At 40.1% G+C, this 72,089-nt stretch overlaps 1 protein-coding gene across 1 annotated transcript; it reads left to right on the top strand.

Annotated features, from left to right (window-relative positions):
* Window positions 1–4,637: 4,637 nt before the first annotated feature.
* LOC143352339 (LHFPL tetraspan subfamily member 6 protein) lies at window positions 4,638–31,566 on the top strand. Its single transcript, XM_076784701.1, has 5 exons — window positions 4,638–4,773; window positions 17,357–17,475; window positions 26,115–26,290; window positions 29,910–30,008; window positions 30,635–31,566. The coding sequence occupies exons 1-5, from the start codon at window positions 4,684–4,686 to the stop codon at window positions 30,766–30,768; spliced, it is 618 nt and encodes a 205-aa protein (XP_076640816.1). The 5' UTR covers window positions 4,638–4,683; the 3' UTR covers window positions 30,769–31,566.
* Window positions 31,567–72,089: the final 40,523 nt, after the last annotated feature.

A 72,089-nucleotide genomic window follows, 5' to 3' on the forward strand; every position in this document is an offset into this window, starting at 1 on the left:
CGACGTTGAGATCCTCCTCAACAGGTAGCATGCCTGGAAACCGATGAATATTAGGGGTACCCATAAGTAATCAATTGTTTGCAAAGAATTTGTATCACCTTTACTTTTGTGCCGGAACGTTGAAGAGGAAACACGTATTCTTTTACAGTGTTTGGAAAAGCAGCCTGTGTTCAAAATATTCTAAAAAGTATAATTTTTTTTACAACCCTGTAATAAAATGGCGGCGTCCGTACCTTCCGAGGATCATATTCGTCATTGCATACTTTTTCATTTTCATGCGGGATTTAATGCAACGGTAACAACAAAGAAAATTTGCGATGTTTATGGAGATGTATTCAAGGTCAACAAGTGTCAACGTTGGTTCAGAAGGTTTGCTGCTGGTGATTATGATCTCTCTGAAAGGCCTCGAAGTGGACGACCAGTTGAATTTGGTAAAGACACCCTAAAATCTCTAATGGAAGCTGATCCAAAATGAAGTATACAAGAATTATCGAGAAGCCTTGGGTCCACATGGTCAACTATACAAAGGCACCTACACGAAATGGGAAAGGCGTATAGGCAGGGAATATGGGTACCGCATCAATTATCTGAGACCAACAAGAATATTCGTCGATCAATTTGCACTTCGTTGCTATCCAGATTTCGTAGAGATCCATTTCTTAGCGGAATCGTTACCGGAGATGAAAAATGGATTCTTTATGATAACATAAAGCGTTCCAAGCAATGGCTTTCTGCAAATCAAACCGCAATATCAACCCCTAAACCTAGCTTATCACTTCGAATGGTGTTACTGTGCATTTGGTGGGACTGTCGTGGCATAATTCACTTTGAGTTGTTGAAACCTGGAGAAACAGTTACTACTGAGTTGTATTGTCAGCAATTAGAACGGCTGTATTCAGAACTATTGTAAAAGAGGGCATATTTAGTCCACAGAAAAGGTGTAATACTGCAAGTTGACAATGCCCGGCCCCATACAGCGAAACTCACTCAGGAAAAAATCGAAGAATTTCAATGGGAAGTTTTACCGCACCCTCTGTAGTCACCGGATATTGCTCCTTCTGACTATCATCATTTCAGTTCTCTGGAGCATTATTTAAAAAATAAAACATTCATTTCTGTAGAAGATGTAAGGAGACACCTTGAATTATATTTTGCTTCACGAACCTTGGATTTCTACAAGAGGGGGATTGAAAATTTGCAGGAAAGATGGCAAACTGTCCTTGATAATGATGGCGATTATATAATAAATTAAGAAATAAAAACTTTAATTTACTACAAAGTTTGTTTTAGATTTCAAAATAATTGATTACTTATGGGTTCCCCTAATATGTTCAGGCCTGGTGACCCCATAATGCTACGCGACCGTGGTGCTATATTGGCCAATGCGAACGCGTTAATTGTCTGGGGTGTTTTTGTCAAACAATAGGTGAGTATTCGTCGATTATTCAACTCTTTGCGCTCTGTGAGAATTTTGAAATTTTTTCCCCCAATCTCCAAATTTATTTTCGCAGGAAATGACATATCTCAGTCATTCGTTCTATTCACTCTATTCTCTCGATTCGTTCCATGTTTGCAATTTATTCACTGTCGTGTTAATATCGTCATGTGCAATCGAAACTGTTTACAATTGCAATATTAACACTTTCGGTAATGGAGGGATATGTATTATATCTCAGTTATGTTCCCCTTTGTGACAATATGCGTCACATGTACACATTACATCGCACTCAGTCAGTCTGTTTGACTGTACACTGCTACCTCTGATTAGTAGCTATGACAATACATAAGGCATCGATGCAATGTTTGTTATAACTGGACTGCGGATTTCAAGAATTTGTAGCACAAATGAGTAGGAGAAACACAAAATAGAAGAGACACCAAATAGATTTAATATTATAGGCATATTATTTACAATCTATCATAGTTATTAAAAGAGGAAATTAATTTTTACATATCACCTTTATTCGACAGAGCCAAAGTCTTGTTGTACAGGACAATCTACATTCACAGCGATCTGAGCCAAAGCTAGGACTAGGGGACGGGCAAGGGCCAGGAGAAGAGCTGAGTCAAGAGCAAGGGCAAGGGCCAGGGCGAGAACCAGAGCAGGAGCTGGAGCTCTTCTAGACTTCGATAGAACCAAGGTTCAGTCGCGCAGGACAATCTACATCCACCGCCACCTGACCTAAAGCCGGCGCCAAGACTGTGGTGTCGCGTCGATCCCGGAATTGGGAAAAATCGGATCGCGACTAGGTAAAGGTTGACGGCGAATGATTGTAGAGTCAATCTCCGGAGAACATGAATCTTTATTTTGCCAGATGCAAGACTTGGCTTGCTTTTGGTCGTTCGGTGTTTGAAACAGTTCTAATCTTGTTACTATGATTGGTTGAAGGGTGTGTTTTGGAAGGTGTTGGAAGTGGTGGAAAATTAGGAAGAGTAGGAGCAGAGGTACATTTGGTTAGAGGCGGCTACGGCTATAAAACTATAAATTTCGGTACGTTAACGGTTCGCAGTTCAGCATGTTCTCGTCAGCTGAGTTTTATTCGGGTTTTCAACTACGCTAGACTATGGTAGGTTTTTTATGGCGGTCATGGTCATTATGCCGCGGGTGGCTAGTCTAATTGACCTTCACGGTCGTGCAGATGTCCCTTCGCAGAGGGTTTTTACGACGGAACAGAGACGAAAAATTGGAGCAAGATTCAGAGAGTTGAAGCTTTCGTAGATGTCGAAGGAGCCAAGCCTCGCCGCAAAGGGGAATCCGTGCGCGCAGCGGTGAGAGCCGGAGCCGGGGCAAGAGCCGGAGCAGGAGCAGGAGCAGGAGCCGGAGCCGATCCGCACCGCGGCCGCAGCCGCAGCCACAGTTTCGGCACGCGTACGCCGCATGCCGTACGGTACACGCATGCCTGGCAAAATAGCTGTAGAGTGGGAGGCACGGCGAGGCAGCGGCGCGATAGACGTCGGCGTAAGAGGAGACTGTCCCGCTCGGATCAGTTCAGTTAGTCGCAGTGACGAAGCGGCGGCGAGTAGATCGTCACGCTGTGTTCTTCTCTAACTACCCTGTCGTTTACCTCGTCGTTCGAAATTCGGTCTTCAAGAAATTCGCGCGCAACCGAACACAATCTCTGAAGACCAGCCTTCCGACAGTGTCTGACCATTTTCACTCCTTTCCACTTGCTTCTCAACTTTTTCTCGACACTCCATTGTCCAGCAGCCAGTGACAGTGTGCGAAATCTACGAAGATGAAGCGGCACGGTGAATTTTGTTCGATAGCCGAGGGACTGACCGCTACGTGATTCTGCTCCGTCCACAATTAACGGGCGATCGTCGACGGTGTCGGACAGTTTTCCCGCGCCCGGCGGACCGCAGCGTCGACGAACATACTAACCGTGGCCCCGCGAACCTTGACCGTGAGAGACTGCCCGGAGGTTTCCTCAAAACGACCTATAAACCCGGTGTATTCTCGTCTCGACCCACGGGACCGCGATGCGCTCTCGCCTCGCATCGAAATACCTCGGGTGGACGGGGAGGACGCGGAGGAGGAGGAGGACCACGAGCACCAGCCATCTGTTCTACAGAATGTAGAACCGCCGTCGAGCGTCGCGATCCACGCATCTTCTGCTCGAAACGGCTCGAAATCGCTCGATCCTGCACTTCGACGCGTCCGAACTTCCAGGCGAAAATATCTCAACTTGCGTGGATGCTTCTCTTGCTTTAGGACCAACCGCGGAGCAGAAACAGGTGGGGAAACGGCTAAGTAGTCGAGAAGATTGACGAAGTGAAAGTGGAGAGAACAGAAGGAGAGAATTGTCTCCGAGTGTGCCATCTTCAGCTGGAAATCCTTGAATCCTGCGTCTCAACGCACTTGAGCTTCCTCCAAGAATTGACGACTTGCGTTGCTACTTCTCTCATTTTGGGGCAGTCTGTGGAGTTCAAACCACTGGGAGACGACTCCTCGTTGACGAAGAGAAAGAAGAGATAGCAGAGAGAGCTGAGAGAGAGAGAGAGAGAGAGAGTGGAATCGTCTCTGAGTGCCGCGATCCACGAATCTTCCGCTCGATCCTGCGTCTCAACGCACCTGAGCTTCTTCCTAGAATTGGCGACTTGCGTTGCTACTTCTCTCATTTTGGGGCAGTTTGTGGAGTTCAAACTGCTAGGAGACGACTCCTCGTTGACGAAGAGAAAAAAGAGAGAGCAAAGAGAGAGAGAGAGAGAGAGTGGAATTGCCTCTGATTACCGCGATCCACGAATCTTTCGCTCGATCCTGCACCCCGGCTCACCTGATCTTCCTCTAAGCATCCTCAACTTGCGTCGTTGCTCGCCTTTCTGTGGAGCAGTCCGTGCAGTCTAAACAGTTACGAACCGACTTCTCGTTGACGAAGAGAGGGAGAGAGGGAGAGAGAAAAAGAGAGAGAGAGAGAGAGAGGAGGGGGGAAAGATCCCGGGTATTATTGGAAGAGACGCAGTAGAACACAGTAACGCGAGTTTCAGCGTGCGTGGAGCATCGGTCGGGTTCGACGATCTTCCCACGGCAGCTGCCAGTTTTGCGAGCGTGCGCTAATCATGCGCGAGTAAAGTGGAGGTCGAAGCCGAGGTAACCAACGAGGAGACAGGCGAGGAGGAAGGGAGACCGACAGCCCGGTGAAACGGAGCAGACAAAGAAGGGAGGGACGCTTTTAAACCGATGAGATGACAGTGTTGTGCGTGCTGTGGGCAACCTTGTCCACCGTGGCGTCGATTCTAGCCTGTTCCGGATTTTATCTGCCTTACTGGATTCAGGTGAGCGATCTACCGCGCATGCACCGTCTGGATAATCGCTGATTAGCCTGCGATCCAGCGATCTTGCGCTGCCGACGATTTGCGACTTGTAGGACGCGACGATTTAAGTGCGCGGACGTTGATGAGGATTATTGAATCTTCATGCAAAATAAAAATGTTGATCGTAAGGAACACGAGCTGAATGACAACGTATTTTCTCTTTTATTAATAAGTCGAGAATAATATAATTCTTGAAGTTTTGTAATGGCTGCACAATTTTGTATTGTATGCAATCGTTTTATGCGTTTATAGTAAAAACGAGTTGGTGCAATGTGAAATAGTAAAAAGATGTAGTAAGTTCGACAGTGTTAGTGTATCATTGTCGATTTGTTAAGATTGTTAAAGAAACTTTTCAATCACTACCGTGTCTCTTGCAGTTCATTCAGTCAATTTTTATTTTGCATGGAGATCCGCAGTCCTGTGATTATACCTGCTGCGATTTTAGATTACTTAGGACCGGGTTAGTTACTCGTATTTGTTACAATGTGTTTTTCAACGATGGCTTAGGTTCTTCGTAATATTGAAACTACCAATGCCTGTGCCATTGACCGGTCCCATTTATTTTAGAATTGTTGAAACTGTAAAGATTTTTACGTGGGAAATGATTGTGAATAAATTTCTCAAACTAAAAATTACTAGATAAAGTTTATATAGACTTTTTGCTGTTTTTACATCTATATAAATTGAATCTTGTATTTTTATAAAGCATTGCTTGTCAGTCGCTTTTAACCCTTTGGCCTACAATATCGAGTCATACTCGTGATGAAGATTTTGAACAGAGTCTAGTAAATACGTGTGTTATTAATTTCCTTTAAACCGAAATAAAATTCTATTTTGGGCGTTGATAATGTACAGGTATTGAAGGACATACAGGCATACAATAGCAATAAATTTTCTCCTTTTTTTAGGAAATTTCAAATTACAAAAAAATTTTAATCACTAATACCGTAAAATAAATCGTACTGCAAGGGGTTAATACACGGTAGATTTAGTGTTAAGCCAGGGTTACAAACATTGATGCGTCAGCGTTTGAACAGAGTTGTGGTTGCCATAACATCGTCAAAAGTATCCACCTTTAATGCGTCTCGATGGCTGTTCGATGGCTCGATCGCACACAGACAAATATAGATCGCCCCGGTTTGCCTACGCATGTAGCTCGATCGAATTCATCTCGGTATCTTCGTGCAACGATTCGATCATCTCGGATTGTTGCGAAAATCTGTTAAAAATGCATTGAAACAAATGAGCCAGTATAAACATTTAGGAGAGCTATCTGTCACAGCAACCAAGATTGAAGAACAAACAAATAATGTAATGTCCAATATAGTTACATCTCAACGATGGAGATCATCGTGTTTACGTCGAAACGCTGCGAATCGACGAACTCGCGGTGTCGTTAGTCAAAATAATACTCTGATGTTCTGTATTGCGATCGTTCTCTATCGTTTCACTCGCTAATACGTTTCTTTCTACCGAAAGCGAGACGAGCATGCGAGCAAAAACCGCGTGGATCAAGCTCGATCGCCGCCACGACGACGCGGGAGGAACATAGCGATGCGAGAAGACTATGTTTTTATGCTTCGATTCCAAATTGGATTCGGGAGGAGGGGGGATCGGTATAAATTCGAACGCAATCGAAAAGAAACATTGCGACGGGTTGATGCAGTTTCTTAAACCTCACTCTTGGAAATGCACAATTCGATTTGATTTCGATTTAACACTAGAACGACCGGAGCAGCCAAAATGACTGCTTCCTAATTTTTTCTTTTACAATTACTGAAATTGTAAAAATGTTTTCATCGGAAATTTTTTAATGAACCTCTTCATTGAAGCACATATTACAATAAAAGTTGTATGAAGTCTGAATGGGCACAGTCTTGTTACTGTTACAAAGCAATATACGTCAGTCGCATTTATTGCTCGGTCGTTCTAGTGTTAAGGGGAAACTTGGCAATCATTAGACTTTTTCTAAAATGTTTTTATGACAGTTCAACGAACCCAAAAATCACGATCATAGACATTTTACATGTTCTCGTGCGCTCCACTAACTCCAAGGTTCTGCATTTGTAAGCAACAGAACAGTGTACGGTGTACGTACATAATTTTCCTCGTACGTGCATTGTACTCGTGTATGTGCAATTTTCCTTTCATATCTATACGCGATACGGTCTTCTTTAGATACCCATATTTACATAACCGTAGGTACATGCACGATCTTCTTCATGTACTCACATATTCGACTATGGGCGCAACTACCACGCCTATAAAATCAATTATAGTTTTTCAGCGCAAAGATACAGGTACACAGAAAGACAAGTGAAATTGCGATGACCTAAATGCTGCCACAATCAACATAAATACAGTGTAGCTTAACCCTTTGCACTCGGAGCTACTTTAAATCGAAATCCAAACATTTCTTCCGACCTAGAATGCTTCATATAATGCGTCTGTGATGTAATTTGCTCGTACAATACTTAACACGTTCGCGGACGTGAATGCTACGGCATTCATTTTCATAGTGATGCAAAATGACATGAATGCTATAGCATTCAAATTTTAAAGCCAATTTTTACTCATTTAATTTTATACAACCTTAAGTTTTTGTAATTAATATACATTTCAAAGTAATGACCAACTGTCATTACTAATGACAGTTAACTTATTATTATTGTTTATGTCTAATCAGATTTCGGATAGTACGACTGGTTTCAAGAAAAATTGCCTGTCTATTTTTGCAGCTCACTGAAATTTTTACTGTCCGTGAACGTGTTAACCCCTTCCACTACGATTTTACGGTCGCCATGACAACAATAAAGTAAAATTTTATTTCGATTTGAAGGAATTTAACAAAATATTCAGTAGAATCTGCTCGAAATCTTCATCACGGGTCGGGCTCGATGTTAAATGTTCAGTAATTTATTAAATATGAAAGAACTTAATAATGCAGAGAATATTTTGAATAATGATGTAGCAATTTTTAATATAGCCTCAGAGTCATCACTCGAGTTAGGGTTAACGCCAATGTAGACCCTATGACACAATGAAGTGAAAGAATTATTGAATCCAGAACATTGTGGGAAGCGTATTGATGTATTATATGGTTCTCGAAAATTAACTCGTCCCCGTCAAATGAATAAGCATTGACAATGAGGGAATATTTCCAAGTTTAATTCAACAAGCATTATTCAAAAGAGACTATGCGTCGGATCGACGGAACTCGTCGACAATGAGGGAACATTTTCCAGTTTAGCCCGACAAGCGTTATTCAAAAGAGACTATGCGTCGGATCGACGGATCCAATCGACGGATTCTGTCGATTTCTCGGAACGACACTGCGGCTCGAGAGCCATAAGCGATGCGGGCAAAAGCGAGTGCGTGCGATGCGTACATCCACGCGTGTACACATGTTCTTGCATATGAACATGCCGCTTGCACATGCACGCTGTACGTGCACACAAGCGCGGATGAATCTGGTGCCTCGAAGGGCGGCGGGAGGAACGCGATATCCGACACGATAAAATCAAATTTTCAATATCGATCGTATCGCGCGCGACCGGAGCGGATATCGTTCGTGGAGTGTTTTCGAAATTAAACACGGTCATTTGGCGGGATTAATAAACAGCCGATGCAAATTGTTCTTTCGGGCTTGGCGGGGATGCGAGGCAAATCTCTGTATTGCGACGTTTCGGATGAACGCGCCGCGATTCACTGGAACGCGTCCGTTCGATGCTCACCGATCCGAATCTCGCGCCAGCTTTTGCATCCTGTATCCCGGGCTCGTATACATACAGGGTGAGTCACCTAACGTTTGCACCTCAAATATCTTTGTTGTTTCTAAAGATACGTAAAATATGGTAAGGACAACGTTGAATGGTACAATGGGGCTGACACGATGCCAAAAAAATTTTGTTTTCATGTCATTTTTTAGAGATTTCAAGGTCACCCTGACTTTTTTAAATGGAACCACCCTTTTTTAAACACCTTCAATGACAGTCCCTTCCATTAGGAATTCAGTGACTATATTATGCCAAGGTCATTCAAGGTCAAGGACAGAAAAAACGTATAAAACTAAAATATGGAAGCAGAATACCTGTATTTTATAAATGTTCGAAGTGATGGCCGTCCACGTCGATACATTGATGTAAACGAGCTTTGAAGGAATGTTGAACTCTGATAAGTACATCCGAGGTGATATTGGAGCATCCATGTACACGGTCTCTTTTAGCAGACCCCATGAAAAGAAATCCAGTGGATTTAAATCAGACGAACGTGTTGGCCATGAAACAGTCCCGCCTCGTAAAATCCATCGGTTTGGAAATCGAGAATCCAACGTTTCTCTTGCTACTCGTGCATAATAAGCAGGACAACCGTCGCGTTGGTACCACATATCATAGCGATTTTGTAAAGGGACATCTTCTAACAAAATTCGCAGATCTTCTTGCAAAAATTGAGCGTATTTCTGTATCGTCATCATTCCGTTAACGAAATATGGTCCAATTACTTTGTAGTTCAAAATACCACACCACACGTTCACGCTCCATTGTCTTTGATGATCAATTTCTCGCAGCCAGTGCGGATTATCCACAGACCCATAATCGGCGTTCAGTAGATTAGTTGAGCCATGATTAGTGAATGTTGCTTTGTCTGTAAACAAGACATTAGAAAAAAATGAATGATTTTGAAACAATCCCCATTGACAAAAGTTAATTCTATTTTCAAAATCATTCCCGTGCAATTATTGATGGAGCGATATGTGGAACGGATGAAATTTATGTCGGGCCAGAATTCGCATTACGCTACTTTGACTTATGCCTGCTTCCCGGGAAATTTTTCTCGTACTCATGTGAGGACTGACAGCTATAGCTGCTAAAATATTAATTTCATTGTCTTCATTAGTCGAGGGATTCTTCCGTTTGTGCTGTATTGCACGTACACTTCCAGTACTTCGAAACAACCTCTACGTATTAATGAAAGTCTGTCTAGAAGGAGTCTTTCGTTCGGGGTCTACATTCACAGTAAATCGTGATCATATCACACTTTTCAGTCATTGAATAAGACATAGCGGAATCGCGTTTGGAAACATACTCATATTAAATGAGAATGTTGAATAACAATGACATTGAAGGACCTTAGTATGTTTACTTTAACTACAACCATAGTATGTTTACTATTTACAACAAGTCTCAACCGTGATAAACGTATTCTGCTTTCATATTCTAAATCTTATAAGTTTTCTCTGTCTGTGACCTTGAATGACCTTGGAATAATTATTGTCACTGAATTCCTAATGAAAGGGACTATCATTGTAGATGTTTAAAAAAGGGTGGTTCCATTTAAAAAAATCAAGGTAACCTTGATATCTCTAAAAAAAATGACATAAAAACAAAATTTTTTTGGCATCGTGTCAGCCCCATTGTACCATTCAACTTTGTCCTTACCATATTTTACGTATCTTTAGAAACAACAATGATATTTGAGGTGCAAACGTTAGGTGACTCACCCTGTATAGCGATCGCGGATTTTTAATGGAGTCGGCGGCCGACTTACGAGAACCGCCAGCAACACGCCCGGGGAACTTAACGATGGGTTTGTGGCGTTTATGAATCATCTTTCGACGGAAAACGCTCTTCATCGAGGGCAGAAAGAAGTTTGCGAAATGATTGATTATCCCTTCCTAAGAGGACGCTTTTAATTATGGACGTGGCTTGGTTCCTTCAACTTTTTAAGTATCAAATTTCTTTTGTAGATCGTGTTACGATTTGTGTCGTTTCTTCTTCCCCTATTCTGACGTCACTGTTTAAACCACAATTTTTTTGCGGTTATTGCGATTGTAAAGATGCATTTATGAAGAATTGTTCTATGAAGTTATTTTTCTTCGCGTTTTTGACACATTATCTACCGACGATCATGCCATAATTTTGGAAAGTTTACGATGTCTGAGAACTTTTGAACGGGCCCTTCAATAGCAATAGCGATTTCAATCGTGAATCAACAATTTACTCCCAGTGACGTGAATTAATTATTTCTTTTCGGATTACTATGTGGATTACTGAAAATCCTAATAATAAGCTTCCGGTGGATGAAATGTTGAGTGTCAATTTTAATGCAAAATATTAGGATGTTGCAAATGAAATGGCCGTTTTTGAATCTTTAACATAAACTTTTATTTTACGAACTTTATTCATATTCCATTGATCGAAATAATTTCTATCGACATCAATGCACTTCTTCTAATAAACGTGAGGCGACAAATTCATCAAATGCAGTTTTTACAGCACTTTCTTCTTTGAATATTTTTCCATTCAAAAAGCTATCTAGGTGCTTCAAAATATGATAACCAGTAAGTGACAGGTCAAGCGAATAAGAAGGGTGAGGGTGAACTTTACACTTCAACTCTGCTAATTTTTATACAGTTTGTTCCGCAATATGTGGCCGAGCATTGTCGTGAAGCAATAATACACCACATCTATTGACTAATGCCGGCTGTTGAACACGCAGTTTTTCGTACATTATATCAATTTCCTCACAGTATTTATCAGCATTTATGGTTTCACCTTTTTTAAAAAAAGACCACCATTGCAGACATCAATGTCTTGCGAGGATGAAGGTTCGGTTTCGGCATATGTTTTGGAGTTTCATCTGCGTCTAGCTACTGTGCAGACGTCGTCGATTGTCGTAGAGAATCCATTTTTCGTCGCAGGTAGTTATCCTGTTTAATATGCCTTCATTGTTCTGTCGAAAAAGTATCGAAGAACTGATCTCCAGACGGCATATCTTGTTTCTTTCAGTGAGTTCACGTGGGACCCGTTTATCTAACTTTTTTACTTTTCCCAAAGCTAACTTTTCAGATGTCGAGAGACATTTGAATAATGTATATTGGTTCTCTCCGCGATTTGTGGAATAGTTAGACGCGAATCCATTTCAACTATCTCTTTTAAACCTGAATCTGTAATAGCTGCTGGCTGATGACCACGAGGCTCATTTTCCGGATTTGTATCACCGGAACGAAATTTTTCAAACCAACGCCTTATGGTCCGATTACTTGCTATACCTTCACCAACAGCAGCATTTATGTTTTTCGCTGCTTCAGACGCAGTGGGTCCGAGTTTGAACTCGTACAAATAAATTATACGAATTTCCTTTTTTTTCGTGGTGAACAAAAATCGATTTTGAATCACACATACACTATACAATATCAATAAACTGACGCAAATTCGTGTACGAGATATGTACATGTCGTATTGTACAACTTCAACGCCATCTGCCTAAATTGCAAAAACGGGAAGTTTCAAATCTGGAAAACGGCCATTTCAATTGCAACAACCTAGTACTACTTTCAATTTCTAGGTATCTCAGGTCAAGGTCTAGGTGTTTCTTTTTTCCCATAACATTTAAGACCAGCAAACATCGAACAGTTATCGGGGCAATACCGTATTTCGTCCGACGATACGTTCACCGTATCGCGTGCAGCAACGTCGCTATCGTTGCTCAGAGAGGGTAGACGCGTCTCGTTTATTTTCATCCGTAATTGTGCTCACCGGTCGAGTCGCAGAAAGCTGTCGGTCGTTCGGAGTAATGGAGAAGAATGTGCCGAGGTCTCAGGGTTTCTCCTCGTTTGCTCGGTATCGAGATGAACGCGAAACTGTGCACTGGAGAAAAACAGGAACGGCTATTTAAAGCAGCGTCGGCGAGGGAGAGGTCATGCTTCGTGAACGGCGTCGTTCTAGAGACCCTGCTGCATTCCCATGTTAGTCGTCACAATTTAACACACCATAGACCAACAAATTTTGCCAAAAGTCCTCCCAATAGCTATCTCTCAATAATACCGATCGCAACGAACCTTTTTACTCTCTAGAAATCCCTGACAAACGTGGACATTCAGATACCTGTCTGTTGGTTGATTTACACAGAGATGGCGTTGGAGGGCCGGAGCTCTATTTGCCCAACCTGTCTGTTGTGAGAATGAACAATTCCTGAGAGTTGCTACGAATGAGTGGAAACATTTGGTTTCTACAAGCGAATGGACATGTCAGGTTGACACGAGCGAACGGATCAGGTTGGTATGAAAGATCGGTTTGAAAGCGTTGAAAGTTGCGGCGTGGGTTGAGCAGATGTCTAAGAGTAACAAAGTTCCTATGTATATCTAATTTATATTCAAAACCGTACAGTTATTTGCAATACTTTATACTTTAAAGTTTTATATCCAGTTTACATATAAATCATAAGTGAGAGAGTTTTATTTGAACGTGACCTCAAAATAAACAAGTCAAACACTGTCACATCGAGACAGCGGCGATTTTTCTCGATACGTTGTCGAACGTAGTGTTCAGCAACGTCTCCAAGGAATCCACGAAACAAAATGACGTCCGTGATGTTGCGAATAAGCCGTGTGGCGCAGCTCGCGATCCATTGCTGCCAGCTGGCTCCTCGACCGAGACGTACGCGAGCTTTCCCCGCGAATTTCGCGAATTGCTGCTGCCTACGTATCGCGAATCGACAACCGACAGGAACGCCGAATTGTTACTCGTAACGACTGGTTCTTCTGGCCCGAGACCGAAACACAATCATAAAACTTTTACGTCCGTGCAGAATGCTTCCTGTTTGACCTCGAGATCGAAACGCGCGAATTCACAGTGATCCCACAGTCAGATGAAGTTGCCTGATGCGTCTCCTAATTTGATACCTCGGTTTATCATTTGACCACGTGTTAAAACGACTTCCACAATCTGGGAGGTGAAGTTGCTTGATACGTTTCATAATTTGAGACCTCGGTTTACCAAATGATAAAACGAGTCAGGTATTACAGTTTCAATACTTTAAAAATGTGTCTCGAAATGACATAACATTTTAATTTATTAATAAAACGTATTTTTTTTATATTAAAAGTGCGAACGTTGGTATTTTAATGTAAGGTACAAACATGGAGGTTATGCGTGGAACACAATATTCGATAAATGGCCGCCTCGTCCCCGTTCGTAAAGGTTCACTCTTTTGACGAAATTTTCAATAACATTTTGGCATAATTGCGGACTAATTTCATTAGCGGTGCGTCCGATTGCTTGCTTGAGCTCCGGAATGATCTGTGGATCATTGGCATACACTTTTCCTTTCAGAAAACCCCAAAGAAAGAGGTCCAATGGCGTCAACTCGCACGATCTTGGTGGACAATTCACATCGCCGCGGCGCGAGATAACACGACTTTGAAACTTCGTCTACAATAATTGCATTGTTTCGCCCGCAGTGTGGCAGGTTGCGCCATCTTGTTAAAAGAATATGTCTTCCAAGCCGTTCAATTCATTTCATAAAAAGTTGGTTATCGTGTCACGATAATGTATTCTCGAGAAAGTACGGCCCAATCTCTCCTCCAACCCAAAATCCGCACCAAACAGTGACTCGTGGTGGATGCATAGGAAGCCGTTGAATCACTTGTGGATCTTCGGTCCCCTAAATTCGAGAGTTTTGTTTCTTTACGTAGCCACTAAGCTGGAAGTACGCCTGATCGCTGAAAACGAATTTTCTTCGAAAAATCACCATCGATTTTCATCATTTTTATAGTGGATTTTCATAATTTCTATACGTTGTTAGCTATGTTCGACATAAAAAAAATGGCGGGCAATTTAAAATGTCAGGTCATTTTGAGACACCTTTTAAATATTTCCTTAAATATATCAGTGCTTCACAATGTTTCGAAAAAGTTCTGATGACGACTATCAGCTCTTCCGGTCTCGGTAAAGACAATTATCGAGAGCACAAATCGTCTGTTAAAACGAATCAAGTATTAAAGTCTCGATAACGTTCTTTGGAACAGTTTCATGGTCCCCAGTGCGCCACAATGTTCCAAAGCGTTTCAGCTGTAGCTGCGAAGCTTTTCGGTCGCGACGAAGACAATTACCAAGAGTAAAAATCATCTGTTAAAAGGAGGACAGTGCACGTTAGCCAAGATCTCTCTGAAAACCGTGGAAACTCGTAGCAAGCGAGCCGCACGCGTCCCGAGATCGCGGCGGGGCGAGGCGAAGAGGGGCGGATGCACCGAGAAGCAAATGTAAATTTCCTTATGCATTTATTCATCCCGCTACTCGAGTATTTTCAAAGCCATTCAGAGCCCTCTTCTGCATTTTGCCACTCGAACAGGGTAAATGCGTGTGTACGTTTCGGGGGGACGACGCTCGCGAAGAAGGGTCCAGCAGCCTCGACGTCGACGTCCACATTATTCATCGGCTGTTTTGCGCTCGTTTCTTCCGTCGTCGACTTAACGACGATCCCCGACAAACATAAACAATCGGTAGGAAATCACGGTAGATTCCCTCGATTCCCGAAGAATATCGTCGGGAATTGTCTCGTTATCCGCGATATGGAATACCGATGTGTTTGCGAACCTGGTAAGCAAATTGTTCCTTTGCAACAATTCTACTTGAAACTCTCGAAGAAGTTCTACAGGTACATTCGAACTTTTCTATCGCGAATTTCGCGTCTTCCCTCGTACCTTTTGCTATAGTTTCCCAGACCGCATAGTGTTTCGATCGACAAGAATCAAATGGCAGTGTGTATTTTCTTTAAGTATTCTTTATCGAAATGTGTATAATATGGGCTTGGTTTTTTTTAAATAGAACAAAAATATGTATAATGTGGTCAGATTAGTTTAAGAATTTGTCACTACGATTTTCACGATTTTTACTTTCTCCGGGAACCTTAATTGATTTTAACACAAAAAGGACAATCAATATATGGCGAAATAAATTTGGTTGAAAGTATGAAAACGTTCAGATTTTAAGAATTCAGTTATGGTTCATTGTAAGTGTACGTAACTGTGGTTGAAAAGAAGCCACTTGCAGTCAGGAATTAATTGTTTAAACATTTTTTATGTTACAACACAGTATTACAAAGATTAACTGAATTTAAGAGTGTCAATATAAAATGATTGAAAAGGGAAAGAACTTTGTATTGAATTTCGATTCCGTGCAACCGATGCGAAAAATTTTCATTTTGCATAAAGTTTCGCAATGATTATCAGTGTTGCGCACTAACTCTTCAATTATTCCAGATACCACAAAATTTTATAAATCTCTTGTGGAAGTATGTTTGTTCGAAATTTATTTCTCCCGCTCGCAAATATCCAATGGAGTTAATCTCCAGACTTTAGTACGCAATACACGCAGCGTATTATACAATAACCATTCTTCCCAGTCCTGTATGCCTGGAAAAATAAACTCGAGCCATCCCGGTTTTATATCTCGTCCTTCCAAAATTGCATTCAAAAGTATTGAAATATTCATATCGGTTCAAAATATCCTACAAAAAATTAGCGAGATTTCCAATATAAATTCACATAACTATGCGCGGGTATCAGAGTACAATATTTACAGAAAGCAAATTCAGAATTCATTAAAATCGAATCAAATAGGTTAAATTTGCTTTCCTCAGTAACGATCAAATTTCATTTAGGATTTAACTTTACGTCACGCGATTGAGAGCTTAAATTACACCCAACGGGGTGCCCGAGTTTAACGCTGTGCAATAAATAAAGAAACAAATGTAACTAAATCAAAATTTTTCCGGTAGTTTAAGAATGTCTCTATACGTTCTAAGACAATTTATTCCCATATCATCAATATTATTCTTCCAAAACAAAATATCTATATATATGAAGGTACCATCCATTCAGATTCGACAATTTTAGTGAATTTACGAGATCAAGTGTTTTCAAATTTCTTTTTATACAGGTTCGACTACATTTTGAGATAGCATAGTGCCATATTTGTGCAATTACCTTTATTGCTCCCACAGCATCAAATATGTATAGAAAATTTAAAAAACCTGCAACAATGTAGCAATTTTTTTATTACAAAAATTCTCTAAAATCGACAACTCTGAATGGAAATACTCTCTTAAAAAAAAAAACGCACGGAAAATTAGAGCAACGTGTTGTTTGAGAATCGGCCCAATTTCCAACCAAGTCACACAAATTTTCACCTAACTGGAGCACCCTGTTATTCAAGGGTCGCCTGTAATTTCTCCAGTTCTATCAGGCTTCGAATCGTTGGTACCGGATCTCCAGACTTGATCTCTGGAGGCGAAGGGGTTTTGGCACGAGGTCAACGATTGTTGTTCCCGGTTCTAATCGGGGGAGAAAAAAAAAAGATAAACTCGTCGACCTCGTACGAGACCTCGCAAAGGTCTCTGTTCAGGGTGCAAGGTTTCGGCATCTCGATCGACTTGGCGTTCAATTGGCCGTCGAAAAGTTGTTGACCGGGCTCAAAGGGTGAATCGAGGCGAAAACTGGTCGGACGCAAACGGTTTCGCCGTGAAATTAGTAGTATACCTACTTCCGGGGCGATGTTTAACCTCTTGCGGTCCCGAAGCTCTGGTTGGAATCCAGGGAAAGAGGATCCGAAACGTTGAAACTCTCCTACCATCCCTCGAACCATTCCTCGTTGCAACGTTGCACCGTTGCACCCTTCCATCTCCCCTGCACGCTAGCCCGCACACCGTCGTCGAAGGCTTTGTTCTCGTGCCTCGTTCTGTAGACGTGTGTTTTGCATTTCAGGGACGACTGTTGGGAAAAGCGGACGCGTATTTTAGTTCCTTTCGGCGGTGCAACTATCCACGAATAAGGGCGCCGAACACCGCACCCGAAATAGTTTACGAGTGCGCCAGGTATTCCAGGTACGTAGCCAACCCCTATACCCCTGTACACACACCTGTGCACAGTCTCCACTATATGTACATCCCCCTTCACACCCCTTGGCGAGTCAATTGATCCCTGCTTTGTGAAATTGAATAGCTGGATTATTTTTCGCGCGTCGGTTGTTTCAGTTCTATTGGAAAATGTTTCGAACGCTGGTCTACGTGGAAACCCTTCTTTACCGTTTTTCACAGATTTTTCATTGGATTTTAAAACGCTGAATCCAAGATGAAAGATACAGAATAACTGGAAAACTGAAGTTTTAAAACACCATTTTGACGTCCTTGTCAAAATGCAATTTTTATTTCTAAATTCGTATAATCGTCTATCCTTTGTCCCGAAAACTACACAAAGAATCGTTCCACATTTTTCTACAAAAATGTGAATGCTCTCTCAGTAAAAGCCAGCTCACTCGAATCCATCGGCTAAAAATGTTTTTCGAAACTCGGTCAAAGAACATCGTCATTGCATCCACATTGAGGAGCATCGTTTCTATAGATCATCTGTCCTTAGAAATCATCCGAAAAATTTACAAAGTCCCAGTAAACGCATCAGCTAAAAATTGCTTTTCTAAATTCGCTCGAAGCAGATCGGCCATGATCGAGATCGTCGTGTTAAACAGGGGTAGATAAAGATGTTAACGTCCAAGAGGCAAGGACACAGCGATGAATCTCGATCCGCGGGGACTTCGAGACGCCATTGGAGATACGCGTACGTCGAACTTTTCCCTCGATCGCTTTCAGACGAGTAGAGGATCGTGCCCCGCACCGCCTCGAGACCGGCGCTATCAAATTTGTAGTCATCTCGATAAGCGCGAGCCTGCAAACTTCCTGTATCCGGGGTTCTGTACTTATGTACAGTCGCGCTTTAAGTTCCCCTGGCCTCGTTACTACGTCCAAGAGCGGCGCCTTGCGAACCGGGAACGGGAACAGGAACGGGAACAGGAACGCGACGACGCTGTTACACTGTTCTCGAACCGTGCTCGGTTTAATCCGAGCACCGCAGATTGGATTCTTAGTTAGCCGTAAGTTGACAAATTGACACGCCCGTGGAAAGGTAAATCTTTGTTTTGGAACGGCGAGGCGTTCGCACGCCGTTTTAACCATCGTTCGCAATTTCATTGGGATTGGGTTGGTGAACGCATTGTGAACCACGATTATTGAATAATTAACACCCGACAACTGACCAGTGTACGATGTTATTATGATCTTATTAACAAGTAGACCGCGGATTTTATGCGTTTATGACAAAAATTTACTGGGTAGCAAGATTAACACGTTGACCGCCATGCCACCCATATGTGGGTGACGGAATTCTTTCTGCAGGTTTTTAAATGAATTTTTACGTTAATATACAGGGTGTCCCACATAAATGGGAACACCTAAATATCTTTCGTATTTACAGTCCTATCAGAAAATTTCAGAGGACAAAGGTCAACCCGATGTAAACAACGCGCAATCTTTGCTGAAACACGTATGGTTTTAAACTGCCACATTTCAACCGCTTCAACATGATTATTCTTGCTCAAGGTCATTTCAAGGTCAAAAAGGTGGTATCCACTAAATTCAGTTTTTTATTGTCTATCATACTATCGTAAAAAATATACTATTCCATTTAAGAAACCTTCGGTGACTTTGAAATTTCATTAAAAAATACGACATAAAAAATTTTTTTCTTCACCATTATATTACCCCCTGCAATAATGTCACTTTGACCTCTGAAGTTTTCTGATACGACTGTAAATACGAAAGATATTTATCACAACATAATATAACACATAATTTCCCATTTATGTGGGTCACCCTGTATTCATTGTACCAAATTTGATTAGGATCTGTAAAATGCAAGAAAGTTGAGGGACTACTCAATGTCATACATTTAGTTTTTTCATTTTTTATTTCATTAAATAACTTACCTTGATTTTATGGCTTTTTGAGGTTTCTACTATGGCAGTCAAAGTGTTAAAAGAATTTTAAAATATGGAGATATTGTTCGCAACTTAATAAGACTAGAAAAGAGAGAAATAAACAATCCTGTAATTAATACGACCAATTTTCATTTTGCATTAACTTGCACTCTTGGATGGATACGCGAATATAGTTGAATTTTTCCTTTTCCAAGTGGCAGGATTTTATGCATTTATGACAAAAATGAGTGTAGGTGTAATTCAAAACAGTAAAAAGATTAAAAAAGTTTAACAATGTCGATATAACATTTTTAACATATAAAAATTACTAAATGAGCAAAATAAATTTTTACTTAGCTCCTATAGACTGCAATTGATGTATAAACATATTATTTTGTATAACTAATTTGCTAGTTGTAAGTTAATCCCTTGCAATAATATTATTCTGAATGATTTCCTAGTAGAGAAAGAAAATTGCTATTTATTGTATGTTTACGTTTAAATTAATTTACATTCACGGAGTAAACATATGAAGAGCATCGCGTTATTGGACGTCGCTGCAATATTTTTGCTGATATACGGGCATTAAATAAACAATGGTTTCCCCGTCTGAATATGGACTGTTGGTTTTATTAGATATTTTATTCCATTCCGATTTTTCTTTCATATTTGCTTTCATTATAAGTGCCACCGTATGTCCGGAACTTTCTGTTGATTACTTCTCCCAGGCATCGGGGACTGCTGTTAATAAATTATTATTCTTGCAAACAGCGTGCTGTACGCGTCACGATTGCAGCGAACGGCAGTGCGGCAAACAAAGAACGAAACACACTTTCCTCGCGCGAATACATATTGTATATTATCGAATTATGGCAGTTTGTTCGAACGGTACGCTGTGAATAGCGTTGAATGGAACGTGGTTGTTTCTCTACGCGCACGAAATTCCCATAAATACTGCCCGTTCTATGGATAAACTGGAGAATCAAATTTAAAAGCCGATACATAGGGAACACGGAGTTGAACACTGTTTCTGGTGTTTAGGTTTATTTGATCTTTTACTTAGAATGCTAAATGGGCAAAACCATTAGTAAATGAGCAGTACCTTGAGTAATGGTAATGGTAAAATTAAGGCAACTCAAAAGATAATAATGCTGTCAAGTTATTAATTTTACTATTTTCTTTCTTTCGTTTACTGGCGGAATCCTCGAAGTATTAAGATATTATTAACTTCGTTGGCTCGTGTGGAGACTAATTAAGAACCTGTCCGCAAAGTTTCAAGCAAATTGATTGATCGGTGCACCGAGTTATTATATAGTTTCGTTTCGAAGACTGTATTATAGGAAAAGAGTGCAGTCGAAGTTTTAATTCATACCTTTCAGTAATGGACTCGGGATTTTCAAAGTTAATTGAATTATTTCGAGAATGTACGGCACGCCTCGGCTAGAATTAGCATTTTTCTTTTTAAGATAATTTAAACAGCCTAGCTAGAGCCGTTCTAACTTTTTTACCGGCTTGTCGCATTAAAAATCAGTTTGCTCCTCGAAGAAAATTCCGTGGGCTCTGAAATATTGATCCACGGATATATACGATAAAAAATTGATTTTTGAAGAGGTACCTATCCTCTTTAAGCCGACAGACGAAATTTCGGTGTCGCAGGGAATGGTTACGAGGTCAGATAATTTTGTCGCGAAAATAAGACGCACGCTGCAAGCGAAGACAGCATACTTTCTGCACAAAAATTCATAACTATTGTTGTCTCTTTGATAAGAACAAGAAGGTGCACGAGGTACATAAAATGTACTATGATTCGTTAATGTAGTAGAAAAATTGGAAAATTTTCCGAACAATTATTCTAGACATTATTCTGAACACTTCTCGTCATTCCAGACAATTTTACAGACACCTTTTTTTCCAAGTATCCAATGATCCAAGGGTACGGAAACACTGTCAATCGCACAGTAGAGTATAAACTAGACGAGTATAAACATCGACCTTTTCCATTTTCGCCAATCAGCAGCAAGGACTAAGGAGTTATTCTTTAGAGGCGCCTTGGAAAGTAAATTTTAAAAAATCGGCAAATAAATCTGCGAGCATTCGCAAGCATCATGAGCCACGCAATAGGGAGAAAGGTCCCTCACCCACCATCTAAACAACAATCTTTCCCATTTGGTCGACTATGAGCCTCCTGCACAGTGCACCAAGCATCGTAATTCGATATTTTCATTCTCGAACACGGTTTCGCACTAGGCGACGCTCCGCGGGAATCGGCGAGGAATCGCGGCGGCTCTCGAAGGGCGTCTCGACGCATCGTCTTCTTCTAATGGCTCGGTAATGGCCTCGCAAGCATCAGCATCAGCATCAGCAACAGCCGATGGCGCGAAGTTGCCAGGTGCTTGCCGCGACCCGACCGAAGCACCACACCGGGGAACGATGTTTGGAAAGTCGCGATTCGAGCGCGCATCGACGGAAAGGGACAGAAAGGGACGGGGCGCGACTCATGTAATCGGAAACGCGGACGTCGGCGGGCGACCGGGTTTTACCATTCGCTCGAATTTCGTTCGAAGCTCGTTAATTAAAAGTAGTTCGGATCCGTTTCCGCGATGCACGGCCGCTTTTTTCGCGCGACCAGTGTACACGATGCACGCGCGCGCCCGCCTATGTATGTATGTGTGTACTCGCTTCCATCCGTTTCCACCCGCTTCGGGTCGCTTCGGGCCGCTTTCGACCATTCTAATGGAATGTGGAGCAACGAACGCCGGGAACACGGAAACGGTCTTTGTGTCGCCGCGATCCTCCACACCGCGTAAACATGGAAACCCTTCCATATTCTGAACGACGCACGGCGACAAGTTTCGTCGAAATCTAGCCAGAAAATTTTTCCTTTTATTCCAACCCTCTGCGGCCAAACGTGTCTCCTCTCTTTTCATTCAGAACTTGTTACCAAATACAGTCCACTTATGTTCCCATAAGTAGCTCTTTGAACCTATTTAGAACAGAAAAAAATATAATGTTATTGAACACGTTCGCGAAGACATTCAAATTACAGTGATTTCACTATATATGTCGCCAAGGCCTGGATGATAAACGTCGCAGAATTATCCCCACTACTGCGGGGTAGTGAGGGGCCATGGAGCATGAGAGGTAAACATAACACGGCTTGGGTATGTCTCCTGCACGATACACGACGCTGGCAAGACCCGTGTTGTTGACATATATCGAGAATTCACTGTAATTTTATCTACTTACGTATTGAAAGTCACTGTGCACAGCACGCGATGCACGGAGCACGTATTATATATTATATATTTCGTGCATGATCATTATACTGCGGGTCTTTGCGGAAAATAAAAATTACATGCTGTTTTACACTAGAACAACCAAGGGGTGTCGAAATGACTTGTTTGGCATTTCTTCTAATCATTACTCATTTTTAATACATTTTTTTGTAAAAGTTTCTATGACCTTTTCTAAAATATGTAAACAATTAATTCGGTAAAGCAGTTTTCCTTTTTTTTGTCTTTTTGTTGTAAAATTTGATGTAGTATACCCACATATACCGAGACGAGTCATTTTTTTAATTTCTTCATATTGTTCCATGGCCGTAACAATATTTTCGCTTGTATATAAAAACATGTAACGCCTGTATATATTGATATGTTTCTGTTTTCGAACTTACAATTAGTCAGAAAGAAACGTTGACAGAGGAGACGTTATTTTGTGCTATAATACTTTCAGAAAATCGGAATTCTATTTTTTCTCGTGATCTGCAGAAATATTTTAACCCATAAAATTACTTAGAAACTATGGGAAAATTTTCACGAAGCAGTAAATTACTGGAAGAAATAAATAGAACAAATTATTTTGAGCCGTTCGACAGAAGTAGGTATACGTCAATCGTCGGTTGTTCTAGTATTAATGCCCCATTTACATTGTAAATAATGTAAAAAATTGTAAAGATCCGATACAGAAAAAGTTTCCTCTTAGCGGTTGAATTCGGAAAAAGTTTCAATGAAAAGTCGCCGGACCAACACTTCGCGGTACAGTGTTTACTCGATATATGTCCAAAACACGGGTCTAGCCAGGGACATATATCGGCCAGGAGATACTATTCTTTGATCCACGCCGAACGTAGAAAAGAACAGCGAAGCTCTAGAGGCCTCACGGGATATATCCCGCGGTAGTAGGGATAGTTCTGGGGCTTTTATCGCCTAAGCATTTGAGACATATACAGGGTACGGCCCAAATTAGTCCCCACGATTTTTCAGCGCCTTCGGGTGGTCGGACAGAAAAGCGTTTCGTACCAAACTTAATTAGTATTTAACCGACAAGAAATTGCAATATTTTAAATTTAAAAAAAAATCGATTTTCAACAAAAAATCAAGGTCGATGGCATATCTTTTAATGGAGCTGGGTATTTTTAACTTCATAATATTGTAGGCGACGTCGAAACGAATTCAACGACCTGCTATACGATGACTTTTAGATGACCTTGATAGAAAATATCGCCATGAATCAATTGCCAGAATATTTGAATTATTTCGACGGTAGGTAATAGCAACGCCTCGCATTTAGAGGTAAACAAATGAACGTAAACATTGCTTCAGAACTTAACTCACAAAAAACCAAATTTATACGGAGCCACATTGAAAACACACAATACATGTTAACAATAAATGTTAAACGTGTACGTATAATTAATAATTAAATTAAATTTTCGAATTGCATCCCATCTTGTGTAACGCAAAGTTCTGCTCTTTGTAATGAGAACTTCTTTTTACATTTCTACACGCTTGAATGATGCGTTCTTGAAGGTTTTCCATATTTATACATTTACGGTGGCTACGATGCTTTTCATCTTGAAATTTTCCATTGACACATAGGTAACATTCAATATTACGAAATGTTTTCGGACGTGGATGATTTACATCCGGATATTGTTCCGCATATAACATTGCAGCCTATTCATTTGCCTGTGCATTTCACTGTTAGCGTACAGGTTCATTGTTATAACGTATCTCACCATTTCATGTAATGAACTAACAGACCTTGCGATACAAACGGACAACAGTTGAGGTAATGAGCATTCACAATGTTTGCGTTCATTTCTTTACCTCTAAATGCGAGGCGTTGCTATTACGTACCGTCGAAATATTTCAAATACTCTAGCAATTGATTCATGACGATATTATCTTTCAAGGTCATCTGAAAGTCATTGTATAGCAGGTCGTTGAATTCGTTTCGACGGCGCCTACAATATTATGAAGTTAAAAATACCCAGTTCCATTAAAAGATGTGACAGCGACCTTGATTTTTGTTGAAAATCGATTTTTTTTAAAATTTAAAATATTGCAATTTCTTGTCGGTTAAATACTGATCAACTTTGGTAAGAAACATTTTTCTCTCCGACCATCCGAAGGGGCTGAAAAATCGTGGGTCTAATTAGCGCCGCACCCTGTATAGAGTAAAGACTGTACAGGGTGTCAAAAAATTATATGTCACGGCCACCATAGCGTGATTCTACACCTACGATTTGGTGGAAATTGACATAAGAAACTCCCCGCAAAATTGACCTTGACCTTGAAAATCAAGGTCAAAAAAACAAAAATTTTTTTTTTAATCGTGTTCTACTGGTCATATGGATCAACTTTGTGAAAGAAACCATGGGTCGCATTTCATCAGTTCTCTTAAAAAATGATGTTGCATTTCTTATAATTTATGCAGCTTCTTTATTTGTAAATTTTTTACATCCAGCGCCAATATATAAGTATATAGCGTACTATCATACAGCGGGTACCATCAGTAAGCTATCTCGTCGGGTATGAAATTATCATAATCATGATACTCCTATTTCCCTAACTACAGCAGGAAAGAAAGAAGCTGTAAAAATTATAAGAAATGCAACATCATTTTTTAAGAGAACGGTTGAGATGCGACCGATGGTTTCTTTCACAAAGTTGATCGTTATGACCAGTAGAACACGATTAAACAAAAAATTGTTGTTTTTTGACCTTGATTTTCAAGGTCAAGGTCAAGTTTGCGGGGAGTTCTTTATGTCAATTTCCACCAAATCGTAGGTGTAGAATCACGCTATGGTGGCCGTGACATATAATTTTTTGACACCCTGTACTTTGAGAATTTTCGGTCGAGCTCCGTTGAAGCAACACACCGACCTTCACTCGCAAATAAATCCCATACGTACGTTTCCTAGCGGTTTGACATATATGATATATGTTATTTAGTACCCCTTTTAGCACGTAAACGACGTCAGAAATTGTCCAGTACATTGTACAAATGCATTGATGCTTTTGAAATGTTTGGAAACTGCTTAAAACTGCGCCTACTGATTTTTGTCATGAAGCCATTAAATTCCCAGTCTAATGATCATAGTACTTTATTGTACACGTGTATATGTACATATATTCCTTGAATCGAAAATTATCTCAATACGTTTCTATTTGAAAAGAAACGTTAAAGAGATCGTTCTCAGAGCTGGAGTTTGCAGATAGTTCGCGAAGGGGGAAATGGAATTAACGAGCGGCCCGAACGGCCCGGATGTGTTCCATAATGGAGTTTCGATTTAATTTCGTGTTACGAGTTACGAGTTACGTTTCCCCCTTGGAGGGTGTGTTCGGCGCGCGAGCGACATTCAATTATTCGCGGAATCCCGTGAACGGGACCCCGTTTTAAAGCCACTCTCTCCGGGTTCGATTCCAGTTTCTGGGACATACCGAGCGCCTGGTGGCAGGCGAGCACTGTCACGATGGGAATCGGCGTCGCGATCGCTGTGATCGGTGCTCTCACCTTGTTGGCAGCCGCTTCCAGCTTTCTGCCGCACATTTTGAAAACGCCGAGGCATACGAGAGTGCTGGGTGGACTGCAATTGCTTGCTGGTGAGTATCAAACCTGTTTCTATCCGAAATCTGCTCACACGCTTTGTTCTTTAACGCGTTGACTGCGACATCGGTCGGTGTGTCGATGGCACAATCCTTCGTTTACAGTCGGGGACAAAATTAAGTGTACACCCCTTTAAAACCTTTTTAAAATTCAATCAAACGATTTTACCTGTACAGTGGATTCTCGATACAATGATTTCTCTACATTTGTCGTCAGGGCCTGGATGATAAAGGTCGCGGAATTATCCCCACTATCGCGGGGTATACCTCGTGAGAGGCCTCGGACGTCGAGGAGTGTAAACATAGCACGACTCCGGTATGTCTCCTGGACGATACACGATGCCGCCAAGACCCGTGTTGTTGACATATATCGAGAATTCACTGTATATGTCAGCAACACGGGTCTTGATGTCGTTTATCGTCCAGGACTCCACTATTCTTTGATCCGTGTCGTACGTAGAAAAGGACAGCGATGCTCGTCCCCGAGGCTTCGGTCGCCGAGGAGTGTAAACATAACACGGGACGGGTACATCGGCGTGAGACCAGAAGACCACTACTAATCCAATAGCAAAATTTTTTTATTTTTCATTATTTTTTTATGGTACTTTCACCAACATATTCGTGGCATTTTTCTAATGAAAATTATACCAAATTTGATATAATTCCGATGATATTTACTTATATAATGAATAGACTGCGGATCTTTATGCAAAATAAAAATTTTCTACCTGAATTGCAACTGACTGGAGTGAAATAGAAATTTATCTTCTTTCCTAATATGTTTAATAGGTCGAAAATAATGTAACAGAATTTTAAAATTTTTCTAATGTTTTTACCGTTTAAAAAAAATACGCCTACCCATTTTTGTCATAAATGCATAAAATCCACAGTCTAGTAATTAACGATGAAAGGTACTTCCCATTACAGTTATGTTAACGAAAAATTAGTGTAAATATGATCCGAATGATATCGTGTTTGGTGTCACATTAATCAGAAAAATTCCACAAGTATGTTGGCGAGAGTCTCATAAAAAAATAATTAAAAATAAAAAAGTTTGTCTCTTTCTTTTCCGTATGCTGTTACATAAGTAACATACATAAAATAATGAAAAATACAGAAGTTTTGTTATTGGATTAGTAGTAGTCTTCTGGTCTCACACCGATATACCCGACCAGTATTATGTTAGACTCCTCGGCGACCGCGGTGTCTGGAGCTTCGTGGCTCCTCACGGGGTATACGCGGTAGTGGGGATAATTCCGCGACATTTATCGGTCAAGCCTCGGCGACATATATAGAAAATTCGCTGTAATATGCTTCTTCTGCACGGGTTAAATTTCGTAATTTTGTTGGTAAACTGTCAAGATTCGTTTCCCGTTCTTGCCCAGTTTATATGCACATTGTACTTCGTCGTTGTTCATTCTTTATCGATCTCTGTCGGCGAATTCTGTCCTTACGGTACGCGGTTTATTCTCGCGGCGCACGTCGAAAATTCAAATATCACCAAAATCGTGTGATCGTAAACGCGTTGCATGTCGAATAATCAGAAACATGCGAGACGAAAACGATCGGCGCGTTTGTGCGCACGGAATGCTACAGTTTTATATTAATTCATAAAAGCTGCGGTTTAACTCTTCCGCTGATTTGAGCGTTTCAATTCGTCCCCCGGTGTATTGAAACGATTTTTTAGAACCATTTTCAATATGAAGGAACTATACATCATCAACCATACATCAAAGTCTTACACACTGTAAAAGGTAAACAGTATGGGCTTGCGGAATTGACGGTGACATTTATTACAGAAGATTGTCTTCAGATTCGCAAATTTGTAAATGGATAAATATAGCGAAACAAGCTAACCCTGTAATGGTATCTGGGGGTCTCTAATGGCCTCAATGAAAATTATACAGAGCAATTGCAAATATCAAAATCATTTAACTTATTTCGGGCATTTGGGTGATGTAATCTTAAATGATACACCCTAAAAGTAATTTAACACTTTGACTGCCAAACTAGAAACATCAAAAATTCCATGAAATCAAACTGTTATTTAATGATATAAAAATTGAAAAAATTGAGTATATGATACTGAATAGTCACCCAACTTTCTTGAATTTTACAGATCCTAATCAAATTTGGTGCAATGAATATATTAACGTAAAAATTCATTTTCAAACCTGGACAAATAATTCCGTCACCCACATATGGGTGACATGGCAGTCAACGTGTTAATAAATAGTAACTACATTTTTACGAAAATCTCAGTGCGGTATTTCTTGAGAAAACAGTGTGCCATAGTGTTCAGAGAACGAAGTTCCCTGATTAATTCGGATAGCAGTTGATTCAGTTGTTCATTAGAGCCAAAAGGCTTTTCAGAACAGACCGTTCGAGCGCGTATCGTCATTCGCGATTATGAATCGATTGAATACGGTAAAATTAGCGTGCACGACCAATAAAGGGCCAATCGCGAATCGGCCGCCTCTATAGAATGTGGGACGTCGTCGAAACGTTTGAGATCCGTAGGACGAGCAGGAAGCGTTAATAGGAACGTCTGCTGTTTGCGAAGCAATGGATAGGGAACGAGTCGCTTCGCATCGTTTCGCATCGCACGTCGCGTCGCGGGAGCAGCTAGACAGCAAACAGTCCACAAAGAAAATGGATATTACTCGAATATCATTCTTCTTTCAAACGTTGACACGTTCCATTTTCTCCGGCGTCGTTCGTCGTCCGTCTCTTGTCGCTCGGCGCTCGACGCTCCGGGGTTATCGCTTTTAAAATAGGTTTTTCACCGAGCCCACCTCTCCTCCGCCGCTGTTATTAACGAACTCACGGGAAACCGCGTGCCGAGTGTAATTTATTTATTAGCTTGGAAAACATAACATCCGTTCATCCCGCTCGTCCTGGACCTCTGACCGCGATCGAATTTACTTTTCCTTGCTCGTTTTTAGCTGGGAAATGTACAGGGTGCTTGGAAAATATAAAATACATATAAATTAACTCCTTAAAAACGAGGCTTTATTCTGGAGATATCAACCATTGAAATATCAAGTCCGGAGATAGGGCTAGCAGTTACGGCATCCTTTCACAACCTATTGCGGTAGCCCTAGAATCAAATCTTAACTGCACCTTAACAATTTCTTAAAAACGAGGCTTTATTCTGGAGATATCAACCATTGAAATATCAAGTCCCGAGATAGGGCTAGCAGTTAGGGTCTGCTCTCGCAGACGCCCTACTGTGATAACCCTAGAATCATCGAGCTTTAACTGTAGATTAATAATTCCTTAAAAACGAGGCTTCATTCTAAAGATATCAACAATTGAAATATCAAGTCCAGGGATAGGGCTAGCAGTTAGGGCGTCTTCTCGCAGACGTGCTACAGTGATAGGCCCAGAATCATGAAGAAAAGAGGCTTCATCTTAAAAAATGGTAAAGAAATTTTCAATTCGTGTTCGTTTTAAGATTATACATATTTTGTCGTCTGGTATATTTCGTAGACACCTTGTACAATTCCTACACGGTTCAATTTCTGAACAGGAGTATTAGAGACGCGAATATTCGAGAATATAAAGGCGCGAGATTTAAACCGCCGACAACGGCGCTGCCATTTTCTTGTTACAGCAGCGATGATATGCGGTGGCCTGGTGATGTATCCCATAGGATGGGACAACAGAGAAGTACGGGAGTCCTGCGGGAAGGGTGCTAACGTGTATAATCTCGGTGAGTACTGTTCTCATAGTCTAGATCGCAAGGACATCTCGTTCCTCGTTCCTAAAATACCTCAAAAATCCACATTTACAAATATTAATGATTAGACTGCGGATCTTTATGCAAAATAAGCACTTTTCCAGTCAATTGTGGACAACAAGGAGTTAAATAAAAATGTGTTCTCCCATTTGATAATTCCAGTAGGTCAGAAATAATATGACATGCTCAAATTCGTTTGACATGTTGAGTGCCACGCCCATAAAAATCACACAAAATCGAGACAACTTATTTAATGATATAGGAACGGAAAAGACAAAGTTTATAGTAATGATTTTTGTAACATTCTCATACCTCATAGATGTCAATAAAAATTGATTTTCAAGTTTAGCAAAGAAAGTTGTGTCGGTCATATATGACCGACGTGGCACCGGAAGTGTTAATTTCTTCACAGTTTTGTATTTCTCCCATTCATTTTTATTATAAATGCATCACATCCGCAGTCTACTAATGATCTGCTCGAACGACCTCGGGACAATTCTAGAATTTTTTTCGTTCGAATCTCACGTTTTCTAGGCGAGTCTGTATCGTGAGCCGCTTCCGATCGTCCCGTCGAATACTCCGACGTCGATCTGTTTCAGGAAAGTGTTCGGTGTCCTGGTCGAGCCACTTGCTGATCAGCTCGGTGGCGTTGCTGATGTTGTGCTTCGGGCTGAGCTTCTGCGCCGCGCGACACAAACCATCGAACCCTCGCACCGATCCGCTGCGCATTTGACAATCGAGATACTCGCAATCGATTGACGCGTACGCTTCGCCGAAGAAGACCACTCTGTCATTCGTGACCGTCTGCTGATCCTGACGATCTGCAGACCGTGCTTCCTGGCCGGCTGGCTGGCCGGTTCCTCTCTCCGTTGTCCTTTCTCTCCTCTCCTCGATGATCCTCTCTTCCTACACTCATAGATGAACGTTTTCGTGTGTAGCGTAGCGGAACGAGATGTGTTCGCCGACGATACATTTCGTCTCCTTTTCGGAACAAACGCGCGAGACGAACGCTACCGGTGGATTCTTCCGAGGAAGAACATAGCAAACACTACCATAGTTTCCCTGTGACGGCTGGTGGCTGGTTTGGAAGGTTTCGGTTTCAATAGTTCCATTCATCGTTCAATCTATACTTGAATTCATAGTCTCCTCATGGTTCAATCTTTTTTTCAATTGATAGTTCAATCTATACTTCAGTTCACAGTCGACTCATAGTTCAATCTATATTTCAATCTATAGTTCAGTTCATACTTAAATTTATACTTCAGTTCATATTTCAATTCATAGTTCAGTTCATACGTTAATTTGTAGTTCTGTGCATACTTCAATTTATACTTTAATTCATAGTTCAGTTCATACTTCAATTCATAGTTCAGTTCATACTTAAATTTATACTTCCGTTCATATTTCAATTCATAATTTAATCTATACTTCACTTCATAGTCGACTCATAGTTTAATCTATATTTCAATCTATAGTTCAGTTCAAACTTTAGTTCATAGTTCGGTTCATAATTCAATTCACAGTTCAGTTCGTACTTATAGTTCATTTTATATTTCAGTTCATAGTTCAGTTCATACGTCAATTTGTAGTTCTGTACACACTTCCATTTATACTTTAATTCACAGTTCACATCATGCATCAATTCGTAGGTGACTTCGTACTTCAATTTGTCATTCAATTCACGATTTAAACTGCCTGAGCATACGACAAAGGGATTAAACAAAGGGTTAGATGCAAAGTAAAATTTGCACTCGGCAATGGGGCGGCTCGTGAAACGGCAGGGAAACTATGGCTTAAAATGATTTCCGGCTATAATTCCGCGCGCCGCGCCGGAGGGAACATTTTCGATAAAAACGGTCTCCGGAATCTGCCCATCGATAATCGTCGAACGATGGAACGCGAACCGGGTCGAGTTTAATTCGTTAACCGACTGTGTCGAGCTCTTCGTCTTTGCTCGTGTGCGCGCGCGACTCGCGAATCGAATCGAATCGGCTCGGTTCGGCTCGGCCCGGCCCCGAATCGAATCGAATCGTTTCGCGTTACGAGTTTCTCGACTTGATAGCGAGGATAATAGATTCAATTACGAATTAGACGTAACGCTCGCGCTTCTGGCATAACGGCTCCTCGATTAATTCCTATCGAGGGACTTAAACTCGTACGCCAGTTTCGCCCGAGTTGCGAGAGGAAACTGTCTTAGGATGGAAACTCGAGCCTAACCGACCTGGACGGTTCTCCGATCATTTCTCGCGTCTCGATTCGCATCTCACTAGGAAACGCGAGAAATTTTTCCGACGATTTACCGAGCGAAAGCGACACGGAGAAATTAACGCGTTCCCGCTTACCGCCGATTTTCGCCGATTTCTTTTATAATTGATGCGGTTGACGAGCGAATTTTTGGGGGAATACTGTCCGGTGTGAAATTGTCCAAATGTGAAATTTTGACGTTGCTCCTTTTACTTTACAACGTTGCTCGCTGTCCACATTGCATCAAAGACAACAGCACATGCCGGGGCGTTTCGATGCACCCTTCATTTCCAGTCGAAATTGTACAGGAAGTGAAAATTGATGTTGGGCAAAAGAAAAATTGTATGAAACAGACGTTAAATAAAAGCGTACGTCCTTTTTGAATAATTTTAATCAGTCGAGAATAACGTAACAACGTGTTGAGTTTGACCGAGCCATTTTTACCATAAATGCATAAAATCTGCAGTCTAGTGACGATGGCGCTTCGTGAACGAGTATTCATTAATTACTTTGAATTGGTTGCAGCATTGAAGCGTACGGCGAGCGCCATATTGTTGCTTACGCGCGCGTTTCGACGCAGCTTCAACAAATAAAACTACGTTCACGTTGCTCGTGATGTTAATGCAACGTCAAATAGAATTTGAACAGGAATTGTGAATTCTATAAAAAGTAATCATCTGAATCAGTTTTGTTTACAAAGATTAAATCACTTTGATTTTGGGGGATTTTTTTGGGGGGGGGGGTGATTATTCAATAATGAACACGTTAATGAAATGGGATATTGGCGTTGTATTGAGGCGGTGCCAGGTCAAGATTCGTTCGTTAGTCGAACGTCGGATGACGCGAAAACGCAATAAGAGCGCGGCGACTCTTGGAATTCGGTTTCCGGAAACGTTGAAAGGGAAACCCTCGCGAAAGCAATCGCATTGTTCGGTCTAAATTCTCGCTGTTCGAACAACAGCCAAGGGGTTCGTTCTGGTTGCACGCACCACCGGTTCCTCGCGAATCGATTTCGACGCGTCGGCGTCGGCGTCGCGCGACGTCGTCGAATTGGTCGCGGTTCGACGAGCTCCGCTGTCGGATCGACGCCGAAAAAAAGGATGTAACGCGCGAATGAAAATTCACCGTGACGGAGGGACGCAGAAAAACGGCCAAAAAGATCCTGCGGAAAGTCCTGTGCACGCTTCGGAGCGACGCGGAACGCTGCACCTGCCGATTATGATGCATTTGGACCGAGCTGCCAAATCCTTTACAGAAAATTCATTTGCAGATACTACGTATACTACTACATTATTTTAAATGTTATTGTCCATCACTGAATTTGCCTTTCAATGGAAGATTCTTGTAGACTCGGTTTTATCTCGATTTGCGTCTTCTTTGGAAAAGAAGAGCGAAGTTTTCGACTTTAAGAATTTTTCTGCTTCAACTACTGTGATTTCAACTACTGGGATATCCAACAAAATATTAATTTATAAAAACAAGATTTATATATAGTGTTATAAGCTTAGTTTTGATAGTGTCCGAATATTTTCGTGACATGAAAATGAGCCTACTTTCCATTTTTTTTTTATTATTTATGTAATCACTTATCGTAAATAAATATCTCTTATGTTTTTGTTAACTATACACTGCACAGTAACATACATGAAACCTCTTTTTGTTCTTATTGCATAAATTTCTGAAGTACGGACTATAATAGTCAAAACTATAGTGGTGTCCGAATATTTTCGTGACCGACTGTATATCGAGAATTCACTGTACAATAATCATGCGGATCGTACTTTCCGCGGAACGATTCTTCAGACTCTTCTTTGACTCCATAAAAATTTCTGTTTGGTTACTGTTAGGATAAAGGACCCAATTACTGCGAGGGTACCAATTACTGTGCCTATGTTAATTATACTTATTTTTAAAGCATAATGAATATTATAAAACAGATATATAACATATACGTCAACCCTTAGCACTCGAATGGCGACTGTAAGGCGCCACTAAAAATTTTTTACATTATTAAATTTGTTAGTATTTAGTAAATTACGAAACATTTCAGTATTGTACGAGTAAATTGTACCATTTTCGTATGTAGAACATGAAAAAAAATATATAGAAGGGAAATATTCTAGGTCGGAAGAAATGTTTCGTTTTGGAGTCAAAATAGCTACGAGTGTAAAGGGTTAGCTGACTTTAATGGAAAAAAGTTCAATATCTTTTTTTAATATTCATTATGTTCTAAAAATAAGTATAATTAATATAGGCACAGTAATTGGGTCCCTTACAGAAAATGTTTACTTTGCACGATGGTCAGCAGACTGTAGCTGACGAACGATTTTCGAGAACCAAACATCGCCATTATCGTTTATTCACCATTATCACCAATTTCATTATGGACTCGTAACCTCATTAACGACGGGTATGGACAAATTAATAGGCGAATAAAACCGGTCTCCTTATTACTGCTCCGTTACAAACACGCGAAAGAAAGATGTTCCTGAGCATCTTTTATGGTCGCTCTTATTACTTTCATCGCTCGGTCATAAACGTTGTCTTACAGACAAAATCCCCTGTCTTAGACATCGTCAAGTAAAACCCGTGAACTTTTAGCGAGCTATGAAAAGGACGAGGAAACATTTGCGTCATCAACATTTGACAAAAGAACGCGTTCTGCCTGTTGCACGCACTTTGGATATCCCAGGCGCGCGTATTTTTAAGACGACGAATTAAGATTAACAAACATTAAGACATCTTAATCGGTCGACACAAGTTACGTACATTGATTCTGCACAGATAAATCTCGTTTTGGGTCGACAGTACGACTCGAAACTTTTCCCGGAGGAAATCGAGTCACGGGGACAGCGAGATTTACCGGTGGGGATTTAAGTAACCGGTGTAAAAGAGGATTCATGGCGTGAAACAATCGGACCAAGTACTCGTCCGTTTCCTCGATCCGATTCGATCCCAGTCGAATCGAATCCGTGCTCCGCGATTTTTTGGTCCCTCGCAGTTCTCCTCCGCGTTCCGGAATCACGGCGTGCACGTAAATGCCGAGAAAATTATTACGATCGACTTTCCTCCGTTTCTCCTCTCTCCCTCTCTCATCTCCCGTTTTTCCGCTGGAAAATGTTTTGCCGTCGAACGAAAATCGATCGGTCCATTCCGACCTGTAGTTTCGGTCGTAGCGGAAGCGAACTTCCGAAACTCGATTTACCAGTCTCGTACCCGGTTTTTCTTTCTGCAGCCTCGCCCCTCACCGATTTTCTTCGATCTCACGAAAAATCGCCTCGAAATTTTGAAATGTCCCGGGCACGATGTCTCAGGTTTAACCGAGCGAACTAAGTTCACTGAGATCGATCTAATCTTGCAAAAATAGATCATATTCGGGAATTTTTTACGAGGACACTGGACCAGCTAGGGCTGATCGGTTCTTTGGAATATGTTCAGAAGCGATTCTATATTATAAACAAATTTTGGTTGTGCAGAGATTCAAATCGGTAATCTTCTGAGAAAATCGGGTTCAACCGAGCGGCGAAGTTCGTTCGCTGAGATCCTTGCAAGAATAGGTCATCTTTGAGAATTTTTTAGCAGGAAACTGGACCAGCTGAGGCTGATAGGTTTTTTGGAATACGTTCGGGAATGATTCTGTATTATAAACTAATTTTTTTAATGGGGAGTTTCAGACCGTTAACTTTCTATTGTATTATAAGACAAACGAAATTCTACTGCTGAGAGCTGTCTGTGCACAAGTTAAAATTATTATCTATATTAAAATATATCCTGATCCTTTGATTGCTAGTTGCAAATCGGAGAAGAAGGGACTATGAATTAATTTGTACGCCAAATAGTTTACTAGCTTTTATAGTAGCTGTGATACTAGCAGTAATAAATTCCCAAAAATGATTTTCATCGGGAAAACACGACGCCATTCAATTCTAGTGAAACCCTTTCGGGGAGAAGGAGCTGCGACAATGCAAAATTTTGTAGATATAATGCAAGCTCCAGTAGAAGCAAATAAACTGATTTTATACGAACGTTTTCCCCGAGCCCGAAGAAACGCGAAGCCACGATCGGTTTTTCGTAGCAGTTCGACTACGGTGGAGAATTTGTAACCGTTTCTCGACCATTTCTTCCTTATTTGCATAGAAATTGCTGCACCCTCGGATTGCGCGAAAAAAAGAATGCAGAACCGGTTGCCTCGACGTCGAGGCAGGCCTTCGTATCGCCTCGGTGTCGCGACCACAGAGTTTAATAAATCAACTCTCGGCGGTGGTGTCGTGGCCTGCGATTGCGTCGAATGTCCATAAACTCGATGTGAACGTAGGGAGAATGATCTCGGAGTGCGAATCGAACGAGATTGGGAACGAGATCGACGATCCGAGAACCTCCCGTGGAGGATCGAGCTCGTCGCGGAAAACGACCGTGTGCGAAGTACCTATGAAATCAACCGCGAACCGATTTTCTATCAATTTTCTGCGTATGTGGCGAATCTATCGGTTTTCCCAGGAAATTTTTTACGGTTCGATGTAACACGAATGTGTACACGTTTCCACATCATCGTTAAACCGACGATTTTCTGCACTTCTGCATCAGTGTCCGGAAAATAAAAATTCACAGAAATTTCTATCGGGCTCGTAATTAACATTACTTAAGTAAAATTATCCACGTTTGATTTTATTCCAGTTTTCAGCGTTAACAGTGAATCTGTTGCTAATTTTGACATTAGATTTTCGGATTCATTGGAAAACCGATGTATTTAAGCTTTGGTCTATACATTGTTGTTAAAGTGAGGATTTTACGAATTCATGTGGCGAAAATCAGTGTTTGAGCTATAAGAACTATTCGGCTCCCATTTTCTGGAATACAAAACCGTGAAACAGGCTCCCAACGATACCTTTGCAGTTCAAACTGGTTAACGTTGTCATTGGGGATGAAAAGGGCCATTTTTCTGAACCTTTAGTACTTGAAAAATCCCGAAAAGCACAGGGAAGATTTTATTAAAATTAATCAAAGCACGTGAAATTAAAAGTAGTGGAAAAGTTGGAAAATGATTGAATTCGACAGTTTAGAATGGGAAGAGAATCAAGGTAATTCGACTGGTACTTCGTGTATGGTCGTTCACCGATTGATTTCGCGATGGCATAGCATTCGATCGTGATTCAGAGTGCGCGGACGGTTTGTCGATCGTCGTTTTGTTTCCGGGCGCGTTTTGTGCGACGGGAAATCGTCTCTGGAAGCGAATCGATCGAGAATCAATGGCGAGGACCGGTGTTGGGTTGGTTTTGCATAATTGCGGGAACTATCCGCACACAATTGTTAATGATATCCGTGGAAACGTGACGCTGTACGGTGATCTGGAACTAGAACTTAGCTGTTCGGGCTCCTCAATAATCAGAAGTACAACTCTCGAACTAACTAATTTTATTGCCACAATTGATGAATTAATATATTAATTGAAAATTGAGCGCCATGTTTTAGACAATGAGCACGGTAAAAGTCATACAGATTTTTAGGTTACAATGAGAAATTGGTTTGGTACCATTTATCGATAAATCGAGGTGTCAGCTTTTAACGTAGAAGAATGATCTTCATTTAAGAAAACAGAACTGACAGAAAATATTAAATAGTCGAGGATTTTTTCGGAGACTTATTTTAGTCGTACTGAACAGCGACGGACATTTATAAGGCAATATACGAATTCAATAATTGTTACAATGGGGAAATTTGACTTTTCCAGCAAATGTACAGGTAAATTACAGTTCCAGATTATCAAAATATCGGCGTGTACCTCTAGACAAACGAACCCGAAAGTCGTCGACATCGAAAGTCGTTCGCGTTCTTCCGTGTTCTTTCACTTCGGTAAATCTTCAACGACTGTACATACTGCGTATACATATAGTACGTAAATATTCGACGTGGCATAAATGTTATCTATCATTACTATATATTTTATAATAAAACCTGGAATAAACGAAGAAAAGCGCAGTCTCATTTCGCCCTTCCTGCCGTCTTCGTAGACTGTGGATTTTATGACAAAAATGCGACGAAGTACAACTTTTAAGGATGCTAAAAATCTTACTGTATTACTTACAGCTCATTGAAACGATTCGAAAAAGAATTTTGTCTCGCAATTAATGCAGACTAATTTTATTTCGCATAAAAATCCGCAGTCTAGTTGTCGACAGCTACAGGGTGTTCATTTGAAAACTTTCCAGTCGAATATCTCGAAAAGTATGAAAGATTAAAAAAGTGTAAAATACGTGTCCAAGGATTTCGAGGGGGAAAGAGGGGGGCAGTATCAGTTTTTTATTTGGGTGGCGTTTTCAAGGTGATTTGAAGGTCAACTTTGTTTTTTCAAATGGGAACCTACATTTTCTATTGTGGGATGTTATTGTACGTAAAAAGACCAGCAATTTTCGTAGGATACTGTTTTTTATCTGCGCACTGGAAAGTTTTCAAATAAACAGCCTGTTTAAGTATTGATCATTGTGAGGATTAAGGGGTGCACTCGCAATGATGTAAAATTGCATCCGAATATTATTTCTCGCGTGGTTTCCAGACCATCCGCATTTTTCAATGGAACACCTTTGTCCCGGAAAATAGTTTCGGAGCACTATGCGGCGTTCCCGTCAAGGATCCAGGACTTCTATCATGGCAGAGGAGAATCGAGCCAGTCATAGATCGACCTGACTCGTTCCCCATCGAAAACAAAAGGGGTATCCGTCGATTCGAGCTCGGCCGAAACGAATTCGAGCTTGGCGAACCACCCTATTTCCGCGGAAACCGGTACTGTTCTGCTTATCCATTGTCATCGGAATTCACCGAAAGAGGAGCTCGATTCCCGTGCGCTCTCGATGGTTCCGATCCGGGGCTTTATTTCCGTCTCGCGGTCTACGGAGCCTGTGTTTAGTCGTAATTCTTTCCTAGCGAGCCGCGGAACCATTCGAACGCGTTCGCCGAGCTATTTCTTCGTTCGTTTCAAACTCGAGACGTTGGAACGATGCTGAAAACCATCTGAGGTAAGTGCAACGTGAGTTATCCCTATGGAGATCCCGATCGAACTCGACTTTCGACTTCCAACCCAATTGTTAATGGGAACCTTTGGTTTGATATCGATTTCCTGAAATTTCTTATCTGCAGACTGCAATATGGCTTTTCAAGAAAAAGAAAAATTGACCGAATTTTTCGCAAGGTGTAGAGACTAAATAGACATTTATTTCCGTCTCTGGGACGATGCAGAATCGTTTTGATATAGTATCGTTTCTAGTTGATGTCAGTCTTTGGACATTTTCTATCTACAGACTGCGATATAGATTTTTCAGTGAAATAAAAATGGTCTGCATTAATTGCAAGAAGTAGAAATCAATTTGAAGATTTATTTCCGCCTCTGAGGCGATTCCGAAACGTTTTGATGTCGTATTGTTTTTGTTTACTATCGATCTTTGGACAGTTTGTACTTGGTACGAATTCGTAATACAGTTATTTTTCTGTATATGTCGTCAAGGCCTGGATTATAAACGTCGCGGAATTATCCCCACTACCGCGAGTATACCCCGCGAGGGGCCGCGAAGATCGAGAGGTCTCGAACGCCGAGGAGTGTAAACATAACACGGCTCGAGTATGTCTCCTGGACGATACACAACGCTGGCAAGAACCGTGTTGTTGACATATATCGAGAATTCATTGCATTTATATACTTATCTGCAGACTACAATACACATTTTTTAATCGAATAAAAACTGTCTGTGTTAATTATTTTAATGTTCCTATGTTTTCGAAAGTTTCATTACTCTCTCGTATTTCATTTATTCGTTGCAGTCATAAATGCATGAAATCCACGGGTTACTTATCCAGAAACCTCTACGGAAACCTGTACAAACCTGTACCTGATATCCGTTGTTAAACCGTAACTGCAGATTACATTTGTAATTACTCCGTCGGCTAGTTTGCAGAAAGCAAAATTGAATAGGAATTTGCTCTGTTGAAGGTTCCATCGAATTACGAATAGACGCAGCGCCGTTTATAATTTCAAGAGAATGGCTTCCAGGAGAATTTTCTGGTAAATGTAAGCTACACACCATTGTCTAAAATTATTATCTTGTATTATTGTCTCTGTTGTCTCTCTATTAAATGATTCATGGAGATCTCTGTCAAAGAATTGATCAAATTCCACGGAAAACAACGTTTTATTGCATTTAAAGACAACAGCTTCAATGATCTTACAATATGCTCTGTAAAGATTAAATGATTAACACGTTGACTGCCATGTCACCCATATATGGGTGACGGAATTATTTGTCCATGTTTTAAAATGAATTTTTACGTTAATATATTCATTGTACCAAATTTGATTAGGATCTGTAAAATGCAAGAAAGTTTGAGGACTACTCAATATCACACATTTAATTTTTTTTCAATTTTTATTTCATTGAATAACATGAAACCTCATGACATAACATGATTTTTTTTTCATTTCATTAATTTCATTGATTCTACGGAATTTTTGAGGTTTCTAGTTCGACATTCAAAGTGTTAAATGAGATCATGATCTCTGTCAAAGGGTTCACGTAAAAGTGACATCGTGTTTTATCTAAACAAACACTGTTTAACCCATTACGTGTCATGTTTCCCATTTGGAATTCATGCACATGGATTTCACTAAGTAGTGACAAAAAAGACATATATAGATTCCAAAGATATTTTTCAATTGATCATAACAATAATTAATTTTTCCGATTTAATTTAACTTTTGGCATAAATCATGTGAAATACTAACCACTTTATGTACATATATACTAACCACGTAGAGCAAAAATTAAAAATTTTTCTATTTAATTTATTAAATAGGTATAAGAAAGTAAAATAATGGAATCAAAATTATATATGTTCTAGCACGAATGTACTGCATTTATAAAAAAATCAACCTCATTACGTTTCTAGCGACAATAACAATGCCAAATGTTTCAATCTAATGGACAAACCAAGAGAACTTGTTGCCGCAACAGGAAAAGCACTGCAGGGTCAAAAAGAGATGCAACCAAAGCATAGCGTCCGCGTTCGATGATCGAGATCGTGGAGTTCGATCGAATTAAGAATGCGAGAGGTGATCGCGTGAATGGAATAAGACGGTCTCCTCTGACCCGGACATGCCTTCATCGATCGGCCCGAAGAAGAACGAGAGAGAAAAAGTCTGAAAGAAGAGAGTAAGAGAGTGAGAGAGAGAGAGAGAGAGAGAGAGAGAGAGAGAGAGAGAGAGAGAGAGAGAGGGAGTCTAGCTCCCTGTGGAAATGAAATTTAAAGTCACAGGAAATCCACGTGAAACGTATGCAAGCTAGAGTGGTCTGTTAACTGTGCATGGACTTGTGTGAGTCTGTTGTTTTTTCTCTGATTGCTTGGCAATTTCGCAAACCTCAAATTCTTCACTTTTCAGTCATCCATTAGTCACTGCGCATATACAATATCACTGCAAACGAACAGAGTAAAAGTGCAAAAGATAGAAACATTAGATTATCTCAAAAGTTCTCTTCTTTCGCAATGAGTCTGCTCGTTTGATGTTGTTAGACAACGTTTGATATAGTTGGGCAGCTCTTGATATTGCTGAGCAACACTTGATATTGTTGGAAAATGTTCGATATTGTTGGGCAATATTTGATATTGTAGAGCAATATTTGATGTTGTTAGGCAGCACTTGATATTGTTAGGCAACATTTGATATTGTTGGGCAACACTTTATATTGTTGCCAAACACTTGATATTGATGGGAAATATTTGATATTGTTAGACAATATTTGATTTTGAGAAGAAATATTTGATATTGTTGGGCAATATTTGATGTTGTTAGGCAGCACTTGATATTGTTGGGCAATGTTTGATATTCTTGGATAAAATTTCATATTGTTGGGCTATATTTGATATTGTTGAGCTATATTTGATGTTGTTAGGCAGCACTTGATATTGTTGGGCAATGTTTGATATTGTTGGATAAAATTTCATATTGTTGGGCTATATTTGATATTGTTGGGCAGCTCTTGATATTGTTAGGCAACATTTGATATTGTTAGGAAACACTTGATATTGTTGGCAAATATTTGATATTGTTAGGCAACATTTGATATTGTTTGTCAATATTTGATATTATAAAACAACATTTCATATCGTTGGACAATATTTGATATTGTTGGGCAGCTCTTGATATTGTTAGGCAACATTTGAAATTGTTGGGCAACACTTGATATTGTTGGACAATATTTTTTATTGATATTGTTAGTATTTAGTATAATATTTGATATTGTTAGGCAACACTTGATATTGTTCGGCAATATTTGTAACATTGTAGCTAACGGCTTCGAAATCGACTCAAAGAAAAAGAACAGGAAGATATAGGAGAAGAAGATGTAGATATAACATAGCAAGAAGGTATATCGTATGCTACGACGTTCAAATGATAATTTAGTTCCAAATTCTGAGAGTGAATTACACAGTTGTCGCATTTCTCACGTGACGTAACTGTCACCGTACCAACTAAGGGTTAATGAAGTCAGTTTTGAAGTTGAGCCGCTTCACCGAGTGTCTCGTTTCTCTGTTATGATTTTCATTCGTTCGCGATATTCGCAAGGGTGTTTCGCGAGCGCATCTAAGCGCTCGCAGGTGCATAGGCACCGATAAGTGCCGAGCCCTTGGACGAGGAATCGGGTCGCTGTTCCTCTTTGATCCTCCTTCCCAGATGGTCCCCTCTTAAACATTTCCCTCGTCGTATCTCCTGTTTATTTACGATTCTCTCTGCCTATAAAATTGAGCAGCGAGCAAAGCACGCCGCCAGGGAAAATAGAAAAGCGGGGGTGTCGTTCGACGCGGGGTAAGAAAATGGGCTGGCCGAGTTTCTCCTGCTCGATGGATACGTTTCATCGCTTCCCTTATGGTTGCTTCCTTGGCTCTTTGCTATTACGCCTCGAAGATCAGCATCTTGCAACAATGGCTGCGTACATAACGATGCTTAGAGTTAGAAAGCTTCGTTTAGACAGTCTCTTTAAAAACAGCATGACAAACATGAATTTGAAGCGGATAACCACAGATTTTAACATTTAAGAACAATGTTGTCGAAGATACTTCACATCTTCACTTGTCGATTCTTCTCGTTGTATCTGATTAAACAGCTACGAATTTCTTAACTAATCATCAGAAGCTCAGATCTTTCGAGAGCAGAGATTCCATTGGTAAATTGTTCGAGATGTATAGAACGCGACGGAATCTGGAATTTACGTGCGTTTCCGTTTCGCCCCCCTCCCCCGCCCCTCGAGCTTTCGACTCTGTCTTTCTATCTTTCTTGGTGGAAAAATCGGTAAAATCCAAGGCAACGTAGGAAACGACGACGGCGATATAAAATGCCGGCGTAACGGTTTTACGGTTTAAAATTTAAATTACGCGGATTTACGTCGGCCGCCGGCGAATTACGATGACCAGGTTGCCGGCGGAGGAGAAAGTCGTTTTAGCCACATTTTTTCCCTTCCCTGTTCCAGCCCGGTCTTATGCTTTTTGTTTGCCGCTTCTATTATCCGCCGCGCGGGTATACTCTCGCGCCCCGCGGAGCTTCCGAAGTTCCGAGGCCTGCGTTTACTTCTGAAAAATGATTCGCCGAGGGAACCGGACGCTCGGACGCGAATTAATTTCGAACGCGGGGGTTTTACAGTTTCATTTATGTACGGCTGCAGTTGATCCTTCCCTCCCGCCGATTACAACGGCGTAATCGTTTCATGTCGCGTTCAATTTGAATAGCTGCTTCCGAACAAGCAGATGTTGATATTTCTATCATTTGTAGAATTTGTAAAGGTGTGTTTAAATGCGTAGATGTTAATATACAGTGACTCCCACTAATATTCGGACGCATTTAAAAGTCGTATAACTTTGTTAACATTGCACCATACAACTTGGATTTTCTTAAGAAGTTAGCGCAATTGGTTTGCTACATAAAGCGAAAAAAAAATTTTTATAAAAATTGCAATTGGTCGAAATTGCAAAGAAAATACTAAAAGTTGTATTTTGCAACTTTTTTATGTGGACTTACATTGAAAATTTAGTAAGTACGATTTGTAGATCTGTATCAATTATACATATTCTGAGAATTTTATAAAAATCGGTCAACATTGTAATGAGCTACACATGTTTCAAAACGATCACATAAGGGCGAAATTCCCTGAAAAGGCCAAATTTCTGCGACTTTCACCCTTAAGTTTTTATCGTTAAACTAACGTAGCTCATTGCAGCGTTGACCGATTTAGATGAAATATTCAGAATATGTATAATTGTGTTACGCATGGAGACGTTATCCACGTTCATTTCGATTAGAAGTTCTAATCTCTTTTCTGAGAACGAAAAACATCCCAACAGGCCGCCTTTATTAATGGAAGACACTGTATGCCTTCTTTACATGAAAATCTTTAGACACTCCCTTCTGGCATCCGTTAATTAATATTCTGATAGGAAATAGCCCGGATAACCTTCATTAACCCCTTTTAACGAAAATCTAACTGAGGCCTGGTTTTCATTAGAAGTGACAAAAAATGTGACCGTGACCCTACGTGACATTAAATCTTAAACAGAGTACCCTTTCATTTTCAAGGTATATAAACCCGTTCATTTTCATCCTCTTTGGTTCAGTAGAGGTTCAGTAATCGTGCAGTCACGTCGCGTTACACGCATCAGAGTCAATTCTAGTGAGATCGGGTTAAAGTCCCTCTCGAATCAAACCATAACCTTATAGATTCCATTAGTTCGGTATATATTCTATTTGGCATTCAATAATTGCTCTCTGACCCCGCATTGCCAGTGCGTCAAAACCGTGCATCTTAGGTAACAATTTCTCCAATTGTACGTCCACCAAATTTACTCGCGACACAAACAACAACACTTGTAATTATTTAAATTCAGAATATATTTGTCTTGTTTGTTAACTCGCGTAATCTACAACCCTTAATCATTGCCTAATATCCTAATCTAATAATTGAACGTTCCCACACGATACAATCTTACCGCTCGGATTGCATCAATTAAATTATATATGAGTTACGTGGCTTACTAATCTTAAATTTCGCATTGGGTGCGTCCGCGTACCTAACTAACAAATTAAAACGATATTCCTGGGGTAACAACCCCTTCGCCGGCCTCTCGCGTTGCTCGCAGCCCTGGCTCGTAACAATTGATACAGATGTACAAAACGTACTTCTTAAATTTTTAATATAAGCCCACATAAAAAAGTTGCAGAACACAACTTTTAATACTTTCTTTACAATTTCGACCAATTGCAATCAAACTTTTTTTTCACGTTAGGTAGCTAACCAATTGTTCTAACCTCTCAAAAAAAAAAAATTAAGTAGTATAGTCCAATATTGACAAAGTTATGCGATGTTTAAGAGCGTCCGAATATTAGTGGAAGTCACTGTATCTATCGCGTTGATTATAAAAGCGTGATCGTTCGGTTTCGCGTCAACTTTGATGAGCGACGTTTAAACGAACGAATGTTAGAGCACGTTTCCAGACCTGAGTTTGTTAGGAATTGATTGTGTAGGTCGTTTTGCGCCAGGAATCGTGGCCTTTATTTGCATCGCGAGCTCGTCGGCGGTTATCGCGGTGGCTCGTGTTCGTCGAATCGAAGCTAGGCGAACGAACGAAAGCGCCTCGGAACGCAACGCGGCCGTCTCCGGTTAACGTTCCTTCACAGATCTCTCCGCGCATGGAGCCGTTTGCGAGCGCGACTATGGCCGGTAGTTCCGGTACGTTGCACGGCAACGGAACCAATTCGCTGAGACTACTCGATTCCGAGCTGTGCAATGAGTACGACTCTATTTACGATCCGTCCATGTTCTGTGTTCTATGTTTGCGAGCGTACCGGCTTGCCGAGCAAAGATTGCCCTCTGGGGCAGCTGCCTGACCCTCGAACCGCGTCCATTCGTGGCATTCTAGACGATGAAAACAAAGAAACCACGCCTATTCAAGGGGCTGTATGTATTAGGGTGGACCTTAGTTGCTCTTGTGCAAAATTTTTTTTTAAATTCATTTGATGCGACCCTTGCAATCTGTTCTACTCGGTAAAAAACTAATTCCCTCCAAATTTCAAGTCGATCGGACAAAGGGAAGACGTGTCGCAACGAGTTTGTTTATGCAAAAAATTTTAATTTTGCGAAAAATGAAAAAGTACACATTTTTTCAATCCCACTGGTCATTAAACACTATTTTAATGTAATATTCTTATTATATCAAAGCAAAAATTAAATTGTTTAATGAATTTGTTTAAGCAAAATTTTTAATATTTATTTTTTAAATATAAAATTTGATCTCACATTAATATAAGGAAAAGTGGAAAAAGACAGTTAAATACTTATAATTGAATATTTTGTTTATAGGCCTAATTATAATAAGAGTATAAATAATTTTTAAAAATCTGTACTTAATGTTGTTTTATCAATTTTTGGGTATTTTTCCCTATAATCGGTTACAATTTGTAATATGAATTGTTTTTCTTCTTCGTTTTTGCATAACGTTAAATTATAATCTTTCATTAATTTTACTGCTCTTTCTGCAACGTCATTCACAACTTCTAATTTTGTTATAATACCTATCGCTTCGGTATAATTATTATTAGTTTCCCATAGTGCTGGATCAATTAAAAGAAAATCTTAATTTATATTGAACCGTTTGAAAAAATTATTTGATTCAGATGATACGAAATGTTGTATTTCCAAATTCGCAAGATTTTTAATTTCTATAGTCGTTGTCATGTATCTCTTATAATTATTATTATTGTTTACATTTTGTAGTGCTTGCACCATCGATCTTTTTGTTTCTACTGAAACTTTTTTATCAAAAAACGATAGCGCCGCATTCTCCGGTGACAAGTACCATAAATGGTTCACAATTTTTTTTAATGCCACATCGCTTATTTCTTCGTTAACATTTTTGTAATGAATTATATTTTTGATGAATTCTAGATCTACACGTGGCGCCATAGCAGCCATTGGGGTCAAAATCCACGGCTCAATATAAATGTTAATTAGAAATACACATGTATCTCTAATGCTACTATACTCTTCCTGGTTGAGAGGAAATTCGTTTCGAAAAATAAATATTTTTAAAGTGTATATTATTTTAGCCATCCACCTCGCATGGTGAAATGCGCCAGGCATTTTGAATGAAATGCCACCCAAAGGAATCCCCCCAAGAAAAATTATTGCTAATTCTAAAAGTTCTTTGTAGTCATCTCTTGGGTGACTCATTTTTGTGTAATTTTTAAAAATTTCGATTTTTTTTTGTATATCATTAATATGTTTCAGAACGTAATCGTCGTGCGTTCCCGGGATGTAATTATTTTTATTAATTTCAGGCCAACTATTTTGAAATTTTCTAAAAAGTTGAATATTCGGGCCTGTTGGCGACCGTTTGGCGCGCTCATAGCTCTACTCCGTAATGTAATAAACCAAAATATTGACAATATTGTTGAAACTTTCAAGTAAAATTTCTTATTATACAACCAAAAAATGATATTTTTATGTTATAACAGTAACTCTTATCATTAAAACATAAAATTTGAGTTGCATGTAAAATTAAAGGGAAATTACTGAAATTTTCAAACTTCAAACCGATTGCGACACCCTTTCCTGTTGTCCAATTGAGTTCTTCTTCTGCAGAACTTATTTTTTTTTATCTGGAACAGATCTAGGGGGTCGCATAAAAAAAATCAGATGGTCGAAAAATAAGGTCCACCCTAAGCTGTATACGGGGTGGTCCTATAAGCAAGGCCACCCAAATATCTCTTCAGGTTATTGTGATGCAAAATATATTTGTTATGTAATGTGCATGGTGGCAATGGACCAAATATCTGGTAAGGATATTTTTTTCCGAAGGTCATTCATTTCGGAGTTATCAAGGTCATCGGTGTTTTTTGATACATAACTACATTTTGTTTTTATTGCATCGTGTAATTGATCGGAAAATACATCCAGATATGTATAATAACATAACCTTGAAATGACCTTGATCTTCGAAAATTAAAGTTTTATCGAATATCTTCGGCCACGAATCCTGAACCTGTGAATGCGAAGAAAATATTTTTTATCACACGAAAAATATCGATCAGCAGATGTGCGTGTGTGTGTTAACTGTTCAAACAAAACTCACTTTCTCTTAAGTTATCATCAGACATGTGGAAAATGGTGTCCTTCTACGGTGACACATTTCATGAAACGCGAAATGACCGACTGTACAGATTTTTGAATTGTTTCAGAATTAATATCAGTACAAACTCTAACCATTCGGTTCTTCATGTCCTCTGGTGTAGTTGGTTGTTCATTATAAATTGTTTGTTTCAATTTTCCTCATAAAAAAGTCCATTGGTGTGAGGTCTGGTGAACGCGGTGGCCATCCTACAACTCCAGTACGACCAATTCATCGATTTGGAAATTTTAAATTCAAAATTTGTTTGACAAGGCGTGGAATGATCCGGACAACCGTCATGCTGATACCACATTCGTAAACGGATATCTAGTGGTACATCATGTACAAGCATTTGCAACTCATTTTGCAAGAATGTTGCATAATTTTCTCCATTTAAAGTACCGTTTATGAAATAAGGAAAGTTTATACTCGACGGTCTTGTGGATAGGGTCTATTTATCGTGAACTAAACTTGCTGGCGAACTCAATTTAATCTTTATATATACACATATCGTTCGCGACTGTACAATTTTATGCGAAGTGTATCTCGCGACGACTTCTCACTGACTCCTCGAAAGTCCTGTACAACTTAATTCTAACGCCTTCGTTTGCCCTGGTAAAAATCCTAAACAACCCTGATTGGCTAACCCACGCTTTGGGTCCTTCCAATCAGAGCTGTTCTTTCTTCGTCTCACCCCCGTTCCTTCCGCCCTTGGCGTGTTTGTTTTCGGAACGGCGAGGTGATCGGAGAAGATGATGGGACTTTCCTCCGGGCCACTCATGCTTGACCCAAGTGTCGATAGAACGTTGGGTCCGCTTCAAGTGCCCTTCGGTTCGTCTCTTAATTTATGACGGTCTCAGTTTGCTATTGAGGACTTTGGGACAAAACTCTAATAAACATACTTCGACTAGGTCTGGAAAATGTCCACTCAAAAATAGCTTCGTCGAACGAGAGTCGTAAATTGCGTTGGCCGTTTGCACGAAAGAAAGACTCTTTTGTGTGCGTGCGACCGGACGCTACAGTCTTTATCTATCCACTGATCTTAGCTAGTGTGGATTGTCAATTGACCAATAATGCACCAGTAAATGCTTCTCTTTTAAAAAATGATTCGCCATTTTCGTATTGCTGTCAACCCCACCGAGAAAAATTCATACGATTTACAAAATCTGATCCATGAAGGTCCTGATGTAACGATAGATGATAGGGATGAAATTTTTCTTCTTGAAGTATCCGTATTATGCTTGTTTCAGAAACGCCAGTTTCGCGCTCAAGTTGTCTTATACTCACATGTGGATTTTCATTAACTTTATCTACAATAGTTAGTTTGCTTCTTTCGTTCCCAACAGTTCTGGTTCCTATTCTTTTTCTCACAATATTACCAGTATCACGGAAATTACTGATCACCTTTGCATAAGTACAACTAAGTACAACTAATAAGTGATGGACATTTACGGTCTGGAAATTTATCTTTGTACATTCGAACTGCTTCCCTTAAATGATGATCAGCTTTACCGTAAATGAATACCATATCAACTTTCTCTTGCATTGAGTAATTCATTTTAAACGGTACGTCAATTGACTGATAAATTGAAACTGATCGGAACTTCAAACCGTTAGGTATCATCAGTATTGCGACAGTAAACATGTTTATTTACATTCACTCTCTTGATTGTAGAGTCTTGGTCATAGTCTACGATCTCGATAGACATCAGTTCTAGGTAAAACTTTAATTTTCGAAGATCAAGGTCAGTTATTATACATACATATATGAATGTATTTTTCGATCCCCTATATAAGGGCAGCGAATTGCAGAATTTTCCGGGAGTTCAGACACTTTCAGGGCAATCTGTGTACAAGCGGCAATGAAGCCACGCCCATAGGGGACTCTACATATGTAGTGGGGACAAGGAAACTTCAATTCAGGGCACTGTATAAAAGAGGGAACGAAGGTACAAATTTTCAGGGCACTGTACATATCGGGGCAATTAAACCACGCCCACAGAAAAGTTTACGCGGTGAGGACAAGGGAGCTACGCCCACTGGGGGTACTCTACGAAGTGGAGACAGGGAAACCATGCCTATTTAGAACACTGTCTGAAAGTACAATTAATTTATACTTTCTCAGCGTACTGTGTACAGAGGGGACAATGAAACCACGCCTACAAGAAATTGTACAGAGTGGAGGAAAGGTAGCCACACCTATTCAGGGCAGTCTACATAAGCGAAACCACGCTTGCCCAGTTTACTGTGTGGGAGCATAATGCGATTGCAGCCTCTAAGAGCACTCTATGTAGAGCGGTCAATGAAACCACGCCCACAAGCAATTCTACAGAGTAGGAACGAGGAAACCGCACCTGATCAAGCCTTCCTGTAGGAGTGTAATGCAATTACAGGTTCTCAGGGCACTCTACATCGAGGAAGCATTGAAGCCACGCCTACCAGCATGTTTGCAGAGTAGGGAGAAGGAAGGCATGCCTACTCACGGCAGTCTAGATAGCGGGCACAAGGAAATCACACCTGTTGTGGGCACTCTACAGAGAAGAAACAACGAAACCACGCCTACTGGGCCCAGTACATACAGACTCGGTGCAACTAGGCCTTCTACTTCAGCACACACTGTACACTCGGGGCAAGGAAGCCACGCCTTCCGAGAGCACTCTACACGAAACTACACCTTGCTGTCTCAAGACACACTGCCGATAAGAGTCAAGAGACTATTCCATTGGAAAATAGCGAGTCTCCTGATGACTGACGCGACGCGAAGCGACGCGGAGCGAAGACACGTCGCGTCGCCGCGAGGTCGACGAAAGCCGGCGAGCGGGGAGCGATCGTGTCTCGACTCCACAGGGGATGAATATTTGTTCGGCTCGGCCCTCCGGCTCGCGCGCCGCTATGTCGGCTATAAATACTGCTTTGTATGCATGCTGGGTGAGCGGACCGCCAAGCACAGATAATAGGAAGGAAGCCCCCGAGAAGCTACTTTGTCTAGCTCCTTCTCCTCTCCGCTCCTCTCCTCTCGTACCGGCGGTGTTTCGCCCTTATCCTGGCCGTCGGCGCAACCTAATAACGCCGGACCGTTCTCGACTCGCGGCAGCTACGGGAATAATTACCAACGCAACGACGACGAATTCGAATAACATCATGCCGACCAGAAATTGTTTCGACGCTTCCGGATCCTCGCGTGAACAGACCAATTCCGGACGGGCTGGATCTTTCAAAGGAAATTGCGGCTCTGCGGTGACTCTGATTCGCATTTTCGAGTCTTCCATCTTCCCTGATGAAAATTGTGCTGGTGGCCACGGGACCGTCGAACGTTCGCGGTGAAGAAGAACGTTGGTTAATAATAAGCAGTCTGCGTATCTTTATGTAAAATGAAAATTTTCAAAACTTTCTTAACACTAGAACTACCGAGCCCTAAACGTGACTTAGACTTACCCCTTTATAATAACAGCAAGATTGAATTTACTCAGGTTTCATACGATTTTTATGGTAACATGTACTCCAAAGAAGAGATATGTTAAAAAATTTCTCGTGAAAACGTTTTCATAGTTTCAGTAATCGTGAAAGAAGAAATCATCCACCAGTCATTTTGACTGGTTCGGTAGTTCTAGTGTTAATAAGTTTAATAGGTTGAAAATAGTGTAACAGCATTTTAAAATTTTTCCAATGTTTTTACTGTTTTCAAATACGCCTACCTATTTTTGTCATAAGCGTATAAAATCCGCAGTCTAATAATCAAAATTTTCTACGATATTCAATTGCACTTTATAGTTCCGACGCATATTTTTATGCCTTAAATGTAATGTACTTAATCTGTGATCGCTAGACTGCGGATTCTATTCATCCGTGACAAAACTGTGAATATATTGAAAGAATTTAAGAGCACTACTGTGCCATTGGTGACATATTAAAATTATTATAAGAAAAAGTAAATTCCTGTTTCATTCCTGTTTCATACAGCCGACATAGAAGGTGTGCATTTTGCAGCAACATTAAAGAAGTTTTAAAAAGAAATTGAAAATGGGTACCCAAGTACCCAGTTATTCACCTAAGGGTTAATGCGGAACAAGTGTGACCTCCGCGGATCTGCTTTCTGATGCAGAGAATTTTTATTTTGCATAAAGTTCCGCTAGCATTGACCGTTATGTCAGTGTCATGTTCAATTTTCTGAACAGTGCGCAGGATTTAGCAAACGTTCAGACGATATAATTTTGCCGAACGCGTTCTTCCAGTTCCGCTAGAACCAACAACACCTCTTCAGCTCTTTCCAGCCTCCCCGTTGTAAAACTATACTTTACTCGGACAATGCAACTCGCCCACTAGATCATCGACACGTGTGTTGTCCCGCGAGATTCGATTTACCGCCGAAGGGAGAGCGAAAATCGCGATCCGATCCGATCGGAGGGTGACTTGCTCCAGAGAAAAATGTCGTCGCCAGACGTTGCGACGGGTAAAGAGTATGATTAATGGGAGTTTGATGCGATCACGGAGAACGTTTAGCGTCAACGACGATGAGGTACGATCCGCGGGGTTTGCGAGCATCGCCAATCTTCTTCCAGCTCTTTGAGAGACTCGAAAGTTCGCGAGAGAGAGAGAGAGAGAGAGAGAGAGAGAGAGAGAGAGAGCTCCACGATATTCCGGTGTGATAAAAATTCGACTATCGGTGACAACGAGAAGAACGAAAATGTTTTTCGCTGGCTGAGAATTATGAGCCTTCTGCGTCCGTCAACGCTGGGGACAACAGCTCACGTGTCGCTCAGCTACAAAGGGCGCGGCGATCGACAATGCTCTCGCTTCGCCCGACGAATTCCATCCGAGGAATATGAATTTCATACTGGCAAACATCGAATAGTATGGCAGACATTCTTCTCTCGGTTATGGTCCTTTTGATACGTGTTCAAAGATATATCCTTGAAAAATCACGGCGCTCGCACGTTCCTCCTCTTGTATTCATCGTTGCTTCCAAACTGCTTCTCACAATTGCACGAAAGAATGTGTTCAATTTAAAAAGAAATGCTGAATACGCTCATATGTGACCGTATAATCTCGTAATTTTTGACGCGTGGAATATTCGTTGTAATATGTTCCTCAATGAAGAGATTCAATAATCTCTTCCGAAGGAATCATTCTAATTTCAATAATTGCGAGATAAACGATCCGATGATCAGAAAAAGTTTGAAGACTTGTAACAACCATGAGAAGCTCCCAAAAGACAGGGCCCTGGTTCGATTATCAAAATCATACCGCTTCCATCCAGATTCGCAGACGTAGGATTGGCCGCGAGATTCGGTGGCGAGCCAATCAACGTGCAAATACGGCTAAACCGTCAGTGTTTACGTTTTTCCGGGGCTCGGCCCTCTCTGCGGAGTATTTCCCGATGCAAATTCGTCTCGGTTCCGGCGCGTTATACGATTTCGTCTGTTTTTATCCTGGCCGTGAAGCGCGAACACCGTTTCGAAGCGCGAGAACGCTTCGGATAGTGGCAGCGCTGGGAACGTTCGCCGCCGGTTGCGAAATGAACGCTCGCAATTTGCCGAGTCTCTCCCGTGCGGAGATTATTCCGCAGCCACCACCACCGCCGCCGCCGCCGCCGTGAACCGCCCCCATGGTTTCTCGAAGAAAGTTGACGGTAAAGGCGGTGCTTTCCGCTCGCAATTTCGATGAGAGGGCCGTTACGGCCCTCTAAACGCGCGTAACGGTTCTAATCCTCGTGAACGGTCTCTTTGCTCCTCTCCGCGGAATTTTCGTTCGGTAGACCAATTAGGCGACGAGGCGGAATCGCCCAAGAAGACTATGAAGTCCTGGAAGACTCCCGGGCCTCCGGAAAATCCTCGCGGCGGCGAACATCCTGCGAGACAACGCGCTCGAATTTTGCTTCGCTCAAATTTTGTTTTGCTCAAATTCTATTTCTCTCAGATTCTGCACGGAAGCATGACTTTCTCAAATTTTGCTTCGCTCCGATTCTGCTTCGCACAAATTTTGTTTTGCGGAAATTTTGCTCATTGTTAGCTCAGATTTTGGTTCGCCCAAATTTTGCTTAGCTCGGATTCTACACCGCTCAAATTTTGATTCTCCCAATTTTGTTTCGCTCAAATGTTGTTTCGCTTGGATTCTGCTTCGCTCAAATATGGTTTTGCTCAAATTCTATTTCTCACAGATTCTGTACAGAAGCATGTCTTGCTCAAAATTTGCTTCGCTCCGATTCTGCCTCGCACAAATTTTGTTTCGCTGAAATTTTGCTTATTGTTAGCTCAGATTTTGGTTCGCTCAAATTTTGCTTAGCTCGGATTCTGCTCCGCTCAAATTTTGATTCTCCCAATTTTGCTTCGCTCAAATTTTGTTTCGCTTGGATTCTGCTTCGCTCAAATATGGTTTTGCTCAAATTCTATTCCTCTCAGATTCTGCACGGAAGCATGTCTTTCTCAAATTTTGCTTCGCTCCGATTCTGCTTCGCACAAATTTTGTTTTGCTGAATTTTGCTTATTGTTAGCTCAGATTTTGGTTCGCTCAAATTTTGCTTAGCTCGGATTCTGCTCCGCTCAAATTTTGATTCTCCCAATTTTGCTTCGCTCAGATTCTGCACGGAAGCATGTCTTTCTCAAATTTTGCTCGCTCCGATTCTGCTTCGTACAAATTTTGTTTTGCTCAAATTCTGCATGGAAGCATGTCTAGCTCAAACTTTGCTTCACTCAAAGTTTGCTTAGCTCGGATTCCGCCCCACTAAAATTTTGATTCCTCGAATTTTTGCTTCGGTCCGATTCCGCTTCGCTCAAATTTTGTTTCCCCCGAATTCTGGCTCGCTCAATTCCTGCCCCGAGTTCCGGGTTTCCTCGTTTGTTTCTGCGCCGATCCTTTTCCCATCGATATTCGCGGGTTTATTCGAGAGACACAGCCCTCTTTCTCTACCACTGTTCGCTTTTCCCGCGATCGGATTTATTTGAAATTAAAATCAATATCCAACCCAGCCACCTTCAACCACGTTTATTGAAACCGCGGCCACGGTCTCCTGCAATTTCGCAGAGCTTTGCTTTAATCCCGCAGGACATGTCTTTACTCGTTCGTGTCTCTCTGTCCTCTACCTTCTGACCCTTCTAGTGTGATTCGTTTTCTCGCACTCGCTTCAGCCTTCGTCCCCTAGATTCTGATCGCGATGGACAACGAGATGCGTGCGTTTGTGTGTTGGTTTTAGCCCCTAGGCCGCCCCAACTCGTTACTCCATAGTTTCACAAGCTATTTGGATTGATGCGCACCCTTTACGGTTCTTTTTATTCGAAGGACCCTAAGAGCTAACTGTTTGTGGCGGAATTTTCGAGTATGCTCGGTACATCTTTAACCCTTTACACTCGAAGCCATTTTAACTCCAAAACGAAAAATTTCTTCCGTAATTTACTAAATACAAAGAAATTAAATAATGTAAAAAATATTTTGAATAATGGTACAGCAATTTTTAGCGGTGCCTTACAGTCGCCATTCCAGTGCCAAGGGTTAAATGTTGACCTTCATATGATCATCAGAATTGGTTGAAAGATTCTTCTGTGGTTCTCAATCATTTTAATTTGACTAATTCTGTTTTATTCATAATCTCGTATTATATATTACTCTTGTCGTTCCTCGAAAAATAATTGTACGAAGGATATGCTTCTAGTTTTCACTCATTTTAATTCGACCGTCTGTGTTACATTCGTATTGTGACATATTAAACGAACACTCATAGAGGAATAAGCAATATTGTAGAATTTAAAACAGAAAAGTGGACGAATTTTCACCTGAGTTAAACCGGTGATGAAAATTTCAAACAGAATTTACTGAATACCAGTGTTATTCATTTCTTTCGAATTAAAATGAAATCCTGGTTTTCTGAGATCAATATTTATACATCAAAATGATTGCAGAAAATAGAGAAAAGTAGCCTTCAACTGGTGAATGAAAATTTCAGACAGAGCACTTACGGAATACAAAACATTATTCATTTCGTTGATGTTGCCGACGTGAAATTATAAAGCTCGATGGAGACGAGTGAAAATAATGATATGGTTGATAATGAACGTTAAAATAATATACGAAGGGGTTAATAAGTTCGATGGAACATTTCTTACCACATACAACAATGCGTTGCCATAACAGGTCCCATCAGGCTCATAATCGATGCTGGTCAACTTTGTGTCTTTCATCTCGACATTTCCTGACAGAACCATAGTAACATGCAATAGAAGAAACGCGACTTCGATACGGAAAGGAAGTAATTAACGGGAAAAAGACGGAGCACGCAGTTGTTTACAATGGAAACAGGAATAAAAGATAAGAAAGTGTACGAACAACGTCGAAAGAGAAAAAGAAAAAAGAAATATGTTCAAAGGTGTTTCCGCGAGATTCCACGCGCGAATCGGTTAAACGGAAGTTAAACGGAAATAATTTGCATTCTATGAAAACTCGGAAAGAGACCCGTACATTTCCCATCTTTGAATTACAATCAGGCATGTTTCATTCTGGAATTATTCGTACACAATGGCGACTGCATAATGGATTAAATAATGCAATTGTTTTATGAAAAGCACTGCTGAAGTTTCCGTTGTTATCTTATATTTGCAACTGCACGGAAAATTATAATCGAAGAGTATTTATAACAATGTGTTGCGCGGTCCGCAACGATATGGTGGATCATTAATCTTGCACATTATTCTAAACGCCGAAGAGATGGAATTGTAATTAACGAAGTGTAAAAGGATTAATATCGCAATAGAATCTACTAAGTACGTATGTAATTAATTCCCTCTAACCGAAAACAAAAATCTATTTTGTTGTTGTCGATGCAATGTAGCCATTGGGGAATTACATAGGCGTACAATAAATATAAACTTCTAAGAAATCATAAACGAAAAAGAACTTCTAATCACTAGACTGAAGATTTTATGCATTTATGACAAAAATGAATAGTTCAAAACGGTAAAAACATTAAAATAATTTCAAAGAACTTTTATTAGTTTAAACTGATTAAAATTATTAACAAAAAAAAACTGTCGCTGTAGCTCCGGTAGCTTGCAATCGATACAAACAATTTTTATTCTACAATAGAAATCCGCCAATCACGCTAACCATAAAATACATCGCAGGAGGTTAACAATTAGAATGCGGATTTTATTGATCCAGAGAAAAAGACATTCGCATGTTCTCATGAACATGAAGAAAAAAGAAGAAGAAAAAGAAATGGCTAAAATAAGTATGCTAATTTTGAAGAAGGGGTCCTATTCCATAATCCTAACGCTAAGAAGGGTGTTTAAGACAAAATAGTCCTTGAACCACAACGCTGTTAATTATGTCAGTGAGAATAGTGAAAACACGCAATTCGGTTTTATCTGTCCTCTTTCGCTCCGAAATAAAGTGATTTCTCTATATATGTCGCCAAGGTCTGGATGATAAACGTCGCGGAATTATCTCTACTACTGCGGGGTATACCCCGTGAGGCCTCGGATGCCGGGGAGTGTAAACATAACACGGTTCAGGTATGTCTCCTGGACGATACACGACGCTGGTAAGACCGGTGTTGTTGACATATATCGAGGAGTCACTGTACGGAATAAATTCTTTATCCGAGCAGCGTTTTCGGAAATCTTTGCGAGATTATGTTCTTCAGCTCGGCTAACCATTCTGATTGCTCGTTCCCGAATCGCCATTGGATGAGGAATTTCTCTCTCTCTCTCTCTCTCTCTCTCTCTCTCTCTCTCTCTCTTTCGTGGCCCTCCAAGCACGGTTTTATTATTTTATTATGGGCCTCGGGTGCGGGCTAAACCGAATGGAAGCGAGGTCGTGGGCGCTCGAACAAGGAAAAGAGGAAGAAGGCCGAGAGAGCTAAGTGGGTTATAGGGGTGCGCGGCTGAATAATTCTGCTTTACGATCGACAGAAAAGATTGGCTCTGATCGTTCACGTTCTTTGCCGCGTGTAAACGGAACCATGAATCCGGGGAAACGTTCGTTCGGACCGCCGCACATGAGCAATAAACGGCCGCGTTTTCTCTTCTGGCGATCTTTATTCACTTTTACTGATTTCCCTATCTTTTTAATCAAAACCCACTAGTATCTCCATAACTTTCGTATCGTCGCACAGTGGTCCGAAACCGTGAAAACACGAACTAAAGTCGAATTTTCAATGCCGTTGAAATTTTTTGAAATTTTAACTATAAATTCTTACACGTCTCAAGTAAATTTTGACATGCATGTGGGTGACTCTAGGTCACTCAGAATTTTTTATAGAGTGGAGAGATTATACAGTGGGGGACAAACATAAGTGGACAGTTAGTGGACATAGGTAAAAATGAAGTTTACTCGAATTATCATGACTGTTATAAACTTAAGTTTGATTTATTATGTATCCTTATAGTGTATAGATTATTTAGCGAATAATTGAAGTTCATATTTACATCTTTTTATAAACACGCCGTACCATAAGGTAAATGTCAGTTATTCATCAGGAGACAAGAATAAGTGAACACTTGGTTATAATATTATTGTGAGGTAAAATATGTATAAAAACATTAGGCACAGGTCACGCTTACATGCAGTGATCACCATTAAACTTATTAGTACCAATTCAGGCTTCGTACAAGTAAGAACATTTATACAATAATTGCAGAATGCCAGGAACGAACAAAATTTCATATCAAATTCGCCATTCAATTGTATCGGACTGCTGTAAGAAATTAAGTCACCGCGTAAAAACTCGAAAGTGCAACGTATTTAAAAGTGCAATAGCAAAAATTTATAAAAAATATCTAGTACATAAGACCGTGAAAATTTTAAGAGGTCGTGGACGCAAACGCTGTATGTACCACCATACAAGAAGACCGTCGAATTTTTCGTACAAGTCGAAAAGATCCAACGATTGCAGCAAGAAGTATTGCAGAAATAGTGGAAGTAAATGTTTCAACAAAATAATAAAACGAAGACTGCACGAAGCTGGTTTAGGATGCTGCAAGGCTAGACGTAAGCCACATATTAATAAAAGGAGTATGAGAAAACGTTTAGCGTTTGCAAAAACATATGTAAATATGCCACTAGCATTCTGGAAAAATATAATTTAGAGCGACGGAAATAAATTTGAGTTGCGGCAATTAAAAAAGAAACACAAAGTCTGGAGAAAAAAACATGTAGCGTATAAAAGATCATTTATTACACCCACAGTTAAATTTGGCAGTGGATCATTAATAGTGTGGGGGTGCTTCTCGCGAAGCGGAATTGGTACGTTAGTGCAAATTGACGGAATTATGAATGCAGATAAGCATATTAATATTAATATAAATGAAAATTGAGAAAAAGCAGTGGTAAAAATGGCTTGCGACGATGAATTTATCTTTCAACATTTTTAAGCATTCCAAAATTATTAAATTGCTTGAATGGCCGGCCCAGAGCACTGACTTGAATCCTATCGAGAACTTATGGAGTTTACTCGACGCAAAAGTTCCATTGGACCAGCGAAATAATAAGGACGATTTTTTCAAAAGGTTACATTGTGAATATGAACAAATTAGTAACGATTATATTGAAAAAGTAATACAAAGTAATCCTCAACGTCTGGAAGCAGGAATACAAGCAAAAAGCGGCAAAACCAAATTTTGTTATGTGTTCCATTTATTACGCATTTCATTGAGTGTCCACTTATTTTTGTCTTCTGATAAATAACTGTCACTTTCATTATGGTACGGTGTGTTTACACAAAGATGTAAATATGAACTTTAGTTATTCACTGAATAATCTATACGCTACGAGATTATATAATAATTAAAACTTAAATTTATAACAGTCATGTTAATTCAATAAACTTTATTTTTACCTGTTTCCACTAACTGTCCATTTATTTTTGTCTCCGACTGTATGTTCAGCTGAAATCGATGTAGTTGGTCTCACTATATTGTGTGATTGATCGGTAATAGTTAAAATCTACTCGCGTAGTGCCAACGAGCAACCTTTTAGCTACACATATACAGGGTGAGTCACCTAACGTTTGCACCTCAAATATCTTTCTTGTTTCTAAAGATACGTAAAATATGGTAAGGACAAAGTTGAATGGTACAATGGGGTTGACACGATGCCATACAAAATTTTGTTTTTATGTCATTTTTTTAGAGATGTCAAGGTCACCTTGACTTTTTTAAATGGAACCACCCTTTTTTAAACACCTACAATGATAGTCCCTTTCATTAGGAATGCAGTGACTATATTATTCCACCGACATTCAAGGTCAAGGACAGAAAAAACGTATGAAACTAAAATATGGATGCAGAATACCTGTATTTTATAAATGTATAATTGGGCCATGATTAGTGAATGTTGCTTCGTCCGTAAACAAGACATTAGAAAAAATGAATGATTTTGAAGCAATCCCCATTGACAAAAGTTAATTGTATTTTGAAAATCATTCCCGTGCAATTCTTGATGGAGCGATATGTGGAACGGAAGAAATTTATGTCGGGCCAGAATTCGTATTACGCTACTTTGACTTATGCCTGCCTTCCGGAAAATTTGTCTCGTACTCACGTGAGGATCGACAGCTATAGCTGCTAAGATATTAATTTCATTGTCTTCATTAGTCGTGGGATTCTTCCGTTTGTGCTGTCTTGCATGTACACTTCCAGTACTTCGAAACAACCTGTACGTATTAATGAAAGTCTGTCTAGAAGGAGTCTTTCGCTCGGGGTACCCTTCTTCATAAAGTAGTCGGGCCTGCACTGTATTTATTCTACATTCACAGTAAATCGTGATCATATCACACTTTTCAGTCATTGAATAATACGGAATCGCATTTGGAAACATACTGATAGTAAATAAGAATGCTGAATAACAATAACATTGAAGGACCTTAGTATGTTTACTTTAACTACGACCATACTATGTTTACTATTTACTACAAGTCTCAACCGTGATAAACGTATTCTGCTTTCATATTCTAAATTTTATACGTTTTCTCTGTCTGTGACCTTGAATGACCTTGGAATAATTATTGTCACTGAATTCCTAATGAAAGGGACTATCATTGTAGGTGTTTAAAAAAGGGTGGTTCCATTTAAAAAAGTGAAGATCACCTTGATATCTCTAAAAAAATGACATAAAAACCAAATTTTTTTTTGGCATTGTGTCAGCCCCATTGTACCATTCAACTTTGTCCTTACCATATTTTACGTATCTTTAGAAACAACAAAGATATTTGAGGTGCAAACGTTAGGTGACTCACCCTGTATAAAAGATGAAAGCAATAACAATAATTTTAACCCTTTCAACAATATCCTTTCCTCAATCCCTTTTATTTCCTACTTTTTAAAATTTAACTAGACCTACAAAAAATAATTAATCCTCGGTGACGATGAATCTTGCACGGATGTATTCGTTAGAATCTATCGAAGGTGACTGAACAAGAATTCGCTGCAGCCGCTTGCAGCTTTATAATAATATTTGTGCAGTCACTATGCCGAAATTTGTGGCGCGCCGCGTGAAGTGAAAAACTTGTGGGTCATTGCGTGCCAAATCGATCGATTCTGCAGTTTTTCGGACCCAAATTTGATCAGAAGATAAACTACATATTGCATTCTTAATATTAAAGCAAAAATTAACACGACTACGGGCAAATATCATAAGTATTTCATACAACAAACTTAAAAATGAATCTCTTGAGACCTCCTCGAGACACCTCATCGAGATCTCGTATTCGAGAACTACACATATATGAAAAACTAACCGGTAAGGTCATTATTTACAGATTTAGTTCACATGCATTTACAGTAGGTATCCTTGCGTCGGGTCTGCCGAGCGACAGTTCTAATAGAGCTGCTACATTATAATGTGCCCAATGTAGAGAAGGATAGCGATCGAAAAAGAAACAGGGATCGAGGTTCGACGCATCGGCTCTCTGACTCTCTGTCTGTTCCGCTCGGCGTTCTCTTCCACGTCCGGCACTTTAATCGCTTATTATAGTCATAGTCAAAAAGCAGACGATTGCTCTGGTAAAGTTTTCATAAAACTAAAAAACCAGAAAAGTTGCAATCTTTTGCTAGAAAAAGAATGGCTAACAACTTGGATACACCTCATTATTTTCATAAACTAATGCAAAACAAACTGTCACTCTTAGTGCCCTTTGAGCCTAGCGTTCCGAAAGTTTTCTATTTCACTGCCGTTCGTTGAAATTCCGAATATTTTTATTTCCCATTAAAAATTCGCTGTCTATCCGAAAGTGGGTCAGTCCGGACCCAGTGTTCGCCAGGCAAATGCGAACGAACCTGAAAATATCGCGCCCTCGAGGCAATTTCAGTCTTCGGCGTTCAGGTTCGCGATTTTCACGATCACCGGGGGATAAAAGCGGCTCGGAAAGTTCTCGCGAATAAGAGAGACAGCGCGGCGCGATAGAAAAGTTGGACGGCCGGTAAACGAGCATACGATTCCGAGACAATCTTCGCGAGGTCCGGGGACACGAACAACCGCGAAACTCGATCGGAAGACACACGGGTGCATCGTCGCGACTCGAATCTTAAAACTCGCGGGCATACGGTACATACAACACGAGTATGCGAGGTTTCTGCTCGCTGGAAAACGCCGCGCCGGGGCTCAGCTTCTCCGAGAAGTTTGTTCTTCTTTCTCGAAACTCGCGCAAACTCGTTACGATTTCCTTTCTTCGCGCGCGAGACCCCCCACCCCCTCGCACTCTCTCCCTTCGCTTTGCATTTCTTCCGTGTTTTTTTTCCCTAACATTCTGGGACAGCTGAGTTCGCGAGGCACACGCCTGAACGACTATCGTAATTTTCTCCGTATACATACATTCGCGGAGAGCCACAATCCACGGGCTCGACGAGTCACTCGTTTTTCCTTGGCTCGATGCGTACAGGAAACTGCGAACGCCACGGAATTCCGCGAGCCGAAGAAACGGAAAAGACGCGGAAACGTCGTAAAAGAGACTGTGGTATACCGTGGTATACTCTGCTGAGAAGTTTGCGAGACGGATCAACTTTCCTCTCGCGAAACAAAAGCTGTATGTGTACAGACCGCGGTTGTTGCACTCGCGATTTTGGATCCTCTGCACAGTACCCTGGTCTTTGTTAATTGTTGTCGCGGAATGTCAATCTACGGTCTTTACTCGATACACAGTCGGTCACGAAAATATTCGGACACCACTATAGTTTTGACCATTATAGTCCATACTTCAGAAATTTATGCAATAAGAACAAAAAGAGGTTTCACGTATGTTACTATGCAGTGTGTAGTTAACAAAAACATAAGAGATATTTATTTGCGATAAGTGATTATATAAATAATAAAAGAAAAATGGACAGTACGCTCATTTTCATGTCACGAAAATATTCGGACACTATCAAAACTAAGTTTATAACACTATATATAAATCTTGTTTTTATAAATTAATATTTTGTTGGATATCCCATATGTTTTATGACGTGCCGTAATCACGTTGGCTTATTACAAATTATTCTTTTTAAATAATCTTGCCCAATACGTAGCCATTCTTCTTGCAGACGTCTTTTTAGTTCATTGTTATTGTTTATGGGAGTTGTTCGAATTCGGCAATCTAATTCATCCCATAAATTTTCAATGGGATTCAAATCTGGCGATTGCGGTGATGGGTGGAGGACATTCTTGCAAGTGTATAATAAGAATTCTTGCACAATACGCGATTTGTGCTTTGGGTCGTTATTCTGATAAAATTTTATCCCACTTTGGAGTCCTATATCATCAGCACTTTTTTAAAAATTGTTTTGCAAAATGTGCAGATACCTATTTTTATCGAGGATGTCGTCGATAAAAACTAATTCGCCTATTCCATGAGCCGAAATACAGCCCCACACGATCACAGACCCACCACCGTGTTTCACAGTCGGCTACAAATGTCTCGGATTTAATTCTTCTTTCGATTTCCGCCATACTCTAATTCTTCCATCGCTTCCATAAATATTGAATTTGGACTCGTCCGCGAAAATTACGTCTTCTCACCACTGACTTTCCTTTGAAATATAGTTTTTTTGCAAAATTCAGTCTCTTCATCCTGTTGTTCGTGTTAATATACGGCTTTTTTCGAGCTATTCTTCCATTATAGCCCTCTGATCGTAACACTCTTCTTATGTTTTCCGGATGCACTGATATTCCACGGTCATTATTTAATTCAGCTGCTAACTTTGGAGCACTTATCTGAGGATCACATATGATTCTCCTAATTATGGAGCGTTTATCACGAGTATTGAGGATCGGTTTGCGTCCGCCTTGAGGGATAGATTCAATTCTATCTTCGTTCTTGTAACGTCGCATAATATCCCATACCGTGCTCTTACTAATATTTAATAAATTTGCAATTTTGCGAATCGATTTCCCTTTTTCCCGATGAAAAATTACTAATTGTCGCATATCAAACGACGTGTTCTTACTTTTCCGATCCATTTCGCACAAATTTTGAGCAAGACTGACAAATATTCGATCTCTAACATACTCTGTACATAATATGAATGATATGTTTACAAACATTGTTTCAGTCAGTTCTTGGAACCTGGAAACTTGAGAAGTATAGCAAGTGTCCGAATATTTTCATGACATGAAAACGAGCGTACTTTCCAGTTTTCTTTTATTATTTATGTAATCACTTATCGCAAATAAATATCTCTTATGTTCTTGTTAATTATACACTGCATAGTAACATACGTGAAACCTCTTTTTATTTTTATTGCATAAATTTCCGAAGTACGGACTATAATAGTCAAACCTATAGTGGTGTCCGAATATTTTCGTGACCGACTGTATGTCCCAAAGATCTGGTCGATAAAAGTCCTAGAACTATCCCCACTGCCGCAGGGTATACCCCGTGAGAGGGCAAGAAGCTTCGCTGTCCTTTTCTAATCTTCTAGCCGATATATGTCCCCAGGTAGACTCGCGTTGAGGACATATATCGAGTGAACACTGTATTCGGTTGTTACACATGAAATGTCCTATTTTAATGAAGATTAAACAACCGCAACTTTTTTCTAAGTAAACCTATCGATCAAAGAAAGCACCATTGTAATCAACGTGTACCATGAATTACAAATTTCTTGATTGTATTGCGGTAGAAATGTAATTGTTTTTGGTCATTCACGTGCTTCGCAAGATTGTGAATTCTGTAGATTTTCTTACTATCAACGAATAGTGTGTTGATTAATCACTGAATAAAAATACGCTTCTAACATCGTGTAATCGTGTACACTACACCTACCAAGCGGAAAAGTGAGTGGTATATATTGCTTCCTGAGAATAGCAGCATTAACCCTTTGCACTACAATTTATTTTGTGATTATAATGATTAGAAATTCGTCATCGTTCAGAATTTCATGGAAAAAAAAGATAGTTTATATTTATTGTATGCCTATGTATTCTCCAAAGGATATATACAGAGTGGCCCACATAACTCTGAACAGCTCAATATCTCGAAAACTATGCCATCGATTTTAAAGTTCTTAGTCTTAAATTGCATGGAACTGAAGGGCCTTTCTGACTACATAAACGTAACGTGGCCTCCCTTCCCCTTTAACGGGGCGGGGTACCTTTGTAATTTTAAATGGAACCCCCTATAAAATGTTACATATTTAGATTCTACCGGAAAAAACAAGTCAATTTTGTCTGAAACATTATTTTGTCAGATACTTCCATGATGAGATATAACAGTTTGAAGTTTCGAGTTGTAGATACTTGAAGCGCTCCGAAATAGCGTTATGGAATTATACGCGCTTGAGTCCTCTGCTTATTCATGAAGAAACACAAACAATAATATTTACAATTCTTGAGTTTGACTCACTTATCTATGAAAACGTTTTCAGTTTAGAGCTGTTATTCAAGCAATAACATTGTGATTATGGCTACTTTTGACACAGAAGTGAATATGTTATTAACGTTAGGTGAATCCCAACAAAATTATCGGCGTGCAGCAGTGATGTTTTTTGAACGTTATGGGATCAAAAAATGTCATGCAACATTTCATAATTTAGAAAAGCGGCTTCGCGAGCACGGCGAATTGTGTAAAAAAACTCGCAATAAACCTAAAGTTGTCACTAATGAAAATAATAGTGCCAGTATTCTTGCTGCAATTACATTAAATCCTCATATTAGTCAACGTACACTTGCACAAACATCAAATATTAGTCGTTCATCAATTCAACGAATTTTGAAACGGCAAAAGTATCATCCATATGACATGGTTTTATCACAAGAGCTTTCGATAGCAGATTACGATCACCGCGTAAGATTTTGTGAGTGGCTACAGGGTGTTGTGGAAAACGACTTTTTGTGCAAAATACTTTTTTCCGATGAGGCCACTTTTATGAATTCAGGGCATGTAAACAGACATAATATGCATTATTGGGCCGTGGAAAACCCAAATTGGATGCGATGTGTTCCCTTTCAACATCGATGGTCTTTAAATGTTTGGTGTGGCCTAATAGGAGATTTTGTGATTGGACCTTATTTTTTTCAACAAACTGTAACATCTGCAAGTTATTGTGATTTCTTAAAAAATCATTTGCCTGCGCTTTTGGAAGATGTGCCACTGCACGTTAGAAGAGAAATGTGGTTCCAACAAGACGGCGCTCCTCCACATTTGGCAATCATCACCAGGCAATTTTTGAACGAAAAATTTGGGAACAAATGGATAGATCGTGGGGGACCTCGTCAATGGCCTCCTCGATCCCCCGATCTAACACCATTAGATTTTTTCTTATGGGGATATGTAAAGGACAAAGTTATGTTTGAACCACCGACGACAAAAGAGGATATGAAACAAAGAATACGTGACGCTTGCGCTTCAGTGACTCCTGAAATGTTAAAAAATGTTAGAACAACTTTGATGTTTCGAGTAAATAAATGTTTACAAGCCCGTGGTGGACATTTTGAACATTTAATTTAAAGTACAACTCGAAACTTCAAACTGTTATATCTCATCATGGAAGTATCTGACAAAAAAATGTTTCAGACAAAGTTGACTTGTTTTTTCCGGTAGAATCTAAATATGTAACATTTTATAGGGGGTTCCATTTAAAATTACAAAGGTACCTCCCCTCCCCCGTTAAAGGGGAAGGGAGGCCACTTCACGTTTATGTAGTCAGAAAGTCCCTTCAGTTCCATGCAATTTAAGACTAAGAACTTTAAAATCGATGGCATAGTTTTCGAGATATTGAGCTGTTCAGAGTTATGTGGGCCACCCTGTATATATATATCCACTACAACAAAATATAATTTTATTTCGTTTTAACGGAAATTAATAACTAGACTGCGGATTGTATGCATTTATGAGAAAAATGGGTAGGCGTATTTTAAAACAGTAAAAACATTAGAAAAATTTTAAAATGCTGTTACATTATTTTCAAGCTATTAAACATATTAAGAAAGAAAATAAATTTCTATTTCACTTCAGTTTGTTGCAATTCAGGTAGAACATTTTTATTTTGCATAAAGATCCGCAGTCTATTAATAACATACGTATTTATTACACTCTGTTCAGAATCTTCATCGCGAGTCTGACTCGATATTGTAGGGCAAGAACAAAAATTCTGCGCAATTTCCGTTGACCTTCAACAAAGAAAGCTGTTCAATAATTTCCCATGAAAACGTCTTCGCAATTTTATTAACACTATTCCTACCGACACTTCACGTATACCTATTCCTACCGCGACCGGTCAAATGACCGGTCTTTAGCACAACTTATATTTTTTAATATAGAATGAAGATAATAGCCAATCAATAATCAGAGAAAATGCCGTCATAACTTTACCTTTCGTAATATTTCGTTTACTATACCCTGTTGGGCCTGATGTTCCCCTTGGTCTTCCAGGATTAGACTCTTCTTTTACTTCTTGCCAAACAGTTCCGTTTACAGCAGTTTCGATTACATCTTCCTCATTCTCACTATCGGAACTAACTAAAAATCTCATTCTCTTTTGTCCTCTACGTACGTTCGAAACATTTTCTTCGTCTTTATCGGTATTCGAGTCGGTCTCAAATATATCATAATTTTCCGCATTGTCATTTTGAATATCAAAAATTTCCTGATCATCTTCGGAACACTCTTCATCAATATTATTTATTTTCTCTAATAATAAATTTACACTCTTTGAACGTCTTGACATTTTGGGAATGAATATTCAAGGGATAAAATAAAAACTAAAATATAAAAATGTAAATCAAGATGGATAAAAAAATGAACAAAAGATAAAATGTGAAACTTACTACGAAGTATTGTTGGTTTGTTCACTTTTTTGAAAATGACACTTATAACACGTAATACAATATAGAATAGAAATAGAATTATAATAGAATAAAAATACAAAATAGTAAAAGACTGCCGAATATGCTCCTTGTAACTTTCACGTTTTGATGCTCTCTGTTCAGGTCACAAGATCTTACTGATTTGAATTTGTGAGAAGACGTCTAGGCATCTCCTTCGACTATGATTTTATTTATTTTGCAGTCATAGTAGATAAGACGGTGTAAGAAAATCCGAGGTTCTGGACCGCTTGGGATACCGATCAAGCAAATAAACACCGCGACGCCGATAGGCGAGCGAGAACTGTAAACACTTTGAAGTGCCGTAAAGCAGTCCCTGGAAAGCACTTTTCGGCTAAAATCATGCCACAACTGCATTACCTTTCGTTTGTAGCGACTTTATAGTTTCGGAATTGAGTCTTTGAAAGAATACTATTACAAAAAGATATAAATCGTTCTACCGGTGAAATGACCGGTCGTGGTAGGTAAGACAGACTACAAATTTTTCTCAGAAAATAAACAATAAAAAAAGAAGTGAATATTGAAAAATGTATTATACGCATATTTTAGGAAAAGTCGTGAAGTTTAAAGGCGATTCAATTACGTTGTATAAAGGAAATTCTAATCGAAATTTTAAAAACGGTCATTTGACCGGTCGCGGTAGGAATAATGTTAATTGTAAAATAAGGTACCGGTGATTTGACCGTGGTAGGTTTAGCCAATAGAGTACGCTGTCTATTCAACACTGATTCCCCGCCGAATTGATGAACAGGACGAACATGCATTTGCATCCCGGGAAACGCGCACGCGAGCGTTAAAATTCATAGAGAAATTTTCGAATAAAAATGCAGGGAGCAGCGTTCACGTAGAAAAGCTAATAGGTTCTACGCTCGATTAGCGAGAGAAAGCAAAGATTGCGTGGAATGGTACGGCTGGAAAAATGATTAAAAGGGAAACAGGGTCCCCCGCAGGGTGGTGGAGCGATTAAGGTGGTTCGTTATCTCGGAGCGGTATCGCTTGTTCATTCGCTTCCGAGCCCCGTAAATATTCGCCGTTCGAAGCGTTTAAAAATCACCGCGGAAATTTATTCGGTTCACGTTCGCCGATTTTTCCTCGAGAAAATGCACGCTCGGTGTACATATATTCCCTGGGCGAAACCGACCGGACGACCGAGCGAAAAGCTGGAATTCGGAGAACTGGTGGGTCTCGCAATTATTCTCTCGCGAGCCGATATTCCCGAAGCGTACGCGTTTTCGTCGGCCGGAACAGTGTGTTTACGAGTACGTCGAGGCGGACGCACCAGTTTCCATTATTTATCGTGTTCCTGCGGAACAACACGGCCGTTCCTTTCTTTCTTTCGGGTTCGACGTCCCGCGTCTCGGAACGAAGCCTTTTTTCTTTTTTTCGTTTTCTTGCCGTTTCCGTCCCTGTATCGTGTCTTGCCCGGCAGAATCCGCCAACTATTTGCAATTTTCCGCTCGGCCTGCCCCCTCCCCTGCCTCTGCCCTCACTCTGCGAGGCAACTCCGACATTTTCCGCCACTCGCATTCCCCGCAGTCGTCGACGCGTGCAAGATAAATCGAGGGTTGCGAACGCTCTGCCATTGCGCGATCCTCCACCACTTCCTTCGAGGAGGTCCGAGACCTGCACGCTCGCCTCCCTAATTAATATTTGCGGAGACACACGCTCGCCACCGGCTTCGACAATCTTGATATACGATGTCCCAGCTAGTGTTCCTCGACTATTTTTCTGCGTACTTTTGTCGAGATATTCGCAAAAATACACTGGCACGCTAGATGAAGAACGCGCTCGTAAAATTCATCTAGTTCGAACGATTCTGGAGACGCTAAACAATTTTTCTGAGCAATGAAATTAACAAGGGTTTGAAGAGTGGTATCTCCCCTTTGGAACTACTTTTGAAAGTACATTTTAGTGTACGATTTTTTCTCGCCGTGTTATCGAATTTTGAATGGATCAAGTACTTTGAGCGAAGTATCGACAGAAAATGTTCGACAGCGGACGAACCTTCGCTTCTCCGCCGTTGCACATAATATAGCAACGCCTATGATAAAATCACCAAAGGTCTCTGAAAGCGCAAGCTTCGAGCTTTATAATGAGCCTACAATGATGGTCCTGTGATCCCTTATCACAAAGTTACAACAGTTTGAATGTCACAGACGATAATTTTCAAATATCTAAGTACGAGGTTATAGTGGAGCGGCGAGGCGAGCATAACGGAGAAAAGAGCTGTGCGGTGAGCAAAGCGATGCGGTGAAATATCGTCACGAAGACTTCGAAAGCTCATGTTGGCCGACAATATTCTTACTAAATATTATATATTAACTTCAAATTGTGTAAGACGCAGAATTAGGAAGTGCTATTCCGTCCTATTAATAAAGATAAAGAAGAAAATGGGGAATTTACTCGTTTATATTTTAAATTGAGGCAGCATCCCGATAAATTTAAACAGTATTTTAGAATGTCGATCGTAGCATTCGATCAGATTTTAGAATTGGCACGTCCAATGGAGTAATTTTATTCAGAATCCAATCAATATTGATGAACGCTTAGTTATTACCATAAGGTAAGTAAAGCTAATTCCGTATTATATAAAATCATATTTTTTTATATTTCAATAATTTCTATTCATTAAAATTTTAATACATTCGTAATATAAATAATTAATGATACGGATGAGGATTAAATGAAATTCCATTTCTTTTTTGAAGAACTTGTTTTTTACTATTTTTTTTTTATAGATTCCTTGCGACATTTAAACTTGGCTATACTACCGTTAGAAGAATTATAGAGTCAATTGTAAATTTATTATGGGAATGTCTGCAGCCCATTCATATGAAATCACCAACTTTGAACGATTTTTTGGGAACCGCATGTGATTTTTATAATAGTTGGAATTTTCCGAACGTAATTGGTGCAATTGATGGGAAACACATACGCTTGAAATGTCCATCAAACTCTGGGACAATGTATTATAATTATAAGCATTTTTTTTCACTTGTTCTGGAAGCGGTTGCAGATGCTCGTGGAAAATTTATTATTGTGAAAATTGGGGGATATGGAAAGCAAAGTGATGGTGGTATTTTTCGGTCATCAAAACTCTTTGATTTAATGGATAAAGGAAATTTAAATATTCCTCGAGATTCGCCATTGCCAGGAACATCAGATCCAATGCCTCTTGTATTTATCGGAGATGAAGCTTATCCACTATTAAGGCATCTGCTAAAACCATATAAACGACGAAATTTGGATCCAGAAAAAGAATATTTTAACTCTTGCCTTTCTAGAGCGAGATGTATTGTTGAATGTGCATTTGGAGTTATGACTGCAAAA

The sequence above is a fragment of the Halictus rubicundus genome, chromosome 3 (genome assembly GCF_050948215.1).
Source record: "Halictus rubicundus isolate RS-2024b chromosome 3, iyHalRubi1_principal, whole genome shotgun sequence".
NCBI lineage: Eukaryota > Metazoa > Arthropoda > Insecta > Hymenoptera > Halictidae > Halictus > Halictus rubicundus.

Excerpts from the sequence above, each read along its gene's own strand:
- LOC143352339 (XM_076784701.1), top strand. The coding sequence starts at position 4,684 with ATGACAGTGTTGTGCGTGCTGTGGGCAACCTTGTCCACCGTGGCGTCG. Across the intron at positions 4,774-17,356 it reads ATCTGCCTTACTGGATTCAG|GGACGACTGTTGGGAAAAGC; the intron begins GTGAGCGATCTA and ends TTTGCATTTCAG. Across the intron at positions 30,009-30,634 it reads TGCTAACGTGTATAATCTCG|GAAAGTGTTCGGTGTCCTGG; the intron begins GTGAGTACTGTT and ends GATCTGTTTCAG.